Genomic DNA, 66,993 nt, shown 5'->3' with positions numbered 1-66,993 from the left:
GTGCAAGTGAAAGAAAGTCACCCCCTTCATCCTCATACAACTGCCTCCAGCATGAAGCTAATGAATGTTCCCATACCCCTCTTTTCCCACAAAGGAGAAATATAAGAATTTACCTTAAATGACGATAGTCTGCCATTTGAGATTTTGCAGCTTGACACTCAATTTCCACTGAGAGTCTAGGCATTTTTTTTTTTTTTTTTTAGCAGACAGCCAAGATGCTGTGTCCTTGCCTGAGACCACATTATTTGCAAGAAGATCCCTCTCTCCTCCACAGACTTTTCCCAGAGAATGCCTTTCAGAATTGCTGTTGAATTACAAAGAAGTATTTATTGTTTGAGGTGATTAATGATTCCTGGGAAAATTGCTATTTTCAGCATGATTTAATTTTGTTTTACAAGTGTGTGTAGTAGGGGGAGGGTTAATAAGTTTCAGCAGCAGTTGCATTGCCTCCAGAAATCCCTGGCACCCATTCACACCTTATAAAATGCACTTTATGCCAGGTTTATACTGATTTGAGAAGTAAGTGTGTATTTGTTTGCTCCCGAATTTTCTTGGCTCCTCAGAGACTGGTATCTATCACTTTCCTCTCAAATCTGATTTGTAGGTACAGAACTGATCACCCTTGTTTGTATCACACACAGGGAAGCAGGGGTGAAAGGGGTACCAGCTCTGACACTGGCTAAAGGGTTTTGCCACTAATGAGAGAAATGTGTTTAAAAATTCTCTGATATTGCAGAGGCAGGTGAGCACTTACTCCCATCTATGCTAAAATTACTACGTAACCTAAAAGCTGCACTTTTTCAAGGCCAGGTGACAGTTCTAATATTCTGCACGGGCTTTTGCGGTCTTATTGTAGCAGACTCCCTGCAGTAAGCACCAAATCTAAATCAGTGAACAAATACTAGGGTTATAGAGATCGAGAAGTGGGTTTTGATTTTCAGCCTTTTGGATCTAGATCTCTGGAATCGAGCAGAAAAATCACAAATCATTTGAGGAAAGTGACCCTAATTCAGAGTTTGGCTATTTTCCAGCAGTAAACTCTCCCAGGTCTACTTTGCATGGGGTGAACTTTAGGGGTATATTATGCTTTTTCTTTCCTCAGAAGAGACTTTGGAGAGTGTATTTGTAAAATTCAGTTTATTTGAAAGCTCTTTCTTCAAAAAAGAGAAACAAACAAGCAAACAAACAAAAATTCCCAGTCTGTAGTTAGTGAAGAGGACCTTAAGAACAGCCAAGGAACAAAAACTAATCTCAACCCTTTGCACAAACTATTTTTTATCTCCTGGGAAACAGGCAGATTAAGTGTGAAGGTGCAATAAATACCAAAGAGACCACTTCTCTCCAAGTGTGCTCAGAGTTCAGTGTGTAGAACAGCTGCAGAAACTCCTGGGCCCACAGCACTGCATGGTTTCAGCTTTCATTGCAGGGAAGGACACGTTTCTATGCCTTACAGAGACTTGAAGCCTGAAAGCCTGGCCAAGTTTGGGAAGAAGAGGAGCCCTCTCAGAGCTCAAGAGCCTTCCTGCTCTTTGGAACTTTTCCACAGTAGGCCAAGCTTGACAAGAGTTCAGCTCAAGTTGAACATACATACACACACTCTCACACACAAATTATGTGAGCCGCCAGAATCCAAGTGAATACAGCTCGAGCTATCTACAAGGTTTTTACAGGCAAGGTCAAGTATCTCAATCCAGAGGACTTTTGTTTTCTTAACGAAAAGCTTAGAAAACACATGAATCTTAGATTTTTAATGTTTTCTAAATGGAGTTTATTCTTAGCACATGGCTTTCTATGTAGCCACATCACAATTTTTACAGTTCCACATAAGTCTAAATGCACTCCCCTCTCCCCAAAGACCATGCCCCAGAAGGGGACAACAGTATCTCTGTAACAGTGTCTTAAATAAATGCAAGTAAGAAAAACTAACATGTCACACCTACCATCAAGGTCTACACATCTTAAGAATTAAATAATCTTGTGAGGTCCACAATGTCTACTCATTTATTCAGTTCAATACAAGCTTGGATGAGCTGCCTTAATGCGGGAGGAGGAGGTAAGAAAGGTGGGGAAAGGGTCTGTTTTCTTCTGCTTTCAACAAAGATGCAAGTATGTGTCCCCAGTCAGCATGGGCTGTCCAGCTAGCTGACTGTAGCCATCTCAAAAGTATTTGATACCAAGTAGTCCTTCTCAGGTATCCACACCTGGCAGCCTTGTTTCGGGCCAGCAGGTTGTTCCATCAGCCAGCATCCTGGACAACTGTTCTCTCTTGGGTGGCAACCAGCACAGACTCTTAACCGGATGTCTTCTTTTTGGTTATCCTTTTCACCAATTTGGGTTTGTTTTGGTGTCTATTATGGTCCAGATGGGGAGGGGTGGATAAGGAAAGGAGTAGGAGAAGAGAGGAGAAAAGCAGGTAAGGGATAGAAACTGGTCAAGGTCTCTAGAAGATTATATGGAGGAGGGAACGGGTGTGGAGGTGCTCGGGTGGGGGTGGGGATGGAGGTGCGGGCTCTGAGTTTGTGCTTTCCCTGGTGGGCCGCCAGAGGCCGAGGCCGAATTGGAGGATCGCATCTTGGTGTTGGGCAGTTTGTGGTCTTTCTTCCACTTCATCCTCCGGTTCTGAAACCAGATCTTGACCTGGCGCTCGGACAAACAGAGTGTGTGGGCGATCTCGATGCGGCGCCGCCGGGTCAGGTAGCGATTGAAGTGGAACTCCTTCTCCAGCTCCAAGACCTGCTGCCGGGTGTAGGCGGTTCGAGAGCGCTTAGGCTCCCCTCCGTTATAACTGGGGTTGACTGAAAACCCAGAACCCCGAAATAGAAGGCCAAGAAGGAGGGAGCGGAAAAGAGGGAAAGGAGGAGGAGAGAGAAGGTGGGGTGGGGAAGAGCAATTGGACATCATCATTATATAATAACCTGACACCAAGTTCACACAAGATACATAAAACGGCAAAGAAAATGTTTCACAGGCTATTGACAACGGGAAACACCCGAGAGCCATAAAGAATGGTGCTGGGCATTGGGGCTGAAGAAAAGCTTCAAAGACACATGGCCTGAAGCCTCTGCCAGGGCAATTAAATTTATGGGGGCTATAATTACTGCCCTAACAGTTTGGCGTCTCGTAAATCTCCTGATAAAGGGATCCTGGGTACAAAAGGGTTCTCACGTTGGGATTAGGCGGCTGGCTGGCGCGCACATACCCACATCTCACCGCAGCCCGGGCCAGATGGGGGCTCCCCTCCCGAGGCCCCCTTCCCCTGAGCCTCTCCCTCCTGACCCCGACCCTGGAACCCAGGCCCAGCCCCGGCCCACCTCCCGCGCCTCCCCAGCGGCGCCACGTACCGGCGCTGACATGGATCTTCTTCATCCAGGGGTACACCACGGGCTCCTTGCCCTTCAGGCCCAGCGGGCTCTTGTCGGCCAAGAGCAGCGGGCACGCGGGGGCGCTGCCCCCTGCCGGGACGCCTGGGGTGGCGGGGGCCGCCTCGCAGCGCCGCGGGGCCGCTGGGGGCACCGCGCGAGGCTGCAGGGGCGGCGGCGGCTGGGGCTGCAGGACGTGGCTCGCATGCAGGCCGTGCGCTGGGCCCTTGGCGTGCGCCGGGGGCTGCTCGGGCTGGGGCGGCCGCCCGGGGCTGGCGCCGCCGCGGTAGCCATAGGGGTAGGCGGTGTCCGCGGCCCCGTGCGCGGGGTACAGCGCGGCGGCAGGGTAGGCGGGCTCGCGGGCGGTCCGCGGCGCGTAGTAGGAGGCAGGGGGCTCTCGGCCGCCGCCCGCGTGAGGGAGCTGGGGCTGCTGCGGCGGCAGGTGCTGGGTCAGGGGCGCTGGGGGTTGCTGGTAGCCGGGGCCCCCGCCCGGGCCGCCGTCTGCGCCGCCCGAGCCGCTGTGCTGCGCGTACTCCTCGAAGGGAGGGAACTTGGGCTCGATGTAGTTGGAGTTTATCAAAAACGAGCTCATGGTCATTAATTTGTGAAGTGCAAAAATACTAATTTTTCTCGCGTTGTCGTTTTTTCTGGGCTCGCCGAGGCCCCTCCCCCTCCTGCCTCGCTTCCCATCCCCCTTTCCTCTGCGCCCTTCCCCTCCCCCCGCTGTCAAGTGCCCACCCCTCCCCCTCCCGCAGACGCCGCCACCAAAGTTCGAGCCGCTCCTCCCCAGCCCAGCGCGCGCCCCGCCCCGTGCCCCACGTGCAGCGCCCCCACCAATGGGCGCACCGCGCGCGCGGACCCGGATCAGGAAACGCGCGGGTGCGTGATGGATGCCGCTGTCCGGCCCCTGGGCTGGGGGAGGGAGCAGGCGCTTTGGACCCCAGCCCCCCAACTTTGGTTCCCGCTGGGAATTCAGGCCCTGTCAGGCTGTAGGTCCTCTCGGGAGCCCTCTGCCTGCCCTACTGCTGGCCTAGGCCTCGGGCTGTCTGGCGGCCACAAATCAGCGCTGACCTCGGGCGCAACCCAGTCAGGCTTCGCGTCATTCAGGGGTTCTAGGCTAACAGGCGAAAGGAAGGGCGTTGGGACCGAGGGGCATCCTGGTTTTTATGTACGCCACTGAGAGGCCACCAGACACATTTTCTCAACCACAGATCCGCCTTCCCACACCCTGCTCCTTGCGTGTCGGCCTGAGAGCCCTTGCTTTGAGAAGCTTGGCAGAAGCTGCAAAGGGTGGGCGGGCAGCTAAGAGAAATTGACCCAAGGATGTAAAGCGAGGCCATTCCATTATAACTGGATGGACACTTTTCATTTTTTCCTTCTTTCAGAGACAATCTGTTTCGTGTTTTCCTAAGAAAAATTGGAACCTTCGTAATAGCATCTAATTTGCCGGGGGTTGTAGATACGAGAGCTAAATATGCCCGCGTTTACTAGGTGCGATTGTGAGAGAGAAGGTGGCCCAAGGATGGGAATGGATAGAAGCAACACCTCCACAGAACTGAGCTTTGAAAACAATAACTTCCTATTTCAGAACTATCCCCAAACAAAAACAAGCTAAGGGTAGAATGAACACCTTGCCGGGTCTGATCGCTGATGGGTCTTTTCCAGCTAAGAATTTCATGTTTTCTCTTTTAGATCCTGCTTTCTCAGGCAGTATCTGAGGCTAGGGTTATATTTACAGGACAGTCTATAATTTCTGAATTGCTGAAAATTAGCGTATTAACGATATCAGAAGCTCCGGAAAGGAGGGAGAGGAGACTGTTGCCTGCCATTTGGTAATTGAAATTTGATGGGTACACTAATTACGCCATTATTAACAAATAAATTACTTATTAATTCCACCTAATGTTGATCTTTGAAGTAAATACTGATGCCTTATTTGTGCTGTGTGCTTTCTCCCTTTCTTTTCTGAGTAACAGACATATCTAGATCCTCTATTTTTCAGCCTAAATTAAAGCAGTGCAAACTAGCATAGTCGCCATTCTAAAAATATTTTCATATTGGCATGCAAAAGCAAGGATTTTTCAGCTGGTGCACCTTAGTTGGTTTTTCAAAGAGCAGTATAAACAGCCTTCTCACATCTGAGTCTGGAACGCAGACAAGGAGAATTATTTCCTAAGCCTGAAGACACTTCAAAAGGAATGTCAATTCTATCTTCATTCATATTGGTTACTCATATGAGTTACTAAATGCTGGAATATATCCATTTGATGGATAGTCATTTAATGCTTAGCCACATAAAGCCTATTACATGGGACTAATCTTTAAACTAATTTAGGAAAAGAGGTTAAAAAGGGGATCATATTAGTTTCTAACTGGAATCACCCTGAAGTGGTACAAAGAGATTTTCCACATCAGGTGTATATGAGTGTGAAGAGTGCTGTCCATTCACATGAGGCAGCCTGAAAATTTGTTTTTAATGAAATCTGAGCCACAGACAGAAATCAACACTGAGTGTAATCTTTAGCCATCCTCTCTAGACTGGAGGAAAAATTTAGAATGTGATACATCTACCTGAACCAATATCTCTCCCTAGCAAGAAAAAATAATATACACATAGGTTATATACAATGTAATATAAATAATATATAGATATAGAATATGTATTACAAATCTGAACCCTGTAAGTTTCAGGGGGACAAGAAGCATGACAAGGAAATCTTCCCTCCTTCTCATGTCATCAGCCTTGAGTACTAGGGTCTTAACCATATCTGTTTAATATTTACAGACACTAAAACACAAAATTCTGTTGTTTAGCCTCCTCAGAACCTTGTACCAAGTTTCTATTTTTAAGTATTAATGAGACATAAGCACTGTTTTGTATATGGTTAACCCAAACGAGTTAGCTGTGTGATTCTATTACTTTAGGAAGATGGCCTAACACAGAATCCCCCAAGGCCTGTAACTTGTCTTTGTGGTTCGTATCATAAACACAAACGGAGCCAGGACCACCAAGTGTTATCTCACACACCGACATTTTGACATTTTACTGCAAGATTTATGGCTGTAATAAACAATCTCAGTACCTTTTCTGAACCTTCCTCAATCTCCCTTTGCAAACCGTAGCATCATTCCATTGAATCAAATAATCTTTTGAAAAGCATTTAAAAAAATACCTCTTGCCTTAACACAATATCCAAGACACCAAAGTAAAGCCAGGAAGAAACTAACTCAATTAATAAACAAACTGAAGTTTACTAGCAGCATCTCGCCTGAGAAAAGATGGGATGCCCTGAAATGTAGCAGAGAGGGAGCATGCTAATCCTCGCACACCAACTGGCTCCAGTCCCGTCCCAAGCGGGGTGAAAGCGTTATCCTTTCCTTAGGAAACTGGTGAGCACATTTGCTCACTTCCATGTGCAGGGATAACATATATTCCCAACAAAAGCTTTCTTAAAATCCCATTAGGTGAAATAACTTTTCATCACGTCCTCGAATCCCAGATGGAGAAGAGTGAAGGGAGTCAGAGGGAGAGGGAGGGTGCGAGGGAGGCAATGTTTTGCAGCTTGGTTTGAATCTGATTTGAATCATTTTGAATATATTTGTAACAGCATTCCCTCTTGAATGCAACCCTGTCCCAAGTTTCAAAGTGACCGAACAGTGACACCGTGTGCATTTTGTTTCTTATTAATCTTACACATTGACAGTCTTTGTTAAATCACAAGGCGCGCCCTTCACTAGCCGACATTTTCATATTTGTTAGACGCACTGACCTGAAGTTCACCTCGGCCTTGGACTTTGCGCTTCTAAAAGGTCTATACAGTGTCTTTTAGCGAGCAGGGTGCTTTGCCCAGGTCACTCCTTCTCAGGAAAAACCAAGGGGAAAAGCCAAAGGAAATGTAAACGTTATGGAATGTATTGACTGTATTTGTCCTTTGTTCTTTAGAGCGAGAGAGTCCCCCAGACTGTTCTCTATCTGATTCGTGTCTCTGGAGCTGAACAGTGGAATGGCAGAATTTCAAAACGTCTGATGGTGGCCTTTGAAGGCTTCCCCCACCACCTACACTAGACACAAGATTTGAGAGGAACAACACTTTACCAGCCATTTGACCAATTAATTATTTTGAGGTAATTTTCTTGTAGTAGTTTAAAATAATGCACACAACGCAGGGATGAGGACTGATATTCATATTAGGATTACACATGAATTTTAATTGGGATTCTTTGAGAGGCCTGAGGTTCAAAATCTTCCAAATAAAGAGCAAGCACACTAAAAGCAATAACTTCTGCAAGTACCCTATTCTTTTACTTTGAAGACCAGCTAAGAGGTATCTATGGTTTTTGAAGCTGACATGTCTCTAAGGTGTGTCACATGTTTTTAACCAAAAAGCACAATAAAGAGGTTTTTCCCAAAGAGACACATAATTGTCTTGTTGACTCATCGAGGGGTTTCAGTTTTCTTCATTTCACTAGCCCAAATGTGGTGAAATGTTCACTGCTGCAACAGCAATCACCACAGTTGTTTCCTTTCTTCTGTTTCATCTGGCAAACCCCCATTTGGCTTCAAGCTCTTGGCCAGAGTGAAAACTTTACACATTGCACAGAAGCACCCTGATTACTTCCATGAAGGCAGTGTTTGGGAAATATTTACTTTACCACTGAACATACCTGGCACCATTAAATCCAATCAACCAAAATATATTGGGATGATCTTAAACATTCCTGCAAGAGTCTACATTCTGAGTAGTTGAATTATCTCCAAAGTTAAGAAAGAAAAACCTAGGGAAAACATTTCACCTTTCTCTTCTCTGTTTTCCTATACTGATCCCTTGAAGGTCAATTCATAGAAAAGGGAAATATGTCCTCTGGAAAATAGATTCCTACAGCACCAACAGTTAAAGCCATTCTAGATGCATGAAAAATAAAATATTGTTTAGCTCTTCAGTTGCAACTCGCACATGAGGCATGGCTCTAGTCAGCTTCCTTAATACACTATTCCCTTTCTTTTCTGCTCTCCCACCCTTCTCCTTAGGTTGCTTTCTCTTCTCCTTGGCTTTTTTTTTTAATTCCACATGTATTATTAAAAAGTACATACTGACGAATAGAAAATATTCTATTCTGCCCTGGTGGTCTTACAGAGTGGCCTGGTATTTGTGGATTTCACCTTTCTGCATTCCCTACAGTCTAGTTATTCACTTATAGCTTGTAGCATTTCTCTTACATTCAATTGTGGTTTAATAATAAACATTTAAAAATTTCCAAACAGGAACATTTTCATGGCACCAATAAGCATTTTGTCACTGGTGGTGGTGGTGGAAGGGGTGAAGGGAGAATTCTGTGTCTTTCAGGAGGGTTTCCACTTCCTTCCTTCCCCTTCTCAGATCTCAGAACGCTTTGCATTCAGAGGACTGTAGTTTCAGAAAAAGCATATTCTATGTCTGAAAACTGCAAATATTACATTTTGCAAGAAGTGCCTGTGTTTGCATTTATTCTCACACACTTTAGGGGTCATCATGTGTACTAAAAAGACAAAAAACCAGCCAATCAAAATCCCTCTTTTCAAATAAAGGAGGTTTCCTGCACCATTCTGTTGCCTTTGAAGGCATAATGAAATATTGGAAACTTGCGACATTAGTTTTTAAAGCTCCACAGATGAGGTTTTAGCATTTCTATTTTGTGACAAACCCACAGACTCCTGGTTCTCCAACACCTAAGGTGTTGGTGTTTCAGTAATCTATGCCTATTTACCTGCTGCTATTCCCTCAGAATGGGAGCGATAATTCAAGATAAAATACAGCATGTATTACTCTTGAAAAGAGGAATTTTCTATCCTTTCCTCTGTAATTGAGGTCATTCAACCACTAGGGTTCACCTGGAGTCCATACCGTGATACACGCGTCACTCTGAGCCATTTTATCTTTTGTGCTGATAGTCAAGATCACAGCTCTAACATTGACATCAAACTCTGTCTGGGCAGATGACTAAGAGCACTGCACAATGTAAACTTTTGACCCTCAACTTTTTGACCTGCAGTTATAACGCACTAACCACAAAGATACACAAAGCCGAGCCTCTTCTTTCAGGGGGAAGGGACCCCCCTAGCGTCTCAGGATGCCCTGCTTCTGCCACTGCCATTTGAAATTAGAGGGTGAAATGGATATTTTTGTGTGTTTGCGGTTGTACTTTTTGTTAAATCAGCCTATGACCTCTTTGTTAGCACCTAGGAACTAGATTAACTTGAAATCACTCGTGATTCTATTTTACAAGGAAAATTTGGAGCAGAATGGGAGAACCTTGCAAAAAGTGAAAGAAAAGAGAAGATGGGGGAAAGCAGGCAATGGGAGGTGGAGACACTTTTTCCCTTTATTTAAAACTAAAGACGCAGCCCTAATTGTTGGGAGAGCTGGCCCAAGTGGGTGAGTTGACTGTGAACTTGTACTAAAGCGTGCTCTGCTGGCGATTCCTAGGGTGTGCAGATTTATCTTCTCTGCATTTACTTAACCCGGCAGTGAACTGCGCGGGCGTCATTTGTTAGGCGATGACAGGCTTCACCTCCAGCAAGGGCTGCTTCACAAAATCGCAATAATTATCTAATAACCTTCATAACAAATATTATTATTGAAAAGACTGGTTTGTGGGAGAAGAACAAATTTATTTGTGAACAACAACAAACAAAACAAACCTGGGCAGACCTTCAAGTTCTGGGGCTTAGAATGGCTGGGGCTGTGGATCCCCTCCTCTATTTGGGTGGGAGCTTAGGCTGACCCCCTCAGCCCTGCCTGGGAGCCCCATTTATAGTTTTGCCATTGACTAGAAGGAAACTCCTCCTTAGAAACCAAAGGGATGGAGCCCACAATGCTCTGCACTCTCCATGGTGGGCAAGCCATGGACAGACCCCCAGCCAAGGCAAGGGAGAGGCTGAGAAGGGCATCTTTTAAGCTAAAAGGATTGTTTTCCTCCTTATTTGCCCATCTTTTAAGATGTGATTTTCTTTCCACTCACTAATTATTTCGATATAATACTCTCAGAATCTCAACAAATGAACAGGACTCTGTTTTTTGGTAGGAAATTCTGTCTTGCTCTCCCAGAGCTGCCAACAATGAAGCAGGGGAAAGAGCAGGAGAAAGGGAATCTTGGCATAATGTTGTGAAATTAGACCATGGAAACCCTAACAAACCACTAAGTAAGTGTGACCAGAAGCTTCCTGTTGTATTTATAGTTCAGAAATATTGTCTCTTCAGCTTGTGGGAACAAACGAGCCCCCGCACACTGCCGCTGAGGAGGAGCACAGACACGCACTTCTGCCACCGGCTGAGGCTGCATGTCTTCATAAAGCCCTCAGTGACAGACATATTTTTTCTTAGTAAGTTCCTCTGCAAGAACAACCCAAAGGAATCCACAAAAGAAATAACTTGTCTACAGAATGAGCAGAAAACCAGCCATCCTCTTTATTATGCTTCCTATGAAAATAGGAAGAAAGAAAAAAAAACCTTCCAGTAACACATAGGTCTGACTGCATGATGTATTTTTAAAGTCATTTTAATTCCATGTGGCCATATGGGTTTGCCTGCTCTCTTAAATTCTACTTAAGTTTTGTGAAGATTAAAACAGACAGAAATAAGCAAGCTGACAATATTTACAGCCTGTAATTTTTCTCATTCCTTGGAAAGATTCTCTATGTTCTGTGGTGCTGGATATGACTTCAACAGGCTTTCCACTCATTCCCACACCCCAAGGTGGAATATGGCCATGAAGTAGTGTGGATATTTTCTGTGTAAGTTACTCAAACTAAACTGGCAGAATCCAGAATCCCTGTCACTCTTTTTTTTTTTTTCTAATTTCAATCACCAAGAAATCACTCAAACAAGATCACCAAATGAGTAACTAAAATGGAACCATAACTCAATATTTTCCAATAAGGAGCCCAAAATTCAGAGCAGCAAAACAAGGAATCCAGTATTCTCACAGACACATAACATTATAAAAGAGAACCCATACCCATATAGAGTTTATATCCTTGTTCCCACTAAGATGTGGACACATCTTCTTGAATGCTGAAATACCAATGTTTACTTTAATAGGTTACACACAAGGACTTCAGGATTCTTCACCTTGCCACTATTCATGAGAAGTAGCACTTGTGGGAGGGTTTCAATTTTTCAAAAAAACTTTCTAGGTTTTGCTTTCTGGACCTCTGACTTTAGGGACATCTGTTGGACTTATGTTGAGTGTAGGTGGCCTCTGCACAATAAAGTTTATTGAAATTCTAAATCTATACTTTCAATTTTTTCACTTTAAGCACTTAATAGGTATCTTTACCAATTACTACTTGCTGAAAACTGCCCAGCTCCTAAGGAGAAAAGCAGATCCTATTTTTTGTTTCATTTCTGAATGCAGTAGGAGAATTTGGCTTAATTCCTAAAATAGGATTGGAGGAAATCTACTAGGTCCCTTGTGGGTACCCATCCAGAAAAAGATCCCAGGACAGGCCACAGTCCCCAGTCACTGGGCTTGGGTTTTGCCATTGAAGAATATGGGGGGTTGGGGCCAGAAAGGGTGACTGGTGCCAATATGGAATTGTACCCAGGATAAACTTATTTCACCTTACTTCACCCACTGGTGCAATTTTGGAGACTGTTCTGGAAATCATAGATTATGTACATTTCCTGGGATCAAACAGAAAGAGCAGCTAACAAAAGAAAGGCGGAAATCTCCTACTGACAAAGGACCAGTTTCTTCCCTAAACTACCGTTTATGATGTGTCAGGAAAAACAACCTAATGGCTCTGGGGACTTTTAAGTTGGGCATTGAAGACACCTCAATTTCCCCCAAAACTTTAGAGCACAGTTTGGAACAGAGAATTCGCCTCTATGTTGAGGGGGAGTGAATTTCTCCAATCTTAATGTTGTCCAGGGGGCCGCCTAAGTTGCCTTCTGAGGGTCCTGTGCGTAAATGTTTTTAATTCTACAAAGAAGGAGAGGAAAAGGAAAGAAGAGAGGGAGAAGAAAGGCAAAGCGGAAGAAAAGAAAGCGCTTTAACCCCTTTCAATTAGCCTGGGGATTCAAAGACTAAACTTAAATCCGGCCATAAAGTTTATTGCTTCAGACTCACAAGCGGGTGAGAACAGTCCCGCCGAAATAAAAAGAACATGCAGGCAAACAGGGTTCAGGGCCTGGTCCCGGGTACGGGGGAGGGGGTGCTGAACACCCCCCCACACCAGGGTGGGGATCCTTGGTCCTCAGGGTCCAGTGGGCGCTAGCAGCCCAGCATCCACCTTGCAACCCGGGGGCCCAGCCTGGAGGTGCAGCCCCCGCCTCGCCGGCCTCTGCCACCCTCCCGCTCTCGCGAGCTAGCCTGAAACCCGGCCCCGAAGGCCGCCGCCTCAATTCAGCCGTGCCAAATGACCCCGGCCCGCGAAGACATATTGCCACAGCCCCGTAAGGAATCCCGCCAGAGTCCGCCTCGGCCATGCCCCGGCCTTTCTTTCAAACCCCTGAGCGCAGTGCGGCCCTCGGCGCCCGCGGCCGGCGCCCCACTGTCTCCCAGCCCCCACCCCAGGGCTCCGCGACCCCCAGGAGCCGGCCCCGGCCGGCCCAGCAATTGCGCGGGGGACTGGGGGTGCGGCCCTGCCAGGTCCCCACACACAGGCCCATTCGCACACAAAAATCATCTTTTTGCACGCCGGCGGGAGCAGCGGAAGTCATTAACATCCGCGGTTGTGCTGCAATTAAAGTTAGGCCTGGGGATGCGGCGCGGCCACAGGCGCTGCTCACCCTGCTGCCTCCGCAGAGCTGGTTCCTGGCGCTGCTCTTTTGGGCAGAGAAAAAGTTTGCTCTGCCTTTTCGAATTTAGAGGCAGCCTGAGTTATTGAACCAGAGAGAGAGAGAGAGAGAAAGAAAGAAAGTTTCCAAAGTACAAATAAACTTGAAAACGCTCAGGAGGCGAGCTTACCTTAACTCGGAGGGAGCCATTTTTCAGAGTTTTGAGAACTTGTGGTTTGGACACTTCTGGACCTAAAATTGACAGTTTGAATGGCCAGGCGGCACACGTAGCCTGCAAAAGAGTCAAATGGAGTCCAGCGTTAGTGAGATTATATGTTATGTGGTATATAATGTTGGATGTCAACTCCCCAAAACCATAAAACTTACTTTAATGGCCCCACGTGACATTTTATAGCCAGTGAGCCGATCTGTCTGTGCTATGGATGATTTTACGACCTAATTCATAGACAAAACCCTATTCATTTGGCACCCAAATGTCATATAGCCGGAACTGGGGCTTATAAAGTTTACTGTTTTATAACTTTTAAAAGGAAAGACTGCATCAGTGTAAGCGGTCGGTAAATGTGCAAATCTCTAGTTGCGCTTTAGCTGCTCTGAGGAGTTTCCCAATCGAGCTAGGATGGGGTAAGTACTTTCCATTTGTAGCAAATTAATTGTAGCAAAAGAAGCCAACTGGGTCCCGGGTGAAGAGTGGGGAAGGGGTGCTGGGATGGGTTAAGGGCAGAGGGTTTGGGGTCCACAGCCAGACAGAGCAGCGCCTTCAGCAAGTGGAGGCCTAGGACAGCCTTAAGAAAGAGGCAGGATCTGTGTGGCCTGAGGGCGGCTAACAAAGCCCTGGGCTTTTTCTCCTTTTTTCTTGCTCTCTCTTTTTTGTACCCAGCAAGTTAACTTGGTTTCCTCAGAGATGGGCAGGGTGGCCTGAGGCTTTGGAACAGCCTACAGCTTTCTCCACCTTCTGCCCTGAACTTTGTGATGGGTCAGAGGTAGGGAAGCGATGGGCCAGTGTTGGCATGAGGTCTCCCTGCACAGGTCATCTGCTTAGGTAGCCTCAGACCCATTGGCTTCCAGGACTGGACAGACAGAAAAGCAGACAGAGCCGCTCACTATTTGGCACAAACCAGACCAAGAGAACTTACAATAGAAAGTTTATTTTTTGTTCCAGTCAGTATTTTTTCCTTAAAAACAAATACAAAAAAAAAAAAAACTGATCACAGTTTGCTTAAAACAGCCAGACTTGGACAATATTTGTAACTTTGTTCACAAAAACATACATCACTGAAGCTGCACTTATAAGAGCCACTTCCAGAGTTCGTGCAAAGGGTCCTACAAAGGCACGCAGGGACACACCGCTTGGAGTCACAGTTTTCATCACAGAGTCACTAGTCACTACACGTCGAACAAGTTGTGTCTCATCAAGTTACCTCTACAACTGCATTAATTACACAAGGAATATAGGTAGTTTGAATAAAAATATCTTTAACAGCTTGGAGCTATTGAGACAGGAACACTTCCACGCACATGCACAGTTAAACAACTTGAGTGCAACACACAACATTGGCACTAAACGAGATTGAAGGGGGACTTTTTGTGTGTTTTTTTCTCTTTTCTTTTTTTGTTATAGTTACTTCAAGTAACACAGCTTGCTTCATATAAATAAGTTAAAACATCTATTTTTTTTTTTCAAGACAAAGCCATTCAGGACAAAGAGATGAACAGAAAGCAGATCTACTTATACAGGCGCTATAATGGCAATAAACAGGCTCATGATTAAAAGATGAATTAGGGCAACGAGAACAGGGCTTCTTCACAGAAGGAACACAAGGGAGTTTCAGAAAGTCACCTTAGTACTGACACTACGCGGGATCCGCTAATACTGCTCAGTACTTTAAATGCTCAGATACTTAGGGACGGAAGGCCCCTCCTGCCGCGGCCATGCTCATGCTTTTCAGCTTATTGTCTTTTTTCCACTTCATTCTCCGGTTTTGGAACCAGATTTTAATTTGTCTCTCGGAGAGGCAAAGAGCATGTGCTATTTCAATCCTTCTTCGGCGGGTCAGGTAACGGTTGAAGTGGAACTCCTTCTCCAGCTCCAGGGTCTGATAGCGCGTGTAGGCCGTCCGGGCCCTTTTGCCTTCCGGGCCGCCTATGTTGTCTGCAATAGAAAAGTCAGCGGTTTAGCCACCAACTCCTGTCTTCCAAAGTCCGCCAGGGGGACAAGCTTGGGTCCTGAGCAGCGAACCCAGGCGAAAAGCTCAACAAGTTCTGCCTACCAGCCCGCACACCCCTCCCGAATTTCCTTCCCTCTTCCTTTCTAGAAAGAAAACAATACGATTTGGACCCTGGGAACAATCTGCCTATCTGAGGCTGGGGCAGTGTCCCGGAGGACTCCGGCTTTGCCTAGCCCCTCTCCTGCCCTCTCCGCCCTGCCCCGGGCGCCCCGATCGGGAGGCACAGCCCTCCCAGGCTGCCCACCGCACAGAAACCCAGGAAGCAAGGCCCTTTCCTGAGCGCCCAAGTGGCCTTCGGGTCACCCTCCCTCAAAGTTCCAGCCCCGAGAGCCGCCTCCCGTTTCCAGCCTGCAGGGTTGGGACGCCTGTTTTCTTTTTCTTCCCTTTCCTTCTCTCTCCCTCCTGCCCCCAAAATTCAGAATCCTACAGGCTCTCGCCTCGATTCTTCCTCCCAAGCCCCTTTTCGGGGGCTCTAATTAGTAACGCTGTTTCCCCAGCGTAGCCCTCCTCATAAATTATCCGCCCTGACAAGCCCGATTCACGGCTGCTACTGCCATCCTCTACCTCTCTGCGCCTTGCTTTGCTGGCCTGACCCGGGAGCGCGTTCCAAGGCGTAGGGTTCCAGTGGGTGTTTTGCTTCCTCCCCATTCCAACGTCTAAACTGGCCCAGCGAACGCCCATTTCCCCCACTATCTGTGAGCGCAGGGTGCTTGCAAAGAAGAGGAGGAAGGAGGAAGGCAGGGGAGGGAGAACGACAAGGAGAGCTCCGCAGGGCTGGGAGAAATGAGACCAAGAGAGACTGGGAGAGGGCGGCAGAGGAGAGAGGGGGCACCGAGAGCCGCGTCCCCGAGGTCGCGTGGATTTAGAAAAAGGCTGGCTTTACCATGACTTATGTGCAGCTTGCGCATCCAAGGGTAGATCTGGGGTTGGGCGGGCGGCGCCGGGCTCGGCTCGCTCTGCGCACTCGCCTGCTCGCTGCTGGCAGGGGCGTCCTCCTCGGCTCCGGACGCCGTGCCAACCCCCTCTCTGCTGCTGATGTGGGTGCTGCCGGCGTTGGCCGAGGCGCCGCTGGAGTTGCTCAGGGAGTTTTTCCCGCCGTGGTGGCTGTCGCTGCCGGGCGAGGGGGCCACGGCGGAGCAGGGCAGCGGGTCGGGCGGAGGCGAGTGCGTGGACGTGGCCGGCTGGCTGTACCTGGGCTCGGCGGGCGCCGCGCTGGCGCTGGCCGCGTAGCTGCGGGCGCGCTCTCCAGAGCCAAAGTGGCCGGAGCCCGAGCGGCCGACGCTGAGATCCATGCCATTGTAGCCGTAGCCGTACCTGCCGGAGTGCATGCTCGCCGAGTCCCTGAATTGCTCGCTCACGGAACTATGATCTCCATAATTATGCAACTGGTAGTCCGGGCCATTTGGATAGCGACCGCAAAATGAGTTTACAAAATAAGAGCTCATTTGTTTTTTGATATGTGTGCTTGATTTGTGGCTCGCGGTCGTTTGTGCGTCTATAGCACCCTTGCACAATTTATGATGAATTATGGAAATGACTGGGACATGTACTTGGTTCCCTCCTACGTAGGCACCCAAATATGGGGTACGACTTCGAATCACGTGCTTTTGTTGTCCAGTCGTAAATCCTGCCTGATGACCTCTAGAGGTAAACTCGTGCACTAATGGGGGAGTTGGGTGGAGGCGAGAGGGGTGGCGCGCGCGCCCCGGGCGCGTGCCCGCCGCCAGTTGCCGCCGTTCAGTCGGACTCGAGCGCCACCCGCTGGAGGCAGGGCTCATCGCCCAGCTTCCGACCGGGGGCTGCAAGGGCCGGGGTCGAATTGAGGTTACAGCCCATTATGGCAAAATTATTGCATTTCCCTCGCAGTTCCATTAGGATGTACCAATTGTTAGGCCGTCAGCTGCCGATCGCGCGCCGGGCGAAGATGCAGAGGATTGGGGGGAGGTGGTGACTTGCATTTTATTTACAACAACTTTATTTCCCCCGTTTTGCAGCCCCTCTTATTTTTGTGTCGAGGTTGGGGTCGGTACTGCCCGTCCTGCCAGCAGCTCTGAATTTTGAAAATACAGATATCACCTTCGGGGAAGGGGGAAAGCCATTTAGCCAAATGGAGAAATAAATCCTGCCCGCAGCAGCAGCAGCTACAATTACGGCTCTGTTTTTGCGAGCGCATGAGGGACAGTGTCCCTGCCGCTCTTAAATGACAGGCGTCTATTAAAGATAGCTTTTGTGTAGTGTTTCTCCAAGGCGAGGTCAAATTCCATACACTTTTATAACCGTAGTCGATTTTTCTTTCGTGTGAATATGGTTTTCGTGTCATTAGTTTGCTATTTGATTTGCTTACGTATCCAGCCTGGAAAATCTTCATCACAGGGTCCGGTTCCTCGAGCCAGCCGGGCCCCAAGTTGGAGGGTTCTCCTTGAACCCAGCGAGTGGGCCCAGGCTCCCTGCAGCCACAGAGGCTGCTTGGGGTCTGGGGATCCGTGGGGCGGGTTACTGGGGTCTTGCTTAGACCTCCAGGAGTAAAATGAGGGCGATAATGGAAGCATTTCGTGGCAGTGCCTAGTATCTCTGTAGTTATTTTCCACGGCTCCGAAAGACTCAAGTAAATCACAAATATAGCTGAGAGGCAAGTGGAGTCTCCCCGCTGGAGGCCCGGCGTTGCAGGCGCCCCTGGCACGTCTGGAAGCCAGGACTCTGGCGGCTCTCATGGCCCTGGGCCCCTCGTTGGGTCCTGAACGCTGCTGTGGCGGCGACGCGGGCGCTATCGGAGGCAGGGAGCGGGAATCCGGAGCCGGGAGCCTGAGGGAGCCCAGGGGCTCCCCAGGCTGTAATGTTCCACCCACGCCCAGGTTAACTCGCCTCGGCTGAGGCTGCTTCTCTTCCACTGACGGTTGCACACGCGGGACCGAGAGACTGGGCTCTGTTGGGGCCCCCTTTGTTCCTCGAGCTTCCTGTTCCGGGAGGCGGCTTGGGAAGCCGCAACAAGGCCGGGCTCCAGCTCTTAGACCCCCTCTTTCCACTGGCCAGAGATGATTTGATGATGCCCTTCGGGACTTACTGGCGAGGGACCTAGGCAGAGACGCCCAGACATGAAACGGGGCTCGGCCCAGGGCTCTTTCCTCCCCAGCAGCCCCGCGTCCCGAGGTCGGGGAGCTCAGAGGCACTAGCACAGGAGCCCCGGACGCATTCAGGGCGCACCCCAGAACTCTAGAGCCAGTTTGGGCATCCTTGTGGAGAGGTACTGGGTGTGTGCAGTGCGCCCCGCTCCACCGCTGGTATTGGCTGTGTGTGAGGTTTTGCTTTGTTTTTTAAGAAATAAATGCACAGACGCTTGCAAAGCTTTGGGCTCCCCTGAAGCTGAGGAAGCCCCCAGATGGGAGCAGGCAGGGAGAAAAGTTGGGGAGCAGGCGAGGGCAAGGGGGCAAAGCCGAAAGAGGTTGCAGCGCTGGCCTGGTCCCTGCCCAGGGGTCTACTCGCCCGCCTTTGCCTCTGAGTCCTCCCCGCTGGGCTGCGTGGAATTGATGAGCTTGTTTTCCTTTTTCCACTTCATGCGGCGGTTCTGGAACCAGATCTTGATCTGGCGCTCGGTGAGGCAGAGCGCGTTGGCGATCTCGATGCGGCGGCGCCGTGTCAGGTAGCGGTTGAAGTGGAACTCCTTCTCCAGCTCCAGTGTCTGGTAGCGCGTGTAGGTCTGGCGGCCTCGGCGCCCATGGCTCCCGTACACAGCACCTGCGAGCAGAAACGGCCGGGCGCCGGTAAGCCAGAGCCTGGAGGGTTGACCCAGTCAGCCCAGTGCCTCCCACAAGAGGCACCCGGACTGGAAACCACCCCGCCTCCACTCCAGCCTCTCCCACTATGTCTGGGGCCCAAAGCGTACTGAATGGGAGATTATTTCATACCAAGCGAGATGTTTTCCACCTATAACGACTTGGGGTGGACATTACTGTTTTTGAAAAATCTGCCTCATAGGAAAACCATTACAAGCAAAATAACAGAATGAGCATTCTTAATTTGGGACGCCCAGGTTGTGTTTTTGTGGGGAATGCAGAGTGTGTGTGTGTGTGTGTGTGTGTGTGTGTCTGGGGTGGGTGGTGTGGAACCGTGTAAGTAGTGTACACACTCTGAATTCATAGTGGTCTGTCTGAGGATGCTACTGTGACCAGCCATGTCAGAACTCAACACATTTCTTTGAAGAGTTAAAAATGATCAGCCCTCTTGAATCTTTACACATTCTCCCAAATTATATGACCCTTCTGAGAAATGCAGAACTCCCCCAAGGATAAAGTGGATTTTAATGGAAAACATTATAATTTTAACAATCCGCATTAGGCTGTGTCCTAGGGAATTCCTACGAGTCTTTGGGTTTCCTTGTGGAGTCCTTGGAAACCAGAGGCTAATAGATGGAGCTATAGGTAGTCTAGGATTTCTGGCAATGTAGGATTGTGTTGGGCTGTCTGATCTGGTGCCAAAGATCCCCAAGGGTGGTGGGGGTCCCTCCAAGACAGGTGTATGAAGCTCAGGCATGGGCTCAGAAGAAGGCAGAAGTTGGCTAAGAGTGAGCAGTTGAGTAGAAGGGGGAGGAGATGAGGGAGGAGAGAGAAAAAATCCTGAGTCTGGGGCTGTGGCCCTCCAAGGCTTTGGGGAGACATTGGAAGAGGCCAAATGGCCACCTCTCTGTACGGGTTTCTGAAGGGCAGAAAGGAGAGGGGGTTGGGAAGCAAAGGGTATTTATCAGTGACGCAATGCAAAAGGCCCTCTGGCTTGGGAAGCTGAGCAGGGTACCCAGGGTGCATGGACAGGCTGTCCCTCCCCACCAGTCTCTCTCTCTCTTCAGGCTGTCTCTGTCACAGGTCTCACATACGTGCCAGTGCCCCCATCCTCCCCTAAGGTGTCACCTTACATGGACACTGGGGCCTTGCCCTTCCTCTGCCATTGCCTGATTGCCCCATTGGGAACTGATTTTTTCTTCTCTTTTAAGAAGCCAAAGAAACTTTGCTGGTTCTTTCCTCCTTTCTTTCTCTCTATTCCTCTTTCTACTCTGTTTCCTCCTCCTTTCTTTTCCTGCCTCCTTTCCCCTCTCCCTCCACTGTCTTGGGATATGCCTTACCCGCGCAGGAGTTCATCCGCTGCATCCAAGGGTAAACCGGGCTCGTGTACTTCCGGTCGGCGCCTTCGTCATGGAGTGCTTTGCCCTGCCCGCTGCTGCTGTCGGGTTTGTACTGCTGATCGGGAGAAAAGTGCAGGTAGTCCCCGGGGCCCCTCTGCTTGCCACTGCCCGAGGGCGAGGCGCCACTGAGGTCCTTATCAGAATAAAAACACGAGGCCCCGTACTCGTAGGACGCCCGGTTGCAGGCCAGGACCGAGTTGGACTGTTGGTAGAAACAAGGTGAGGTGTACGTCTTGTCCGGGAGACTCGACGCCCCATACGAGGCCGGGAAGGGCCTCAGCGCGTCATAGCCAGCCTGGTAGAGGGGCAGCTGGCCCAAGAAGGAGTCCTGGCCGCTGGGAAGGCTCCCGGGGAAAGTGGGATTCACAAAATAGGAACTCATTTGCTCGCCCCTCTGCAGGACTGTGATTTGTTGTGTATTAGTACATCTGGCTATAACTATTAGTAGTCATCGAACTGGTTTGTTTCTGGATGGCCGAACGCCAAAAGCGACAGCAGCAAATCGCACCAGCTGACGCGGCGGCGGCCAATGGGAGCGAACGCCGGAGCCCGCTCCCCGGGGACCGCGGCGACCGAGGCAGCAAAGTTACAAACAGCCCCCAGCCCGCCCGCCCGCCGCCCGCCCGGCAGATTAATGGGCGCGCACAGCCAGCCGGCCCGGCTCTCTTCCCGAACGCCAGCGGCGGGCACGGCCCGTTCAGGGGCGAGCAGATCAGGCCAGAGTAGGGACACTAACGCTCGGGCCGCGGCAAAGGCCCCGCCAGGTCCCCTCCTTCCTCCTCCCCTTTTTGCTTTATTGAATTTTGCGGGTTCCCTGCCCCTCCTCCTCCAAACAGGAAACCTGAAGGTCCTGCGCCAGGAGGGGCAGTGACAAAGGTGGCTTTGCTCCCTGCCGGCCTGCACTCCAGGCATGGCCCCGAGTTACCCCTCCCCTAGCGCTCCCCTATTCGTGGGTGCGAGTTCTTGAGCTGGAGCAAGGGCCATGAGAAACCAGGCCTTTACTCTATGCTCTTCACTCGTGCGCCTTAGGAATCGGTGAACTCCCTTATTCTCTCCTTCTCCGCTAGCGCCAGGGGCCTGGGCCTTGCAGCCCAGAGCTGAAGGATCACCTCCAGCTGACCAGGACTCAGCCAAACGTAGGTTCTTCCCACCCATTCCCTCCTCCCACATACACATCCTGTTTGAGTCCCAAGGGGCTCAATGGCCCGCGCCTGCCTGGTCTCAAAGCACCCCTTCCAGCTGAGCGTCCCCATCTCACCTTTGAACCCAGGGAATTGAGAGGCCAGAAACCACTGGTTTCAACAAGAAAGGACCGACAGAGCAGCGGCCGTGAGACTGGGCTCCTAATCCGGCCGAGAGACCTGCTCCCCTGCCCAGCGCCTGGGGACTCAGCATCCACTGCGAGAACCGCTCAGAGCTGAGGCAGATAAAAATCCAGATGTGGAATCTCTCTGTCCACATTCCAGAGGCACAGAAGACGCAGGGGCCCTGGCCAAGCTGGGCACAGAGGGCAGCTCTGCGGGGCCCAAGGCCGCGGGATAATTGATGGGCTCGGTTTCCGGGGCGCCCGACAACCGGCACTGTCCTGGGGCCGCCCTCTTTACTGCCCTTCCTGGGACCGCAAGGGAGGGCTGCCGCTCCTCAGTCGCTCCGGAACCGGGAATAGTTGTCTCACCGGCTCCAGAAATCCTGAATTGCTTTCACTGCTGTCCCAGGCCTGGCGGTCCCCAGACAGGACATTAAAATCCTGTCCTGGGCTGCTTACTCTTGCCTGAGAGGTGTGCCTTCGAGATAGTTTACTTTTACAACACATGGATCAATCTCGTTTTGTAAAATGTGATAGCAGCCCAATGGCATTTTTACAACTGTGTTTGTTGGGCTTGTAAAAGCCCTTGAATTAGCTTTAAAATCCTCAATTCTGTGGAGGTTGAAGAAAGACTATTTACGTGATTTGGATGGATTTCTGGAGACTGTTTACAAGATCTGTAAAACCCTAGCCAATGCAGGCTCACCCGGTTCAGGACTTAGTGGAGAGGTGGCAATTGGCAGTGCTCCAGTAGGAATCTAGTAATGACTTAGCCTATTCCTTGCTTTTCAATTTTTTTCCTGAACTCTCCTCCCACAAAGGGAAAAAATTGGGAAAGGACTGGCCTAAGGTCGACCTCCAAAGAGCCCAAGAGGCACTCCTAAAAGGAGTGCTACTAGCCCGGCAATGGGGCTACCCCTGGAAGCCGGATGCCTGTTCCCCAGTCAATCCGTCCTGGAAAGGGTTTACTTTGCATATAAAGCAGGGCCTCGAACGAGATGATAGAATTGGGCATTTCCCACACATTACTTCAGGGAAAGAATTTAATAGGTGAAAATGAAAACTCGAGTGAAAAAATTAAAAGGGACTTTTAAAAATAGCTGTTTGAAGAAAAACATGTTTGTGTTATTTTTTTCTTAAACAAAATTATCAGACAACAGTGATTTTAAGCAAGTTATTATTTAAGATGAAAATAACCGTTTGGAGATGTCAATCAATCTTTACATTTATGATTTCCTTTTCATTCCCCCATGTCCCACATAGTGGTGGGTCAGTGTCAATTTACTATTATTATTATTTGTCATGCCTTGACCAGGATTCTCGATCTAATTATTGTTCCAGCTAACAAGAGAATTTGATTTCTCAGCTAAGAGCCAGAAAACATTTTATTTCTAGCTTCTATAGGCGCTAAGATGGAAAAATATATATTACATTGGAATCTTTACATGTTAGCCAAGGCTAGTGCATATCATGTTGGCAGCTGACCAATTCATTTCTCCAACCAGATACACACACACACACACACACACACACTCTCTCTCTCTCTCTCTGTCTCAGAGAGAGAGAGAGAGAGGGCTATTCCGGCAAGAATAGGCACCCCAGACCCTCCAAAGAGCCTCTCCTGCGATGGTGAGAATGGCCACCCCAGGGCTCTCTCTCTTCCCTGCCAAAGCCACGCAGAAAGCGACTTACCTTTCAGTTTCTCTCCAAGGGGGGCAGGATGGCGAGCTGGGCCCCACTGTGTGCCCTTGCCCTGGGATGCCCATTGAACAGCTCCACCTCCGCCAGCCTGGAGGGTGGTCTGGGAGTATGTAGGTGTGGGACCTTGAAGGCCACCTCGGTCCAGCCAGCTCGCTAGCCCGGGCCAGAGCCCAAAGCACACAGGTGCGGCCTCTGCCCTTCACAGGCCCTCGCCTGGAGCCAAAGCCGTCCTTCTTTGCCATAGCCAATCCTCCTCAGAGCAGCCAGGCCTACAGGCCTCAGGACTACAGGTAGTCTCTCCGATTTCAGAATCCCAAAGCTAGAGTGTTCCCTGAACCAGCGTGCGCCCCGGAACGCCCTGGGACGCGCAGTTTGGACAGAAGCAGCCATGACGTGCCAGGCGGCCTGTGCAACCAGTCTCCATGGTGCTGGAGTGGGGGTGGGGGAGGACCCGAGTCTATACCGGCGTCCAGCTCCGGGCAGGGGTAGCCGAGGCGGGGAGATTTCCCGGCCAAATAGGCTCTGGGTGATCGCCCCCGAGGTCCCCTTTCGTCCCCCTCTACCCTGCTTGCTGGGAAATCTCTGAGGGGCCAGTACAGCAGTCGCGCCAGGCTGCAAGAGGCGGGCTGCAGCTGGCGCCGGTCCCGGCGACGGCCACGGCGTGGCAGCAGCGAGCGCCAGCACAGTCGCAATAAATAATCGGCCCGCGGCAGCCGCAGTCAGGAAGCCAGCGGCCCTAGGATGCAAATGCGCCGCTTTATCCGCCCCGAGCGCACACAGAGCACGGGCGAACGTCCCAAACATCCACAGCCCCTTCCTATTTATCGAATCCATACCAAGATATTGTCGTAAGATGGGGAAACAACAACCCAAACAAAAAACAAACAAAAAGAACCTCGGACTCTTTTTTTGTCGCTGTCCGAGGAGTTCCCGGGGCAAATCTGGTCTGATGTGCACTTAGGCCGAGCTACATACAGTTCGAGCCATCGCGCTACGCAAAGCCACCGCCAGCATCACGCTCTGCGCTTCCTCCCGGGCAGCTCCACAGTCCTCTCCCCGCTCGCGGAAGGTGGGGAGTGCGGTCGCCAGTCCATTGCGCCAAGGTGGATTGGGGGGTCCCCCTATCGCCCAGACTCGGTTTGCGTCCTTCCTTCAACCTTAGCTGCGGGCCCCTGCCACCGGCGCTAACATCATTATGTCCTCTGCACCGAAACTTCCCACCAAGTAACACCCAATTAATCCCATCCTCTCCTCCAACACAGAATTCCACCCACGCACCTATTCCCCCTCCCAGCGCTTCAGACACCTCTCTCACCGAAAAACCGGGCGAAGGGAAGCCGACAACGAGCGGAGAACTCTGGCTGAATTAGTAAGTTTTTCTGTTTCCCCCCTTCTACCTTTCTCTCCGAAACCAATTCCCACGGAGTAGAAAGTGCTGTGCTGATGCTAATAAAATGCCTGTGGATTAATGCACTTTGCCCTCACCTCTTCCCACCTTCCCAGGTCAAGAACGGTCTCCTGTTGTTGGGGAATGCAACAAAACCAAATAGGGCCATGAATGAAAACATAAAAATCCAAACCCAAAGGGCTGGCGGGGAACACAGTGTGCCGGGCCACTTCCTTTTGGGCTTCACGGGGTCGCTAGGGAAGGGGAGAGAGACGACCCAAGGGATGCTGCCCTGTGCCTGGGCGCTGTGCCACTGAGGGCCGAGGGAAGGCGGGCGCTTACTTCGAAGGCGAGCCAGGGAGGGGGAGAGAAAGGGAGTGGTGTGTGTGTATGTGTGAGTGTGTGTGTGCGCGCGCGCGAGTGTTTGCCTGTGTGTGTGACGTGTGTGGGCTGTGGTGTGTGATGGGGGCAAGTGTGAATGGGTGAGTATGGGTAAGGGGGAGTATGCCCCTCTTAAAGCCTCCCTGGGTGCCCTCTCCCACCGCTGCCGCCGCCGGCTGTCACCTCACCACCTTTGCTCCTATCTCCTCCCCACATGTCTCACCTTCAGACGGTGGCTCCCAGAAGCTCCTGCCCCGCTGACAGCTGTCGCTTGGGCAGCCCGAGAGACGAATTGTCCTCTTTCTTGGTGCCAGAGGACGCAGGAAATTAGCCAGGTGGCGAGTTGCAAAGCTGTCGCCGCGGCCCCGGGAACGGGGCGCGCCCAATCTCCAGCGGGAGCCGCCAGGCCTGGCCTGGCCGGGGCTTCCCTTCGCTCGCCATCTCCGGACAAAGCGCAGCCGAGCCGGGCTGGAAGGCAGAGCTCCGAAGCAGGCAGGACGGAGCGGAGCAAAAGAATGCGGCTCTATTCTCGCAAGGGAAATTATAAAAAAGTTCATGTTCACGGTTCTCATCCACATGACCGACAGCGGCCAATGGAAGGGCCGAACAACTCATAAAGTTGTATTGCAAAGTTGTAAATTTTCATAAACAACAACGGATTTATGACCCTTTCCCCATCACTGAGAGGAGGCCGCTCTTACACCGGCGCCATCTTACCACTGAGGCCGCCCCGACTTCGGGCCTCAGGTTTTACAGACCCTTTTGGGCCCGGTTTTACTAAAAGAGCCATAAGAAGCGGGCCCAACCCAGGCAGGAGACTGGAGACGAGGTCTTGCAAGCGGAACTCAGGATGCTCTGAGCTGCCCGCACAACCCCTCGCCCTTCGCCCCTCGCCCCTTCCCCGCATCCAGATGCCCCAGCCCCTGCCCAAGCTGCGCAGCCCAGCGGGGGTCTGCCGTCCTAGCCCCTCCCCCGCGCCACCTACTGCAGTGCCGGACCCTGGGGAGCCCTCGCTTCGCCTGCAGGCGGGGTGGGGATCTTAAATCCCATTTCCTAGCCTGGGGCTGGGTTCAGGGCGCAGGCGAAATCCGGAATCAGCCTCTGGGTAATGCCCCTTCCCAAGCCCACTGCTCAACCTTAGAGGAAAGGGTGGATTTGAAATTTCCTCTTGGAATTGATGGAGGTTTTTAGGGAGATTCATAGAATATAACATATCTACCAAAGATTCCGTTTTCAAGGGATCTAGAAGATGTTAGTGCACACGCAAAAACCAGACAAACGTCTCTTCATGGATAAAGGCACATATACAATTATGCACACAGGGAAGGGCATACACTCTATTGTTGGCACAGAATGACATGCAATTATGGACACACAGAAACACATGCACCCAATTACGGACACCAAAATATACACAGTTGTGGAATTGGTGAGTACACACACACAGAAATTCATACACAGAAAAATAAGCACATACTCATACAAATATACACATAAAAATACATTAAAAAGATACATGACACCAATACATGGGCACCCAACACTTGGACCATCACAAGGACAGCCACCCCACTTTTGCTTCCCCACTGCCCCTTGCCCTCCAGCCATGCTCACCTCCCCTTTCCCAGTCCTCTCTGGATAAGGCAGTCCACATTTTTCTTTGTCACCAAGCATCTTTATTTTCGGTTACATAAAACACAGCTGGGCTGGGAAGTGTGCCTTCCCTGAACCCCAGGATGGAGCTGAGGAGGGTACAGGACAACACAGGAGATGAAGGGCATTGCGGAGGGCATTGGACCTCCCCAACCACTACGGTTAGCTCAAGACAACAAACCATGCTACAAAGTCACCCCACTGCCTTACAAATGAACTCCAAGACACTGCCTTGGAGTTTGTCAAGACACTGCCTTACAAATGAACTCCAAGACTATAGAAATGATTAAAAAAAAATCTTGTTCAAATATACAGTATCTGCTATTATAGGAAACGTCAGGACGTACATATTTAACACAGCTGAACAGTAAGATACAGGAGCCAGAGGAAAGGACAGCGAAGCTGGGAGCATCTCCACAGTCCTGCTAAGCAGAAGCTAACCCACAGATCTGCAGCTAGCTCAGGAACATTCCCCTCCAGAAGTGGGGGTTGATGGGCCTGAGCTTTGGGTGCCAAGCCAGAGAAGGAGGGATTGATTCTAGGGTGCAGCACTTAGAATGCTTTTTGGAATAAATATATTATTTTTCAATTTAAATAGATGCCAATACCCTGATCCTGGATTCAGCACATTCTCAGGGCAGCCTCAGGGACCCCAAAAGCTGTGGGCTGTAAGCAGCAGAGGCCTTGCCTGGGAGCAGTCGGCACTAGGTAGCAGGCAAGCCAGCCAGCACAAAATAGGTAGTTTTAGGGGAGTAGGTAGTAGTGAGATTCACTTTCTTGCGCGTCTGGGAGGGTGGTGCTGGGTGTCTGCCAGTGTTCGGATACATAGGGACTTCCTGGGAATGGAGGCCCTCTGGGGCTGGATACATAGGTAGTTTGGGGGTGCCTCGATCAGAGGCCTGTGCTAGGTAGTATTTTGGCCGCGCCAGAGCAAGGCCGGCTGGCCTGGGGTTGCGGGTGTCTTTTGGGGTCCTCGGAGGCAGAGGGAATCCAAGGCAACCCAGTCTCTGCGGCCGCTCAATCCACAAAAGGTGGGAGCTGGAGTAGGTGATGGGGGTGGGTAGAGTGCAGGTTGGGGACTGGGTTGGGTTTTTTTTGTTTTGTTTTTTTTACATTTTCTTTTATTTTTCCCATTTTTGTAAGTAAAACCAGTGAGTCTCTTAAAGATGCTTTTCCGACTGTCCGGTGCAGCGAGGGCCCCGGATCGGCCCCTCATTCCTCCTCGTCTTCCTCTTCTTCATCATCGTCCTCCTCCTCGGCCTTGTCCGCGGCAGCGGTGGCGGCGGCAGAGGGCACGGCGCCCTCAGGAGCTGCGGCAGCAGCCGGACCTTCGTCCTTATGCTCTTTCTTCCACTTCATGCGGCGGTTCTGGAACCAGATCTTAATCTGGCGCTCGGTGAGGCAGAGCGCGTGGGCGATTTCAATGCGGCGGCGCCGCGTCAGGTAGCGGTTGAAGTGGAACTCCTTCTCCAGCTCCAGCGTCTGGTAGCGCGTGTAGGTCTGGCGGCCCCGCTTCCTGTCAGGTCCTGAGAACAGACATGCAGACACATGAACACAAGGACAGACAAGTAGACAGGGCACTCGTTAGGCTGCTGTCCCAGAGCCCGCACCTTCCTCCTGGCCTAGTCCCCGGCGAGCATCCCCCTCTGCCCCAGGCCCCGAACTGAGCTAGGGGAAGAGGGGGAGTGTTAGAGAAAGACCCCAACTGCAGTGCCAGACGCGCAGGCAGCTCTGTAATGAGCAAAGGCACAGAATCCCAACTTTACAACCGACCTTTCCAGCCGGCTAAGCTTCCACAATGTCTTGCTTCCCCTGACAAAGGAAAACTGTAAATACAGAGTGTGAGCAAGTGGGAAACGCCGCACTTTTGCCATTCAAAGATGAGCCCGGCCATTCCCCTGCCTTGCTAGGCAAATGGGCGACCCTTCCCAGCAGCCTGAGCCCTCATCCCCAGGACCTTCCTGGGGCACCCCGACCCTCTGTCCTCATTCCCTCGCCCCCATCTTGAAATGGCTCCTGGCACAGGGTCGGGTGAGAGGCCCGGGAGGGCTTGGCTCTCCCAGCTTTTGAGAAAGAAAAGCCAGGCAGCAAGGAAAAGGAGGAGAGAGAGAAGAAGAAAGGGAGGGAGGGTGACAGAGGAGGGAGAAAGAGAGAATAGCGAACAAACTTAATGTTAAAATTCCAAGGCAAAAGGAGTTAAATAAATTTACGAGGATCGAACCCATTAATTGGGCTATAAAAAGTTTTACGGGCCTCATTTACATACAATGCTATGGGCTCCACGCAATGGCGTCTCCGCTCTAATTAAAACCAGAAAGGCTGAGCCGGGAGTCACGGGGCTACCGGCAACAGCCTGTCTCCGCTCTTCCGGCCCCGCGCCCCGCGCTTCCCGCTCCCTGTCCCGCTCCGCCAGCCCGGCCCGCCTAGCGACTGCGCCTACCTGAAGACCGCATCCAGGGGTAGATGCGGAAATTGGCCTCAGCCGGGCCGTGCAGCGCGCCCTCGTCCGCCTTGTCGCAGGCGCCTTTGGCGAGGTCACTGCAGAGCCCGGGGATGTTTTGGTCGTAGGAGGCGCAGGGCAGGTTGCCGTAGGCGTCGGCGCCCAGGCCGTAGCCGGACGCAAAGGGGCTCTGATAAAGGGGGCTGTTGACATTGTATAAGCCCGGAACGGTCGAGGCGAAGGCGCCGGCGCTCGCCCCGTAGCCGCTTCTCTGTGAGTTGGGCGCAAAGGAGCAAGAAGTCGGCTCGGCATTTTGGAACAGAGAAGCCCCCGCCGTATATTTGCTAAAAAGCGCGTTCACATAATACGAAGAACTCATAATTTTGACCTGTGATTTGTTGTCCGGCAGCTTTCAGTGTCGGTTTTACGAGGTAGCGTGATATATGATAACATTACACCCCCAGATTTACACCAAACCCCATTTTCTTTTGGACGGAGCTCGCCGCAGCACGTGACCGCCCACATGACCGCCTCCGCCAATCTCAGCTGCCCTCACAGGTGGTCTCGCTCCGCGGGGCCCGCGGCAGCCTAGAATGGAAGAGGAAGAGGCTCAAAGATGCGGCCAACGAATCCGCCCGCGCCTGGCGGGCCTGGCGCGTCCCGCGGAAAAAGACCTGGAGGCTCCGCGGCAGCGCCCAGCTAGCGGCCAACCTCCGCACTGGGGTCTGCGGACGCTGGGCGGCCCGGCCCCGCGCAGCCCCCCACCCCCCCGCCGACTCCTGCTAGTGAGCCCTGGACCCAGCCTGGGATCCTCCCCATCACTCTCCTGTCCGCTTGCCCAGCCCCTGGAAGGGTCTCTGTCCCCCACAACAGCCTGCCCCGCGGTGACCTTGTGGGCAGGACTCAGATATGAGCAGATCGACTCTGCCCAAGTCTTCTCTCACCCAGGTCCAGTGGGCGACAGGCAGGACTTAGACTCGGATCCAGACGGGGAAGGCGCAGCATCTCTTGCAACTGCAGCGAGAATGCCACCGCAAACTGGAACCATGTGGTTCGAATAAAGTCAACGTCTCCCAGCTTCCTTTCCTTAATCGGAGGCACACTGTTTATCCGCCCTAAAGGAAGCAGTGAAATATTTATCTATTAATGAAACTCATTTGCCAACAGATTTATTAACGTGGGGTTCCCCTCCCTCCTCCCAGACGCTGTAGTTAGTGCTGCAGGCTCTGTGCCTTCGCTCCTGGGCACCTGGCTGGCTCCAGCAGTCCGATAAAGTGCTAAAGATTCCTTTGTCCTTGCCACAACTTCTGGTTCCCTCTGGCGCATGGGGAGCCAGGGCTGTTTCCCCCAGCTTGGAGAAATCTTAGGACTGCACCCTTCCAGGCACTCCCAACACTGGAAGGTTTCTGGGGTAGGCCGGGGTGCCTGGGAACAATACATGCTTTAGAGCCGATTTGGAGAGGGGGCTCTGGCGTCTAGGGACTGCAACCACTGTGGACTTCCATTTCTTTTGAAGACACTGAAAACAAATAGGGGGACCACCCCCTAAAGGCCACCCAGCTGTGGAGACTTCACCTATCCAAGTACCAGCTCACATGGAGCTGAGCGCACAGTGGTCTCACTCCCTCCCATCCAGGCCTCCAATTCCTACCTTCCAGGCCTCCGACCCCTGCACCATGTTGGACCAGCTGAAGCTCCTGCCGCCCACCGCTCGGCGGAGGATGGTGGGGAGAACCGTTCCCCTAAACGCCTCATAAACTGCCCGGCTGCGCTGGAAACCCGGCCACCTTTTACTGCTCAGCTCGATTACACCATAAACCCGACCTCACAATGGAATTGCCCCGGAAATTCTCCTGTAAATTATAGAGTTTAGTTCCTTGTGTACAAAGCACTTCCCATCACCTTCAGAGGGTCCAGGCCGCCCCCGTTTACCGCACTCTCTCAGGGGGTCCCAGGAGTACAAAAGGTGGAGGGAGGGTTCAGATCGGGACGCCACGGAGCCCCAATTCCTGCGCAGTGAACCACCGGGGCTTGGGTGGGAAGGCGGGGGCTGGTGGGGCAGGTGGGCCCTGGGCTGTCTCTTCCTGGGCCACGGAAGCCTGGGGGTAGGAGTGTGGAGTGAGGGACAATATCCGGGGATGCCTTTATGGCGGAGCAGATGATACCTTGTCTCCGATGGAGAATAGAGGGAGTAAGACAAAAAGAGAAGACCTAAATAATCCCAGTCGCATCGCCTTCTGGAAGGAAATAAAAACCCAAGAAAGTTAAAGGAAGATGAAGCAAAGAAGAAGGCTAGGAGATCAAAGAGGCAGAATTAGACCGCTTTAGACCAATAAATTGTTCCTGGGGTGACACACAGCAAGACGCAAAGAGAAAAGACCAAGGCCCCCGCCACCGCCACCGCCGTCTGTCTAGACTCAAGCGACTGGAGGGGCCGACACAGAGCTGGTGTTTAAAGTAGAACCTGCCCAATCTAACAGCCCGAGCGGGGAGCGATTTCGGGGAGCGCGGGAAGGAGCGCACTTCGCCAAGGGAGGGCCGGGTGCCCTCGCCACAGGCTCATCCCTGCTCCGGTTTTGCCCGGCGCGCGTCCAGGAGGTTCTGGCAGGACGCACTGCCTCTCTGCCCCAGCCAAAGAGGATGCGGATACTGCCCGCAAGGCTTCGGCCTTTATGGACCCAAGTCAGCCAGCTGGGCCGAGTCCTGCGGACACCAAAACCTCCCTTTCGTTTCCAGGTTTCTTTCTCCCCTCTTGCCCTCTGTGGTCTGATTTAAAACGAAAAGGTCGGATAAAATCAGGCTTTCAATAAGGCTTCTTTAACTGTGTGTTCTCTATTCATTGGTTCTCTACTTATTTGACTGAAAAGACACAGATGCACTAGGTTATGTGAGATAATTTTCACAGAAATTCTCATTGACCCTCAGCCTGAAGCAGGCACATGTAGGTGGGTTTCTAATCAGCCGAGCTATCTTTAGATATACATTTTCCACTGCCGTCCCTGAGCTTCCTTCCTACCTACTGGCAGAGCGTGTTCACCCTGCTTCTTGTTACCAAATACCAATATTTAAATTCAATTATTAAGGTAAAGCCAGCTCTAGGCAGGGAATAGCGCCTTCCAGAGATTTGGGTGGCTGGCGAATTCTTTCCTAAAGGTTTCCACCCTTGCCTCTCTCACCAGCTGCATCTGTTCCCCACCCAGTGAGAGTGAGTGATCCCTGGCTTGGGCCCAAAGACAAACTCGTCCCTGTCGCGTACAAATGAGATTGGGTTGGTGCGGGGTCTTGCCTGGATGAAGGCCCGCTGCGGGGAAGCCACTCCCAGGCTTCCCAGAGGAAAAGCAGACTCCAAGCCACCAGCCTGCCAAGGGCAAGGGAGGAGCCTTTGGACAGTCCACCCAGGCCTGGGAGATCCTGGGCGGCCTGCACCTACCTGAGGCCTCCGTGATCAGTGGAGAGACGCAGTCGCCACCGATCTGTGACTTCATTTATTTGTAGTTACACAAATCGAGCTTTCTCTCTGCATCCACGGATCTGCGACTTCACCATTTATTTGTAGTTACACAAATTGAGCTATCTGCGGCTTGAATACAAAGCCACGGTTGACTCCCGGGGAAGCTATAAAACCCTTCTTACAATCAGATGTTGTGAAATTATATACGGAAATGTAATGAAGGCGTGTGTCTGTAATATCTGTATCTATATATATATGTATATATGAGAGACAGAGAGGGAGAGAAAGGAGAGATATTGTGTGTGTGTGAAAGGAGAGAGAGAACAAACACCCGGGAGAGACATCAACCAAAATCCAGTCCCCAGTTTTACAGCGTGAACAGCACTGGGATGCGGGTCGTAAACATTTTGTGGGCTTGGCGGAGACTATTACGACCCAAATAAATGCACTGTGTAGCGTGCTCACAGGGCTCCGGGGCCCTTGGAAAGGTTCTCTGTTTGCTTTTGCGTTTTCCCTCTGGAACCATTCGACATCCGTGGCTGATGCTCGGACCCGAGAGGAGGCCGCAGCGTGTTCCCCGCCTAGGGTCTGGGAGAGGCTGGGACTGGATTGGGGTCCCCTCCCTTCTGGCCTCCTGATGGGTGAACGCCAGAGCAGCCTCGGTTCCTGTACAGCGGAGGGCAAACCTTGGCCAGAGACAGCCCGGGAGGCTTCCACACTGTGTGCGACACCTTTGGTGCTACGGTGTGATTGTTATATTAAACATCATATGAAAAAAATAACCAAAGCAGTCCCTGGTTTATCCCCCAGGATTCTCTTCCCAGCCAACTCGGCCCGGCCCCTAGACCTACAGTGGTCAGACACCGAGATTGCTTTTATGCCCAATTTTTACCGCCTAATTTTATTGTCTCGATTCAAGCCAGCCGAGTCCCGGGGTCCTGGCTCTGTCTTGGGTTCTGGCTCGCCGGGCCCTGACCCAGGTCGCAGGTTTCGGGGGCCTCCTGGGCGGCCGCGGGACCTGGGGCCACGGTGTGCGCCCTCGGCACGCACTGTGCACACCCTCTAGGCGGTCATCAGGTCCGGGGGCTGCAGGCGTTCCTCCTGTGTCCGCAAGTCAACCGGGGCTCTCTGGCGCCTGTGTCAGGCCTGTACCAGCAGAGGACGGTGACCCTGAAGCCGCGCCCGCGCCTGGAGCTGCAGCCCCGCGGCCGCCCGGACAGCTGCAGCCCGGCAGCGCTGGGCCCTCGGGATGGGGTCAGGGAGGCGCGAGCGGTGAGGGTCGGGCAAGCCCCCGCCGATTCCTTGTTTCCCAGCGAGGCTTCTAGCCAGGCGTGAGCAGCCCAGAAAATATAGGGCGGCTGTTCATTAAAATCTGGGGCTCCCATTCCAGAAAGGCTCGTGTCAAGTCGACATCTTAGGAACTTCCCCAGGGTCGAGGAGGCGGGAGATGGCGGCGCGGAAGCCTCTTGCATGGAGCCACACTGCCATCTGCTGGCCATCGTTTGGTACTGCAGCCTCAGCTACCTAGGCCGGCCTGAGCTTTGGGAGCCGCCGGCTAGCCCATCGCACCCCACTCCCAAAGGAGGGGCGTGGGCCTAGGGCCCGGGGAGTCTGCGTGGAGCCCGGAATCTACTGCAGAGGAGGCAATGCCAATAAAAGAGCTGTTTCCGCAGCCGCTTTATCGGCGGCAGACAGAACAAATGAACAAATGAAAGGGCTTTGGTGGAATATCCTAATTGGAGTTGGACAGTTGTAAACTCATTAAGGGACGAATTCCAGACAGTTCGCAGACCCGGCCTTTATGGCATACTCTTACTGCCTATTCTTTGAAGTTCCTTCTGTCTGCAACAACAGAGGGCGTCCCAACCTGGCGACGGGGTGGGGGTGGGGGTTAGGGGACGCCTCATCCACCCGCGCCCTGGTTCCCCTTTTAAGCTTAGAACACATCCAACTTTGCAGAAGTCATGGAGTGGGGGAAGGGGGAGGGCGAGAGAAGCAAGGGGGTGGAAGCGAGGCCGAACCCTCCGGCCACATCTGGAAAGTGCTCAGGCCTCCGAAGTTGTGGCCGTTCCCACCCGCTCCCCCTCCCCCCCCCCCCGTAGCCCTTTACACCCCATAAACGGTAACAGCCCTCATTTTCTTTTATGGCGCTTAGGGGCTCCTCAGTTGCCTCAGCCCTGCCTCTGTTAGGACTTGTGCTCGGGAGGGGCTTGCAGTGCAGGACCCAGATTCTCTTGGGCCAGGCTGGCAGGACGCCGGGTGGGGGGGCGGCGGCGGGCGGTGCGAGGATGCAGGGCTTTGTTCCTTTGCAAGCCCCCAAAATGTTTGCCTGCATGGCCACGTTGGGCCGGTGGGGCTCCTATTTCCCTCTTCAGAGCCTGCTTAGAAGGCAGCCCCCAGCTCTCTATCCTGTCACACTCTCCCCCTTTTCCCCACCAAGCTAACGAAGGCCCAGGTTTGGAAATTTTCTCGGGGGCACCAAGGTGAAAGAGTGGTCTTTCCACCGCTACTGGCCAGCCCAGCCCAGCTCCTCAGGGGCTTCTCCGCCGTCCCGCACATACACACAAAGCCGGGAGCCTGGCTCCTCCGCTGGGTTTCCCAGCTTTTCTCGCCGCCAGGCAGCTGGCCTGTTTGGGAGAGCTTAGCTCGGCGGACTGGTTGTGGCAGGTCCCGCTCCTGAAAGCCAGCCAGAGGCAAAATTGGGGCTCTTTTTCACCACCCCAGCCCGCCCCTACCCAAAGACTCTACACAGGCTCCCCTGACCCAGAGAAGAAGGTGCAAAGAGCAGACCCGCAAAAAATAGAAAAGAATCAATATATTTTATTTGGCAAAAAGTTAAATATCATCTCAACACAACAATTTGGTCAGTAGGCCTTGAGGTAACTATTGCAAAATATACAGTGTAAATTCAGTCCGATGGAAACCCCAGATTCATCAAGGATACAAATCTACAGTAGCCCAATGGCGATTTCATAGCGTATAATTTATTATCAATAAAACTAACTCCGTTACAATCAGCATTCATTTCCTCCCATTAAAATTAAGCATAAACCCTAGGTAGTAACCTTCTGCAATATGTATAGCTCCGAATTTCCTCACTGTCTGGTGCAAAAACAATATTCAAGCTTGTCTGATTATGAATATTTTCTTTAATCATATAGATTATATATACAATAGACAAGACAGGACTATATAGATAATGGAGAGACTAAAATGCCCGCATTTTTAATGTGGAGAAAACGATGAATCTATGCATCCCCGAGAACACTTAAAAAAATTTTTTTATTTCACTCGGAAATCGTTACAGCTACTTTACAGTCATAGGTTAACAGCCTAGTTATACAGAAGACATATTCCACTACAGAGCTATACTCTATGCAACTGTTTTTTTCCCCTCATAAACAACCTGAGTTCAAATTGAATTCTATCTTCCACAATCACAACGGGTGCATCACCCAGTACACAGAAGTTTGAATCACAAAACATAATTACCACAATAAAACACAGTGTTCAAGTATCTTGGCAGAGCAATCTGCCACACAAACAGCAAATTAAATTAACTACACAGACTAAAAACTATACAGCCTACCATCAACAGTTGTGCATTATAAAAAGGTAGCTTCTTTCCTTTTGTTTTAAGTCAGGAACAGGTAGATTTTTAAAAATATATATACAAGCTAACACACACAGCTATCAGCACTAATGCCCCCCCGCCAACTTTTTTTTTTTTCTTATAGAAAATGGAAAGCTTACAATACCTCCTCCATCAAAGCGGCAGGCCTACTAGCCAGCCTGAACAGGGTTTGCCTTGGGGGAGATGTGGCCTGAAGTTTAGAGCCGCTTTGTGAGGGGATGGTGGAGGCTAGGGTGGGGGTGAGAGAAGGCGGAAGGGGGACGGGCAGTTCTTTCTCTCTAGCTCGCCCTTTTTTCTAAATAAACTCAAATGGCATCACTCGTCTTTTGCTCGGTCTTTGTTGATTTTCTTCATTTTCATCCTGCGGTTCTGGAACCAGATCTTGACCTGCCTCTCGGTGAGGTTGAGCAGTCGAGCCACCTCGTACCTGCGGTCCCTGGTGAGGTACATGTTGAACAGAAACTCTTTCTCCAGTTCCAGGGTCTGGTGTTTTGTATAGGGGCAGCGCTTTTTCCGAGTGGAGCGCGCATGAAGCCAGTTGGCCGCTGGGTTATCTGCGGGGAAGAGAAACACTGGGTTTAGGAGGTGAAGACGCACATCCTGCTGGGGCAAAGGAGCCTCCTGGGTGGAGTCTCTGGCCGAAGTGCAGAACTCTACTGAATTGGTTAGGAAAGGCAGTCAGGCCTCGGACACAATGGAACCCCGGCAGACAGACGCACAGACGGTCACTTACAATTGCACGCAGTAAAACTTCGGTTCCCCTTCCCCTTCGAGACCCTCCTTTCTCCTACTCTGTCCTCTTGTCCCCCTTCTCCTTCCTCCCACTCTCCGAACGCTGTATCGAATGAAATTTGGAAACAGATCTCCTTGCCACTCAGAGGGAAAGCATGCTGCCTTGTGTCCTGTAGCAAGATTAGGATTTCTCTGTCCCGTTCACTGACTCGTCTTTCCTTCCCAATCTTTCCCTCTACGCCCCCCACTCCTTATTTAACCTTCCTGGAAGGCCTTCGGAGCTGGGCAAGCCTTCAGGGCGCCCTAAGGCCATTGATCACGTCTGTGGCTTATTTGAATAATCTGGCATGGGGACCCTTGTGGCCCGGGTCGCCCGCAGCCTCATCTTGGCAGGATTTACGCCGCCACTGGCCGAAGGCAAGAAGTGGAAGGAATCGGCGGTCTCCCCCAGCGTCCCGGCTCCGGCTGCCCTGGCTGCCACCGCTCACGGACAATGTAGTTGCACAAAAGGCTCTCTGGGCTGCACTGCTTTCGAAGAACGGCCCAAAGTATCTCGGTCCTGGGTCCGGGCAGCCAAGGAGAGGGGCGGCCAGTCTTGGCTCGTCCCGAAGTGCCCGCCCCGCCCCCTCTTGCTGCAGCAGCCGCCTCCTCTCCCGTAGCCCTGCGGGCCCTCTTCACTGCTCTCCGGACTTGGGGCCCTATCTGAGGCGTCCCAAACACCAACTTCTGGCTCCTGGCCCCAAATCGAGAGGCTTCCAGCGAGGACGAAGGCAGGCTCGAGAGAAACCTGGCGGGCCAGCAGATCCGGGAGGCCGGCGTGGAGGCGGCGGCGGATTTGAAGGGAGGAGACACTTACTGGGATCGATGGGGGGCTTGTCTCCGCCGCTCTCATTCTCAGCATTGTTTTCAGAGAAGGCGCCTTCGCTGGGTTGTTTTTCTCTATCAACTGGAGGAGAACCACAAGCATAGTCAGTCAGAGACAAAGTGTGAGTGTCAAGCGTGGGACAGTCACCCCTTCTGGCCGACAGCGGTTCAGGTTTAATGCCATAAGGCCGGCTGGAGGGCAAGCCCGCGAAGGAGAGCGCACCGGGCGTGGGCTCCAGCCAGGAGCGCATGTACCTGCGGTCCGGCGCCGCCGCCGCCACGGGCGCCTGGGGGTGCACGTAGGGGTGGTGGTGATGGTGGTGGTACACCGCAGCGGGTACAGAGTTGGCGCCCGCCGCGTGCACCGGGTTCCACGAGGCGCCGAACACCGCCGCCTTGGACTGGAAGCTGCACGGGCTGAAGTCGGGGTGCTCGGCCAGCGTCGCCGCCTGCCGGGGGTGCTGGCCCAGGGTCCCCGGCGCATAGCGGCCAGCGCTCAGCTCATCGGCGGCGTCGGCGCCCAGCAGGAACGAGTCCACGTAGTAGTTGCCCAGGGCCCCAGTGGTGGCCATCGCCGTGCCCAGCGCCTGGCCCGCCCGGCCCGACCCGACCCACGGAAATTATGAAACTGCAGATTTCATGTAACAACTTGGTGGCACCAGGGGGGGAAGTACAGTCACCTAATAAGTTGCGGGCGCCCGCGCCCCCATTGGCCGTGCGCGTCACGTGCCCGCCCAGCAGAACAATAACGCGTAAATCACTCCGCACGCTATTAATGGCCCTGTGTTTTGCAGTCATAATTTTTATAGCAAAAGCCATATGTTTTTATGTAAAGGGATCGTGCCGCTCTACGATCGGGTTTGTTTTAATTGTGGCCAACGAAGATTAAAAGATCAAATCTAGCTTTGCCTCTGTACTCCTCCGTCTCCCCCCCACCATACACACACTTCTTAAGCGGACTATTTTATATCACAATTAATCACGCCATCAGGAAGGCGCGGGTCCTGCATGCGAGTGCGGCCAGCGGAGCCCCTCACATAAAATTAGACAATAATTGAAGCCATAAAAAAGCAGCCAAATCGCATTCTCGCTCTACTGTATTTAAATCTATATTTATGATATTTCATAAGGAGTTATTGTTTCAGAAGCCACACAGGCTGGCGGGAAGTCGGGAAAGACCAACAGATTCGTTTGCCTCGCCGTGGCTCCCAGCTGTAAAAATTTACGAGGACTTGGAAAGGTTAGACTGTTGTGTTTGGTCGGCGAGCTCCCTGTAAATAATTCCTGCGGTCCCCGGGAGAGGCGAGTTTACCCCCGGCCGCCCTCGAAAAGTCAAATTCAACGCAGGATCCGTCCCAAACGGAACCGCCGCCGGCCCTACCAGGGCACTCCAGGCAGGGACCGGCAGCTCAGGAAGGACCGCGGGTGTAGGTCCCTACGGCTACCCGCCTGAAGCGAGGGGCGCCTGGGCAGCCCTTATATTCGCCTTTGCTGCGAGGACCCCACGGAGGAGCTGGCCAGGAGGGAGCGGCCAGCCGCCCCCAGGGCGAAGGGTTTGAGGGCCTGGATGGTTGTGCGGCGCGCTCGACCCCCGGCCCTCGACCCTACGCACACGCGCGCCCAGCCCGCCCTTCTCATCAGCTGGCAATCAGGATTCCCAGGCGCAGGCGGCTGGCGACCCAGCCCTGTGCTCCAGCCTCAGAGGCTCTAACCATGAGCGCTGCAAGCCTGGTTGCGCTCCCTCAATCCCAGCTGGGGAAAAAACTCCAAGTGGCATCAATGGAAGGCGAGTTCGGTTTGGGAAAAGGCAGCCTCGCCTAAGAGACCCCGCAGCTCCGGCGGCTGGGAGGCCCGCACCGATGTGGCTTGTCCCGGGGCCGTGTGAGCCTTTCAGGGCTCCATCCCCACTTTCCAGCTACTACCCCGGGCGTCGCCTTGGTTACCTACGGGACCCGGCGACTCGGCGGAGAGGTACAAGGCCCAAAGAGAGGCAGCCACAGCTCAAGGCCAGGGCTGGAAATTAGAACGGGGAGGGGCACAAAGGCATCGACTCCAGTCTCATTCCTGGGCCTGGCCACGTTGGGGAAGTTTATCTCTCACCCGTTGCGGGTAAATTAAAAGGTCGCAGCCACTCCGTTAATTGGAAGGAAACTCCCCCTGCCCCCAATTCCTAACAGAATGCAGCGACTCCTAGAAAAGGGGTAATCAAATTCACGTGTGGATACTGTGCCTGCAACAGTGTGTTTTTCATTAGCCCACTTCCCTGGCGGCGAGGCTGGCGGCCTCGGGCGCTTCCATCTCTCTCTCTCTTTTTTGCCTTCATCCGCACCAGCAGTTCCAGTAATCCCCCCCTCAAACACCCTGACACACTTCCGGCTGGGACTCCCAAATACCAGCGAGGCTGTCAAGCCGCGCGGATACCGACTGGGTGCCTCTTCCTGCACCCGCGCCTGGAAGAGGGAAGTGGCTGACACAATGAACTCCGACATGGCCCCGTCCTGTCCGCCTCATCTCCCTCCCCCTAATATTTTCTTTGCCCCATAAATTCCTCTAGGTCATGCCCACCCCCACCACAGTCCACCGTGTCCTAAATACCTCGCAGTCCGCCAGGCCTCTGAGATTTTCATTTAAAAAATTAACCCTGGAGGAAACCCTGGCTCCTAATTTTAAGTGTCTGCAAATGGGCTGGGCATGTCTGGATACTTTTTCCACGTTTTATGCCAGAGAAGACACTGATCATTTTAGTATTTTTTAAGTAAAAAAGCTGTTCCTTTAAACAGCCTTAGCCCCAAAATAAGAGAATTACTGAACAATTAGCAGGCGTTGAGTGTTAAGCAGATGTTACTGGTGCCCAGAAAGGGGAGAAAAATCAGAAAACCAAATATTGTCTTCCTTCAGCCCAAAGGTTTGGAGCCAGAATATTCTGACTTTTTTGTCTGCTTTTATTTTCGAAGTGAAAGAGATTGCATATGCTTAAATAATAAATGACTATAATTTAAAACCGCCCCTTCTCGACTGAGATTTCTAAAACTGTGATCTCTGAAATAAATCCAATACCCTGGTCCAGAAAATGGCAGGGAGGAGTTGAAGGGAATGGGGTGTGCGGTCCTTTCAGACAGCAGGTCGGAGGCTGTGCAACGAAAGAGTTTCTGGGCCTCCAGTCCAGGCAGGGAAAGGAAACAGCTTTGTGGGCACAAATCTGTAACTGTGTGTGTTGGGAGTAGGGAGAGATAGTTTTTCTGTTTTCTGTAGTGAAAATGGTCAGACTGGCTCCCATCTGTAGACTACAATTTGGAAAGATGACTCAAGTTTATATCAATGGCTCTGGAATTTGGGATTCTTTTTGCTCATTTAAAACATACAGGCTCTTGGAAGGGTCCCCTTCTCCAGCACCCAGCTGCACAAAGGTGCCGTATGGAACATATTTTGTACCTAATGGAAGCCACTAGCAAGCAAGCAGTCAAGCTTTGCCCTAGCCAGCCTCCTTCAGTGCGGTCAAACCCCAAGCTGTGACCGGCAGGCCGGGAAGAGCCGGCTAAGAGCTTCCCAGCGAATGGCCAGGCTCCAGCGAAGCTGGTTGGGCCTCAGCTCCAGTCCCCAGTGAGGCTGGCGAAGGCCTCCCTGCCCTCGATATGGGCACACAAAGCTGCAGCGAATGCCCCCTAATCAGATCTCCTAGTCAGCCGTTAGCGACAGGCGGAGAAGAAACGCAAGGCCGCCGCCATCCGGTCGTGATCATAACCGAGGCCTTGTCTGCACAGTAACACATCAGGCCCAAACCCACAGCCCTCGGCAGCCGCCCTACGCGGGCCTTTCCTCGGCAGACTTCCCAACCTCTACATGAGCCGCAGAGGAAAGTGAGACCCCCTAGGCTCTCCTGAAGCCAGCCCTGGGCCCATCCCCAAGGATGCTTTGGGAAGGAGATAAGGAGGTGAGATAGAATCTGGCAGAGACGGAAGATGAAAAAAAGACAAACGGAAGAAAAGAAAGCAGGAAGGAGCAAAGGAAAGAAGAAAAAAGAAAGAAGAGATAAAAGAGGAAGGGAAGACAGGGAAAAGAAGGAAGAAAAGAGACAGAGGCGACTCCTAGCAGCGGCCGAGCTTACAGAGAGAAGGGTAAGTGACAAGGCCAGGATCCCAGCCTGCCCTATCCTTCCTAGTCCAGCCTGAGTCTCCACTGGAAGAAGGTTCTTTCCTGAGCTTACACCCGGGACTGGGGTGTGTGTGTGTGTGTGTGTGTGTGTGTGTGTGTGTGTGTGTGTGTGTGTTCCAGCCTTACAAGAGAATGGCAGGAGGTCCCTGGGCAGGCGCAGGCCTCCAGTGGGAGGCTCAGGATGGAAGCGCGCGCCCCTGACCTTGAATGGCCCAAGGCCCAGAATTCCTACCACGCCCCCGGCGTCCGCGTAGGAGCAGCCAACCGAACCCTACCTGCTGTGGCCAGGTGGAGGTGTGTGGTGGAAGGGGAAAGCCGGCCGGCTGGCAAAGCGCTACGGAGAAAGACACGAGGCTCCTGCGCAGGGAAAGCCGAGGTTGCCACCAAAGGCCTGGCACGACCAGGGCCGTGATGCCCCGCCCGGCCCGACCCCCGCGCGCAGAGGTACCTGGAGACGATTTCAACTGAAGTAATGAAGGCAGTGTCGTGCTGTCGAGAGAAAGGTGGATCCCAACAACAGGAAACTACCTAAATCACCGACCAGTTCTGGTGCTGCCCGCGCAGGGCTGCCTCGCCAGCCGCCGCCGCCGCCGCCGCCGCCGCCGCCGCCGCCAAGGAGAAAACCCTGCGATCGCGCCTGGCCCAGCCCAGCCCCTAGGCAACCTGCGCCCGCCGCTGCAACGGAGTGCCCCAGGCGGCCGCAAATGCGTCAAGGAAGGGCAAGCCACTGGCCCCAGTAAGGTATGCCTGGGAGGGAGAGGGAGGAAAAGAGAGGGAGGAAAGGCAGGGAGAGAGGAATAAAGGCGGGGAGCAGGCGAGACTAGAGCAGCTCCGAGAAGCAGTGTGCGCGCTGCTTTCCCAAATCTTGCAGCCCAGCGAGCCGGCGCCAAGCGGCGGTAGCAGTGGAAGGCTCCAAAGCGCCAGGGACGGTACAGAGCCTGGCTGCCAGTCTGGCCCCGGCCTCCCGCCTCTCGCTCTCCCCCCTCTCCCTCCTAGCTGCCCGCCCGCCGGGGCGCGCGCTCCTGCACCCCCTCCCCCTAGCGCCCCCCCACCCCACAACTCTGGCAAGCAGGAAACGCGTGGCCCTAAGGAGGGCCGCCAGGTGGGGGAGGCCGTACTGGGGGAGGGGGCGGCCTCCATGCAGTCCAGCCCGGGTCCACTAACGGCTGCCTCCAGCGGCTAGAGATGCGCTGTGGGCCAGGCCTGCTCCCCGATTCAGATTGAGGGTCATCTGAGACCCAGACACCCGCAAAAATAACCGGCCTCTGCAAGCCTCCCTGGGGCTCCCGAAAGAAATCCTGTTTGGCTTCCTCTGTCTATGCAGCTCCCCTCTCAACTGAAATCACTGGTCCAAGACAGCCACAATCCAGATATACTAGCAAGCCATAAAACTGAACAAAAGCCGACAAACCTTACGGCACCAGGGCTATAGGGCCCAGACAAATTACGACCGTCTAGGTAATATTTAAATAGATGCCTAAAGTAATTGCAGGGGGCTCGGGTTAGTCCTCCTGTTGTAAAAGTGGTGAACGGGATAAAGTGGAAGGTGAAGATAAGAAGTCAAAAAAGAGGTAAAATTTAAAAGCTTCATTCCACAGCTTTTATTCTATAAGAACATAAACATCGTCTTTTTCCACGCACAGCAGCAATACAATATTAATTTATTCTGATTTAAGATTAGAAGTAAATAGAGCTAGAACTAACATTTATAATAACGATAGAATGCATTTGCTTAAAACAAGATTGGCAATTCTTCATAATAGACATTTATACAGATTTGTATTTATAGTTTTTTTCTTTTTCTGCATCTACAGGTTTGACCCTTTTATGCATGTAACTTCACAGTATAAAGGAAATCCAAACAATGTCTCCCTTCTCTAGTTTATTCCGCTTACCCCAGTCCTCCTAGGCTTCTGTGAATTTCAGAAAGCAAAAACAAACAAAAAAAAACTTTTTGTTCAAGGCGATTTAAAAAAACAAATTCACAAGATAGGGAGAATTGTGGTGTGCTTGTCCCATGTTACCAGTGGTAACAATTTTAATGACAAAAAAATCCACTAATTCCAAATGTATAAACAAAACTACATTATTTATCTACAGCCAGAAGGATATGGAAATTTAGAGGTAAATGAAACATTTTAGGCAATGTAAGACCTTACAGAAACTGGAAGAGAAGTCCCCTTCTCTTGGTAATTTTTTTTTTCTTTTTAAAGCTGGGATATCTTACAGAGGAAGGAAAAATTAATCTTTTTTACTTTCTTTCTCACTTTTTAAATCAGCCAAAGTCAAGCCCGTTTGCCAACCTGCATGTCCATGCCTGTAAGCCCTTCTCTTGGCCAAGGAAGAAAGGAAGAAAGAAAAAAGAAACCCGGGGGCCTGTATCCCCTGATTAAACACAGCACAGCACTCCAGGCAGACATGCCCGGTGGCGGCTCCTTTGCACCATTGACCTCAGGCCAGACACCTCAGCGCCAACAATGGGACCTCGGCCTTCCGGCTAGGTTTGCCCCAGGCTGGGCAGGAAACCAGCTCGGCCGAAGACAGGGGCCATTTCGAGCAGTGGGACCCCAAGACGGCAAACCCAGCCCAGTCACGACTTGACACTTAGGACAATATCTATCTCTATAGAATTTTAGCACGATATGGCTTTTTCCCCCAGAAAACAACAAATAAACCAGCACCAAGCAAACACAAAGAAACAAAAAGTCAGAACAAACCAGCCCTGCACAGATGTAACGGCCCAGGAGATGGCGAGTGTGGGAGGGAGGAACAGGGCTCCAGCACAGGTGCGAGTTCCTGGGCAGAGGCTGAAGACAGAGGGAGGAGACCAGCGCTCGGGAAGTGAAAAAACCGCGTTGCCTGGAGATTCATCAGGAAAAATTAAAGTTGGCTGTGAGCTCCCGGATCCGGTTTTCTCGATTCATTTTCTTCAGTTTCATCCTGCGGTTCTGAAACCAGATTTTCACTTGTCTGTCCGTGAGGTGGACGCTGCGGCTAATCTCTAGGCGCCGCTCTCGAGTAAGGTACATGTTGAACAGAAACTCCTTCTCCAGCTCCAGTGTCTGGTGCTTCGTGTAGGGGCAGCGCTTCTTCCGACCACTCTTTGCCGTGAGCCAGTTGGCTGCGTTTTCACCTTTGGAATTGCCTGGCATGTAAGAGAATAAAGAGGGGATGATTAAGTCGAGGCCACACGGGCTGCCCGCAGGGGTGAATTGCCTCCGTTTCTCCCATAAGACAGATGTCCCAAGTCACAGAGAAGAGAGTCGTGCCCCCGTTTTTGGCTTGCTGAGAGCAAGCAGTTCCTCCAAAAGTCATGATAAAAATTGAGTGGGCCTTCAATCTACATGACCCTTCCAATTTACATTTCCCCCACTTTTCCAAACACCTGTTTTAGCACTAAGCCGTAGATGCTTGCAGAAGGAAAGACCTGGGAGGGCAGGCTGTACATCTTGAACTTAACGCTTTTCTTCGCTTCTTGCCACATGGCAGACAAGCATTTCCTGTAGCCCCCAGGCTAGGATCGCGGGGTGCTTACTTGGAAGGTGGGCCAGGCAGCTTGGCTGTCTCACCCCAGGGCCCTGATTGCCCAAGACTCGATAAGGAGAGAAAGAACGGCATCATTGGTCCAATGGGGAAGGCAGGAAAAACCGATTCAGGGGTCAAGGGCCCTCCCTCAAGTTTCTCCAGGAGTCAGGGGTAGATAGCTGGGCGATTCCGAGGTCCAGGGAAAGCGAAATGGCCCTTCTCTGGCTCTCAGCTCAGGGCCCCCAGCTTCCAGGCCGGATTTCGGATTTGCCTTTTCTTCTTCCCGCAACGAAGATTCCCGCCCCTCAGCAACTTTGAAAAAAGCATGGGGGATCGTAAACTCGAACTTCGCCGGTTAATGGGCTTATTTATTGGCGCTGGCGGCTGCTTATTTTGGATGCCTTACAAACATCCGCGCTATCTGCGGGCGAGCTACTTTCCCTCCCTCCCCCTCCCCCCGCGTGGGCCGCGCCGCTCAGGCTGGGCAGGGACCAGGGCTCTGGGTGCTCCCGGCCACAGGGAAGAGCGCACAGGAGGGGGCCTGCTCGCTGGTGTCCTCTCCCCTAGTCAGGGGGAGCTGAGGCCAGCGCCGAGGACGTCTTGCTGTGGGGCGCTAAGCCGGACATGAATTTTACTGCGTCCCCACGCCCAAATATTAAAAAGCAAGTTCACAAGGTCAGCCTGCCTGCAGCTTGGGCCAAGGCCGGCCGGCTGCTGCGCGGGCTCCTAGTTTTCCGATCCTTCTCCTCCTTGCGTCTGCCTGTCTGCCCGCCTGACTGCAGCCCTCTGCAGCCCTGCTTACCTAGGGAGTCCTTCTCCGGCGAGGCTTTGCTGCTCTCGGAAGGGGCCGGGGAGAGCTCCTCCGCGGCCGAGGACGACGCGTGCGCCTCCTCGTCGCCCTGCGAGCCCCCGCCGCTGCCGCAAGCCAGCGTGGGGGGCGGCGGCGAATCGAGGGCTCGCTCCTTCCGGGCCGCATCAGCCGAGCCGGAGGCTAGCGCTGGCGGCGGATCGAAGCCGCGCCCCGGGGGCTGCGCGGGGAACGGGCCAGCCCCGAGTTGCTGCGCGCCACCGCCGCCGCTGCCGCCGCTGCCATAGCCCTTGGCCGTGCCGTAGGCCTGAGAAAGGCGGAAGTAGCCAGGCACTGGCACCCCGCTGGAGGCGCCCAGGGCGCAGCCGTCGGGCGGCGGGCCCCGCGGGAAGGGAGCCAGTTCGGCAGCGATGGCCGAGCCTTTGGGGCATTTGTCCGCTGAGTCGTAGAGGCAGTAGGAGCTCTCTTCTTTGATGTTCTGCGCGAAAGAGCACGAGGTGGCCTGCGGCGGGGGCTGAGGTGGTTGCGGCGGGGGCGGTGGCTGCTGCTGGGGCGGCTGCGGCGGCCCCTCAGGCGGCTCCATCCGGCAAGACCGGGGCGCGTCTAGCCACAGGTCTATGGGCGCGGGCCCGTAGCCGTGCACCCCGGGACCTAGACCCCCGCCACCGCCACCGCCGCCCGGCGACGCTGCCTCATTGCGCTTGCCGCCCAGCGCGGGGAAGAGCCCGCAGCTCTGCAACCCGTAGGACAGGTCGGCGGCGGGCGGCAGGTAGACCCCGCCGTGGGCGTAGTAACTGCCACCGCCGCCGCCCCCCGCGCCACCACCACCGCCGCCTGCCTCGCCTCTGCCCGAGCTGATGAGCGAGTCGACCAAAAAAGAGTTCGCGGCGGGGCTCTCCGAGCATGACATTGTTGTGGGATAATTTGGCGAAGGGAGCAGATAGCCCTTTCTGGCTGACATTTCTTGTGCAAAACATGCTGAATACGATTAGCAATCCCCCCGCACCGCGGCGGGCGCCCGCAGCCAATCCCGAGCCAGAGTTTCCGCGCGACCACTCCCAGTTTGGTTTCGTAGGCGCGGGGCCGCTCTCCGAGGGCGCCCTCGTAGCCCGCGATTGATATAAATATGTAATCTGTATTGATGGGCCAGGAGACGCACGCCCGGCACCTTGGCCCGAAGACTGGGAGCTGTGGGGGCTGCCCCAGCGTGGCTGGTGGGGGGCCTGGCCATTGGGCTCGCCCCGCCCCTACCCGGACGTGAGCCCCATACCGGGGTCCGTTAGAAGCGCCCTTGGGCCCCGCGCAGTTAACAAGTGGGGTGTTTATGGTGCGCGCCCAGTCTGCCTTGGGTGCTCACCATCGCTGTCTCAGAAGCTGCCACTAGTCCCCAGTGTACCCTGACCACTGAAGGGGCCATGTCAGGGACTCACGCGCTTCCCATTCAGCTCTGGATCTTGAGGTGGCCCCTTGTCTGAATTCTGCCTCCCCACAAGTGGCGAACCTGGCCCTATGGCCGTCAGGATTCTCAGAGTGTCAGGAGCCCAGAGTGAACTGTAGGCTGACTTGCCTCTACTTCAGGATCCCACAGATTTTTCCTCAAAATGCAATGGTTGTTCCCTAGCCCCTAACCCCCAACGCTTTTCTCCCCTAGTCCGTTGATCCAGTTAGGATCTTCTCCTCTGGTGTTGTGCTCACCTGGCTTGCCTTCTCTGCAACTCCTGTCAGCGGACTTTGGTGGGCTAGCAGGACTGGGGGTGGGAAGCGGCTGCCAGCCTTGATGGAGAGACGGCCCACTCCCACTCCCAAGGCCAGAGCCAGATCGAAGCATTCCCTCATCACCTAGGGAAGACTCTAAATAAACCCACAGTCATTTCAGGGAAGTAAAATGCTGGCCCTGGGGTCCTTGGCTGGCCCAAAGTGAGAGACTTGGAGGGGTGTGCCCGGTGTACACCTCTGCTGCTTTATGTTCCTGCTCTCCTGTTAGCTTTGGCACTCATATGCTCCTGGAGGCTACAACAAGAACCAATGTCACTACACTCCTGCCTCTCTGTCCCCTCCCCTCTTCCCCTCCCTCCCATACCCTCAGCCAGGGCAGTCCTTGCTCCTGCAGTGTGTGCATTTTAACGAGGCCCCGGTGAGGAAATCCTTTCCCTGCAAGGCCGGGCTGGGCTCGTGGTGCTGTTATAAGAGCATGTGGAGGCCAGGCCCTTTGCTCAGCAGGCTCAGGGGCTCTGTTTTAGCCAACTGGAAATGGCCGGCCTGGGGTGCTAGCCCCCAAGTGTGAGCCTCATGCTAGTCTCAGGAAATGCAACCTTTTCTGGCCAGATCCAGTGGAGCCCGGGAGGTCGCTGCCTTGCCCCTGGCCTGTGGGCTACAGGTCTCCAGGATACTCCAGGCCTACCCGCCCCTCCGGCTCCAGTCGGAGCTGGCATTGCTGAACGCCGGCATCCGAGGAAATAGACCGCTCAGGCCTCTGCCTTCAGCTGGGAAAGACTCTTGCACCCGGGTCATACGCGGCACTTTGCCTCCTTCCTCCCAGTGTGAATCCAGCCCAAGGTGGAAGAGGAGCCTGAGAGGACCCTGAAAGCGCACGAGAGAGCTGGCTAAGTAGAGCTCCAGCTCTGGCTTCTGAAATTCAAGCAGCTGCGGTCGCTGCGGGCCGTGGCTGCTCTGAGCTCCGGGCCCAGAAGGCCGCGCCACCGCTAGCGCGGCGCTCCAGCCACTTCAACCTCGGCGCCCCACGGTGACCCGGCCTTGAGGACTGAGCATCAGGGTGCCGAGGAGGAGGATGGAGAGAAAAAGAGAGAGATAGACGGAGAGACGGACAGAGGGAGAGAAAAGAGAGAGAGAAACAGGAGGGGAGAGAGAATAAGAAAGCCAGTTCTCTCCAGCCTGACAGGGTCTTGAAGCTGTAGCAGCGGCTTAGAGGAATCAAGACAGGGTCTGTGCCGAGAGATCATTAACTCTCCTTCGCTCTTCGCATGCTCCTGCGCCCAAGGCCAAGGCAAATTCTGTACCTGCTAGGCCCATGAGACGGACGAACCTGAGTGCAGAAAAGCGTCAGAGCACCGCAGCCAATGGCCTTATCTTTAGCTTCCCGGATCTGCCTGGTCCTTACCCTGCTCACCAGACGGGTGGAACTGGCTGGGACTGTTGCCCTTAGCAATGCCACCTGGAAATGCCACAGAGCTGGGAACTGCCTAGGAAGGAAGCTTTGCTCTTCAGCACTGCCCATGCCTCTCAGAAAAGCTGTGTCATTTGGGAAGTGGGTCCCAAGAGCTTCGAGGTTTCCTTGTGGATAATGAGCCTTAGCAGGTCAATGGGCCAGGACTTGGGCCTAGAGTCATGCCTCTCCAGGCTAAATGCAGAAAGCAACTTCCCAGGCCGACATCTGGGAAGGTCCAGTATATGTTTGAGATGGTGGAGGCTATACAAATAAAGTAAAAGACAATGATCTTAACCTATCTTTCCTAACCTTTCAGGGAGTCAGGACCCTTCTGGAAAATCTAAGTAAGTTTTGACTCATTCTGTGAAAAATGCATATCTGTATATTCCCGCAATTTGATCCATCATTTTGAAGGAGTTCACACACCCCTCAGTCTTTTCCTTGGGTCCTCCAGAGTTCCCCAGTCTCCTGGGACTTGGGGGCCCTGCCAATTTGACTGGTAACACAAACTGGGTGCCCTGTGGCAGACAGCTCAGGTCAGGGCCCTGTGGGGCAGCCAAATGGGCTTCTAGGCTGGATAGAATCCAGGGACCTGCACGTGCCAACCAAGGTTACAAAAGTCAGTTTGTATTGCATCTGCTACAAAAGGCTGCCCCAGCCGAAGAGTAGAGGACCTGGAAGGCCTGCTACAGGCCTCTCAGGCCGTGGCATTGGCACTTGGGTCTTCAGTGACCTTTCTGTGGTGAGCCAGATGTGTTTCTTTAGCATGACTTTTTCCCCCTTGTAATAAACCAAATGGGAAGTTGGGCTTGAGCTCCTTCTTGCTTTTAAAAAGAGTGTAAGCTCGTGTATGGCAGCCCCTCTCTGGCCCAGGACTGCCTTATAGCTCCCACCAGGGCTTGCTGAGCGGCAAACGCAGCGAGACACTGCCTGTGAGCTGGCGGCTGCAGGCAGGCCGGCTGCTGCTGGTTCAAATCGGAGGATACCAACACAGCAGAAGCTCAAGTTAAACGCCTCGTTGGCCCTCTCAGTTGGTCTCCTAGCCCCCAGCATCCCTGACCGACCCCCAAGGCTCCCATGCTCTCTAGACTTTAACACTAAAGTGTTAGATTTCTCACTAAAATATTCCATTTATTGAGCGCTTCGGCTTTCCTGAGATTCCCCACTGCAAGAGACGAAGAAAGCAATTCAACTGTAGTGTGGGTCGGCTTCCAAGCACTTTTCCTCCCTGGTGCTCATTTGCTTTCTTTCTTTTTTGCCATTCTTCCCAGCTACTAAATTTCTCCCTCTCCCTCAGGGTATTTTTGACCTAAATCTTCAGTGCCTGCTTGCCTCAACCAGGCCTTATGCAGCGGTTACACAGTCACCTCCAGAGCCCCTGTTTTATTTAGGAGGAAATATTGCCCATTTCTACCTGGGTAATAACCCGCCAGCCCTATGGGGCCAAAGTAAACACCAGGCCCATGGATTAAGGCCTTCGGCAAGGATTAGGCTGCAGTTCACTAGGTACTCCTTCTGAGTAGGCCCTTGTAAGCAATGAGAAATAAACTATTATGAAAAACAAGTTCCTAACGAAAAGATACCAGGTCCTGAGATCGAAACTGCTAGTAAACAATTTGTATCTGGAGGGCACTCTCAATGCTTTCAAGGCTCTGAATTATCCAGTGGTGGAGTTGGGCTGCAGTCCCACCGAGGAAGAATAAAGGCTGCTTTTACATATCTGGCTTTAGCAAAAAAAGAAAAAAAAATCAGAGCTTCTCAGATCCACGCATTTATGGATAGTTAGAAAATTTTTCCACAAGCAATGATGTTCTTTTCCCATTCGTCTTCAAGAATGCCAACATTTTCAGGGATATTTTATGTGTCTGTTTTGAATCTATCAGGTGCAATCTATTACTAAACAACGTACTTTTAAAGTTTTCTAAATCCAACCATTGAGATGGCCCTTCCCCTGTTAGGGAAGTGTTGGGGCCTTTTCACACGCCCTTTGAATTGCAATATTCTTAGTTTTGTTCATAATAAACCGCCTGTGGCCTTAGAACTGGAGACGGCTCTGGCATTGTAGGGAGGGCTCCCACTGCAGAGAGCAGCTCACTGGGTGAGCGCTCATTTCTTGCCTTGTTGCTTTGCTCCGGCATAGTTTGGGAGCCAACCTTCAACAAAGACTAGTAACTATGATAGGCAAAATTTACACAACAAACAGGCAGTGCCTACTTTCTCTGGGATACCCCCCACTCACCACGCACTGCATATTTGGGAAAAGAAAAAGATGTGGGAAACTAATGGAAAAATAGTAGAAAAAATTAAATATAGGAGAAAGAGGGAATTTGAATCGGCCCTCCAAAATGTAAGGAAATTTTTTCATTTAAAATGTGTTTGATGACAACCCCGATGGAGTGATTGCTCCGTCAAAATTTATCCTCTGTTCCAGCTTTTTAAAAAAAGTATTAGTATTTACCAATACATTTTTGCATATTTGCAAAATATCTTTTACAAAAGATCTAATTTTCACATGTAAGAAATTGCTGCAAAATCGCAGCTGGGTTTATAACAGCGCACTCCAAGTATGCAACACAGAGACTTGTCTGGCACTCTCAAAAATCACACGCGACTTCTCCGAATTGGCCTTTTTCGGAACAAAGGTTTTCTCCAAGCTGCCGGGCAGACCTAGAGATGCACCTAGTAGGAAACCAGTGACCTCCAGGACGTCTGCCCCTGGGAATAAGCTCGCCTTAGCGGCCGCAGACTTCTACCACCCCATTGTTTAGAATGGAAACTTTGTTTTCCTCCACCCCCGATCACCTCATTTTTTTTTTTTTTGTCCTCCCGCAACCCCCTATTCCAGCACAGCTGGAACACTTTCCCCTAGATGCCTCTCATCCCTAGCCCTTACTATTCTGTATATTTCTACGAAATCGAAAGATTCGCCTTGGGTGAAATGCTGGCGCAAGGAGCTACAATCTTCAACTTTTCTACTTAGGCCTCCCCCTGCTTTCCAACCTTCGGGAGCAATGGGGTGGGGGCTCCCTACCTCGTCACCCCACAAACCCAGCCACATTCCCGAGAGCCCTGCTTAGACATCGGCCACCTCCCCACTCCCGCCCCACCAGACTGAAATTGCTAAACTTGTGGCCTCTTACCTTGACACATTTCCGAAATCACTGCCAAGGGGCAGCTGGCTTCTCCGCGTGGCGACGCTCGCGAGGCCTAGCGAATGTGCGTTGCTTTAAATTACAATACCAATCACTTCTTGAGGGTGAGCCCCCTTTTTCTGATCTGAAGGGGAGCGGGACAAGTGAAATAATGTACCGTGCCGCTCTTAGTATCAGAAGCGAACAAAGGCCAAGAATCACGCTGGGGTTCCCGGCTCCCCTGCGGCTTTGACATTGATCGGAAGTGCGCCATCTCGTGGCGGCTGCGCGCCTAGGTCGGGCCGGAGCTCCAGCCCCAAGCCGAGAGAGAGAAACCGGCTCCGGGCAGAGAGAGAAGGAGAGAGGAGAGGATGTGCCCAGCCCGCCGCTATTGAGATCTCATTTTTACATCTAAGAAATCGCTGCAAAACCCCAGCCGGGTTTATAGCGGCGCATTCCAAATATGCAAATTGGCCGGCCCCGGACGGGTTTACGACCACATTGTCACAGCCATCGGAGGATGGGCTTTTATAGGGCTCAGAAATCAAACTCGCGCCCGCCCGCCGCCCGCCCGCTAGCAGTCCTCCTGGCTAGACTCTCTCTAGCAACTTGAGAGACTTTGGTTAATCTTTAACCATCCCAAAGGAAGTCTTTCCCTAAACCCAGGCTTCCCAGCCCGCCCCCTCCCTGCCCCCCAGGAGGGCCCTTGTTCGTCTCTGAGTGTCTGCCTATCAACCTAGACATTCATCTCTGGATCTGTCCCACTCCCCTTTCAGCTCGATTTCCCCAGTCGCGCCAGTTAGACAAACACACAACAAATAAACAGAGTGGGATCTGGGGCCTCTCTCCAAATGCGACCCTATCTGCTGCTCTGGCCCTGCCTGGGTGGCTGAAGAGAGGGTGGGGTGGGCAACAAAGGACTCTGTCCTTTCAGCCATTCTCCTCAAGGTTATGGGTGATGTCCAATTTTAAGGCAGAAGTTCAAAGGCAGCAAACAAAGAGGAAATCGGCATCCTTTTTTTTCCCAAAGGGAAAAAGCAGCCTCAGCTGGAAGCTGGGGAGAAAGCACCCTTAGAGGCTCCTGGGAGTCTGCTCTGCCTTGGAACTCAGACCGGGCTCCCTCTTGCTGAAGCCTCCACGGGCCCCTAGACGGTCCCACTGCAGGCCTACCGGTCCTGAGGTGAGCGAGGGCAGCCTGGGGTCTGACCTGTTGGCCACCTCAGGCCCCAAGGCCCTCTCCAGGGCTGAGGTCAGTCTGAGGGGATAAAGTCCCATATTCCAGGCCCTGAGATACCACCCAGGTCCCCACTTCCCACAAGGACGTAGCCAACCACCTTGGCTTCCTAAGCCTGGCTTCTATTGTAGCCAATTCCTGACTCAGTCACCTTCTTACCCCCTCAGGGGCCTGATAACTTGCTCCTCAACTAGGTAGGGCATTTTTTTGGGGGGTGGGGGAGGGGGTGCAGACATTTGGTAGTAAAAGGCGATCAGGGAGAGGAATGTCACACCAGGATACTCAAATTTCCACTGTCTTTATTTACCTTGTGCCCAGTTGCCTGTATACATGCTGCGACACACACGGTGGGTAAGAACCAGAATTGAGGACAGGCCAACACTCCCAGTACAAATGGAGCCAACAGACATTTCTTAATACAGGGAGGCAAAGGAGGTTCAACGGGAGGGTGCCTGGCTTTCCCAGATGAGATCCCCAGGCCGGCCAGGCCGACTGCCTCTGAGCATTTCCCTAACTCTTTCCAAATGTTGCAAGAGATTAAAAAGACCATTCTCAATACCTTTTCCACCCCCTCCAACACCCCAAAGGAAATCAACTAATGGCAAAAAAAGAAAGAAAGAAAGAGAGAAAGAAAGAAAGAAAGAAAGAAAGAAAGAAAGAAAGAAAGAAAGAAAGAAAAAGAAAATTGGTTATGGTTCCTTTATTTACAAGTTTTTTGAACACCATCCCTGTATGAAGCATACATTCAAATATTCTTAGCAGTGAGCGAGTTTAAACATGGAACACTGTAAACAGATAGAGCCTTTAAATATTTTCATCATCTCTTTTCCCCTCTACGTTGCATCTTTTAAAATTCGCTTTGGTTCCTTCAGGGAAATATATATATATAATATAATATTTATCTTTTAAAATAATTCCACCTCACTCTCAAGCCCTTGGAAGGTCACCAGAAGCTTCCAAGCTCAGTTCAGGAGCCAATGAGGGCTGAGTGTGGTGCTGGAACCCCATGTTTTGGGGGACTCAAGGCCCTAATAGCCAAAGCTGGGGACTTGCTGGCCAGGCCTGCTGCTCCGCAGCCAGACACTGAGCAAATCCAAGTTTCATTACGTGTAGTGGAGAGTTTGCCAAACTGCCACACTCCACAGCCATTTCCTGCGGAGATCTCAGGGGCCAGTGGCCTGGCCGCAGCCTCTTGGCTTTTCCACGTCTTCCACCTCAGGGAACAGTCCACTCTGCGTCGAGGCTTTGGGCCTGAGTGGCAGGCTGGAACCAAGACCCTCATTTGGTAGAAAGAAAAGCCAGGTGGGCTGTAGGAGGCGGCGGCTAGGAACTCAGGGCTGGATCAGTGTGGTGGGTGTGGAAAGACACTGATGCCACCTGGAATCATAGATTTCCCACAAGGATTTGCAGCCCTCTTCCACCTCATAGCCACCTCCAGGTCCAGCCGCTGTTCACATTGGCTTTGGAAAGCAGCCTCATTCTGGGCACCTGGTAATCCTACCCCTTCCTCCTGCCCCTGTCCCCAAGCTGAACTGGGCTTGGAGAGCACACAACTTTTTTACTCAGGGGTCCTGGGGGTGGGTAAGCTCCCAGTAGAGGGAGGGTATGGAGGGGTTAGCCTCCAGGGGTTTGGCAGGGGGCCCAATCCCCAGTGGAGACCACACCCAGCCCGCAGCTCTGCAGGCTCCAAGAGTGAACCACCAGAGGTCCCAAACCTGTCATTCTAGCTGATGCACAGCTCTCAGAATCCAATGATTATTAGGAATCTTAACAACTGAGATCTTAATCAAGAGAGTCCCAGGCCACCTCCTGTGGGGCTATCTCCACGCATCCCTCTCTTGCCCACCTCTTTTCAAAAGTCACCATGTGGCTTGACCTTGTCAAGGGCAAAATCTGCATATTATCTCATGTGTGTGAAGCCCCCCACCCAATTGCAGCCGCTGGAGCCTTAGAGGAGTGGATTTGCTGAGTAGTACTGTAAACGGTCTCTGTTAATTTTTTTTTCCTTCATTCTCCTGTTCTGAAACCAGATTTTGACTTGACGATCAGTGAGGTTGAGCATGCGGGACAGTTGCAGGCGCTTCTCTTTGTTAATGTAGACGCTGAAGAAGAACTCCCGTTCCAGCTCTCGGATCTGGTACTTGGTATAGGGGCAGCGCTTTTTGCGGGTGCGTTGGCCACCTGTGGAGGGAGAAAAGGCAGGGGGTGAGCCAGGTTTGGGGGCTGCAATCCACCCCAGAGCCCATAGCTGAGGAGAAGGGCTGCCACGGAGACTGGTGGTCCAGCCCAAGCCCGGTCAAAGTCTGCCCAGGCCCCTGCCTTTAACGCTCCGACTGCATGCTTGGAACGGCCGCAGTTGGAGGCTCAGCCACAGATAAAAGCCAGCTCCCTAGATAGGCCCCCGGGGAAGCTGCTCCCGCTGCCCCCAGAACAGAAAGGAGAGCTTCTCACAGCAACAGGCGAGTTTGCGCTGCCTAAGCCTCTTTGAAAGCAGCCGAGTGGGGGTTGCCGGCTGCCTCTCTCCGGCCAGACTAAACAAACAGCCGCCTGCGGACATTTCACCTTCCAGCACCTGGGCTGCCCCTTCCCAAGGCAGTAAAGGCGGCTCCAGTCCCAGTCTTTCCCGGCTGCGGCCAAGACTGGGCAGTCGTTAACATCCGGGGCGGCTGCCGGGTCTTTGTCAGCCTGAGTCCTGGCCACCAGCTTCTGCCTCCCCGGCCAGCCTGCTGGCTCCCCTGAGGTGGGGAGGTGGCGGCGGAAGCCCCCTACCCTAGGCCTTCGCTGAGCACCACGGCCACACAGCCATCCTGCACTCGGCAGCGCAGCGGGGCTATCTTAGGTGGGGTGAAGGGAAAGGGGGCTTCCCGAAGCTGCGGGCAGGCTCTACTTGCTCCCCCTTAAAAAAAAAAAAAAAAAAAAAAAAGACCCACAAGACAAGAAAAAAAATCGCTTTTGACAGATTGAATAACAATTGTGAATAACATGCAGTTGGGCAGAAGGAGGCACGTAATTGCCACCACGCCAGAGGAAAATGGCTTCCTTTGGACAAAAAGGCCAACTTTGGGTTAATTTGTTCTTTTAATATATTGCTAGAGCTAAGCGGGCTACTTTATCTGTTAAACGCGCTCCTAGCGCCGTCGTTAAACAGCGACGCCTTTGAATCCCGGCCGGGACTGGAGTCCCGGCGCAACACATGGCTTTTATAAAAATCTCCGGATTACCTCGCTATCAAAGGCTCCTGAAGCCCTTGCAGGGGGAATTTACAGGCGCCCACCTCCGGCTCCCCAGCCTGGAGCTGGCCCCGAGCGGGGTCGAGCTGCCGGGCTTGGGAGCTGAGAAGGGAAAAAAGGGAAAAGGGGAGTTGTTTTTTTTTGCAGGCATGCCTTGGCCGGTGGGTATTTCACGGCCAATTTCAGCACTCGCCACGTGATCCCGCCTTTTATAACAAAGTTTTGTTGGGGGAAACCTAAAGGCCCTTCATAAACCTTATATGCTTATAAAACAGCATATAAAAATTTAACAGCGGTGCTGCGCTAGATTTCCAACTCCCCTTTCATAAAGCGCAGGGCGCTGCCTTTATACGTACTGGAGCCGCCGGCCTTGTCCTCAGTGTGGCCGGAAGACGACTCGGGGCTGCTGCTGCTCTCGGGGCGCCGCCGCCGCTCTTTCTCTTCTGCCGCCGCCGCCGTCTCCCGGCAGCCGCCGCCGCCGCTGTCCGAACTTGAAGTTGCCGGCGCGCCCGTGGCAGCCGCCGCCGCCGCCGCCGCCGCGGAGGTCGCCGTGGCCGCCGGGGGCCCCTTCTCGGCGCTCTTGTCCGCGGGGTAGTCGGAGGAGGCGAGGTTTTCCGGGGTGCCGTAGGCTGTCTCGAAAAACTGGTCGAAAGCCTGTGGCAGGACGCCGTTCCTGCCCACGGTGCTATAGAAATTGGACGAGACGGCGGGGGTGGGGTGGTGGTAGACGTTGGCCGAGCTCTTGGCCAGCACGTCGCCAGGCACGCCGGCCGCGCTGGGCGCCTGCAGGCAGTCTCTGTGCACGAGCTCCTCCGCGGAGTAGCAGTGGGCCAGATTGCCGCGGGGGTGCCATTTAGTGGCGGGCTCAATGGCGTACTCTCTGAAGGTCACTTCGCGCACGGGTTGGACCTGGGGCAGGTTGGAGGAGTAGGAGTATGTCATTGGGCGCGAAGACGGGGTCTGGGGCAGAAAAGAAGGGAGGCTGGAGAAATCTGGACCCGAGACGTAGTAAGTACAACTTGGCAAATACATGTTAGAGGAGCAGGGACCACGCTCATCAAAATCCATCATTGGGCTACCTTGGGCTCTCCGCAGTAGCCGAGCTTAACATGATTCTCCACTGCAGCTGCCTCTTTGAAGCGGATCCGTGAAGTAGAAATTTGGAGACGTAAGCTGACGTGGAAATCTATCCCCATCCTTAGCAGGGAGGTGCTGGTCATGTGACCCAATGTTGAAATTGACAAGCTGCGAGCTAGTCCGGGCTTTCCACCCCTCCCTTTCCTTTTTTTTCCCCCTCCTCTCCCCTCCCTCCCGGCTTCCTTTCTTTGTAGCCACCTCAGGGGAAGCAACAGATCGTCACTCGGTGTTCTCACCGAAAGCACGTAATCGCCGGTGTAACTCATGTTGGCTGGGGGGCCTCCCGGCGCGCGGAGAGGCTGGGGTGCGCCCCCATGCAGCATGCTTGTGCTCAATTGCAGGGTCCTCGTTCTCGAGTGTGCAGAGGGCGGTGAGAGCTCAACTCTCGTCCCCACCTCCCACCCGCAGCTCCCCGGGTGGGTGAGGGATGCCCTGGACTGGGGATAGCCAGGTGGGAGTCCGTCGCTGTGTGGCCTGTGGTCTCGGAGTCTGTTCTCCTGGAGGTTCGCATTTGCACCTCCTTCTTCGCAGTCCCCCTCCCGTAGACTTGCTCTGGGAAGCGCCTCTGCCTCCGACCCTAGCCGAAACCCCTTCGGGGCCAGAGTTTGAAGCCGTGGATGTGCCTGCCTCGTGGCTTGTCCGATTTGCACGGTGACTTGATTACACTCTCTCATTCATGGTCACTTCCGAAGCGCTTTAGTGCCTTCCGTCCCTAAACCGCCAACAGCCAGAACGGCTTCTCCCCGCGGTTTGTCACTGATCCGCAGGGCCCGGAAGGGCCTTCGTCTTACCCGGGATCCACCTCTCCCCTCATCTTCCCTGCCTGCCTACTCATCCCACCTTCTGTCTTTGGAGAAACCCCCTCCTTCTCGCTGCCTGCCGGGCTTCGGAGTGACTCGGCAGAGACAGAGGCACAGGGGCTGCCCTGCTGCTCACCGGTCCACCCATCTGCCTGGTCTTCTGGAGCTGAGGACTCGGGAAACCATGCAACTGAGGCAAGCCTTGGGCTGCTTTAGAGGAGCTGACATCCGAGGAGCCTTCTCCTGGGTATGCTGCATCTTCTTGGGGGCCCACCAGGCTCCTTACAGAGCTCCAGGGGTGTGGGGAGAATGGGGGTGGAAAGGACGGGCTGAGGGCCAAGGAGAGGTGGCTGAGAAAGGGGTAACCTGCCTACTCTTCTACTCTCCTTCCTTGCAATGTACGAGAGTGAAAGCAAGGGATGTGCAGGGCAAAAACTCAGAGAGCTCTGTGCCTTTCCTACTGCTCATTCCACAGAAGGAATACAATACCAGAGAAAGGAGAGGTGCTTCCCGAACTCCCTGCACCTGGGGAAACAGGGATGCCTTTAAAAAGCTAGGTTTGTGCTAAGGATAGAGAGAGGCCACAGCAATACTCTGAGTCTAGCTTTCTTGAGAAGAGGAAAAAAAATAAATTAAGAAGGCAAAATATGCTCCCCATCCTGCAGGATTGAAGGAGCAATGTTTGGAGGAAGCGAAAGAAGGGAGAGGACACAGAGCAGCCAGGCAGGACCAGGAGCTGAGAGGGGCGCAGACCTGAGGCCTCCCAACAACTCTCTTCTTGGAAGGATCTGGGGTATTGCTGAAGGAAAATAAAAAATATGTAAAAAGATAACCTTTTGCTTTTCCCTCTCCAGGAAATAGCCAAAGGTATTTACATATCTTGGGGAGATTCAGGGTATAAACTCTAAGATCTTTGGTATTTAAGTGTCAACATCGATTTATTTATTTATTGCTGAGCTGACTGTAACTGACTCAATAACAAATCTAATCATGTATTGCACTGGAAAAGAAATATTCTCATTATGTATTTTCTCCAAATAATGGCCTACCATTGCATTTGAATACCTGCTGTAAATATCAATAATATGGAGTAATTACTCTGTAGTCGAGTAAACTAATTTATTAGCATTAGTGTTTATGTGGCTCTCCACCTCCCCCCACCACCACCTTTACAAGGATTGCTTATCACAAATCAAGCTACTTGGACACATTGGTTTAATGAACTCTTTATTCAAGATTTGCTACAAGAACTTTCATGTCCCTTGAATCCCTGAGAACTGAACTTGAAATTATTTGTGCATCTTCAGTTTGACATATTTGTCCACTGTGGCTTGTCCAGAGGGCAGCAGTGCTGTGAGTGAAAAGGTCCAGTGGGAAGGAAGGTTATTGGAGAAGAGTAGCTTCAGACCTCCTAAAGCTGGGAAGCACATTTACAGAATTGCCCTGCAGCGAAAAAACTATTTCCAGCAGTGACCAACAAGGCAAAATGTTTGTTTCTCCACAGCATCTCTTTTTTAGAGACAGAATATAAGACAGAAGGAGAGGTTTCAAACAGCGGTATTTGAGCTGTTCCCTGGCTTGATTTTGGCTATCCCAAGCTCTCTCTCTGCAGCCCACCCAGTCCTCGCCACCCCTACCTTCGAACAAAAGGAATGCATGAAGGGTTTCAGTGACTTTGCCATAACAAAGGCGCCACCATTGCGGGGCTCGCCCCGCCCCTGGGTGAAGGCAAACAAATTCTTGCACTTGTATTAGGGCTTTTAAGACCATAATTGAACCCAGGGGCGTCTAGGAAAACCGAAAACAGTTCTAGACAGACCTGCGGTTTTATAGCAGTTTTGGCAGTCAACTTCAGCTTGTGCCTGAGCAGACGGGGCTGTGGTGGCCCGCCAGCGGGGGATGCCAGGCCACCTCCCCCAGCGGCACGCAGCCCCTCTCTTAATTAGATCGGTTTTCCCCTGGTGTCAGGGAGAGCGGTCCCGGCAGAAAGGTGGGTATGCTGGTGTGCGCTGCTCGCATAACCACCGCCTCCCATGTCCTCCTCGAGGGCCAAACCCGGAGGGTGCTGGCGGGGCTGGATCCCATGGGTGTCCGCAGGAGAGAAAGGAGAATTCCGGAGAAAAGGCTGGGGCTGAGAAAGGCGCTCCGGGAGCGGCTGGCAGGGCAATTCGGCAGGCTGCACCGAAGCCGAGTGCCCGGAGGGACTTGCCGCCCGGAAGCGGGTGTGTGGGGGCGCTGCCGTGAAGATGGATGAGGGAAAAGCCTTTTGATATCAGCAGAAGGGAAAAAGCCTGGAGTGGCCGAACACTTTTAGTTTCCCCGCAGGAATAGGAGACGGGTACTCAGCTCCCCAAGGCTGCGCAATGTCCCAGTTTTGCCCGCTCCTGCCCTCGTGTGCGGAATATGCTGGCGATGTGAATGTGAAGGTTTCTCCAGGCAGGCGGCTGGGGTGAGGGGTGGGCGCAGCTCTGAGGATCAGACCAAATCTAGGGGAAGAAGGGGAGGCAGACCTTCGGGTCCTTGGTTTTGACTTTGCTCTGAGCCTATGATTGACTCTTCCGCTTTGCAGGAGGTCCAACAGCTGGGCTTAGCCCACCGGGCTCTGGGAAAGACCCGACTGAGGCTAAAGCCGCCCCGGAAGGCCAAGTCCGAGTTCCATTTCTTGGAGAGGCCGGCGCGGGTAAGGCTGTGACATTGGCCCTGGCGACTGGCTTCCCAGGAGCTGTTCTTTCTCAGGAACTCCACAGCGCGGGCCATCTCCAGAAAACTGTCTTCAGAGGGTATTTCCTTTTATCGTCAACCCAGAGCCCCACCGCGGCTAATGCAAGAGGCCAAAAAATGTTTGGAGGAAGAAAAACAAAGGCAGGAAGTGGCGGCGGCCTGACGGTGCGTGTGTGTCTGCAGAGAAGGGAGGGAGCCGGTTCAGTCTCTTCTTGTTTTTCCAAACTTCAAGGTCCAGGCAGCCCTCTGCAGGGCCGGGCCCCATCGCTCGCCGCGCGGCATTGGAGGTGGCCACCCGGAGAGGAGAAGGCCAACGCCCGCGCCAGGCTTGTCAGGCGGAAACGGCTAACAAGGAGATTTGGTTAGCAAAACAGACCGAGCCTTTCCCAGGCTTCGTCTGACTTGGCCCGAAAGGTTGGGGAGGGGGGGCTTGCGCAGCGCCTCAGGGACCCTCCTCTCTGGGGACTACCATCCCTGAGCCTTATGCTTCGTTCCACCGCTTTTGCAGGCGGAATGTCGGAATAAAGTGGGTCTCGGGGCCTCTGCTGCCTCCGCTTCTTCTTGCAGCCTGAGGGGTCGGGGAGGCAGCGGGAGGGCGCCGGCGGGCAGTGCCCAGGCGGGGTCGCCTCGAGGCCGTCGGTGCGCACCGGGCAATGCGAGGCCTTGTTACCGAGGTTGTTGTGCTGGGGGCGTTTCCAGCACAGTCATTCAGGGGACTTGAGCTGCAAGGATCGTCACTTGACAGGCAGCTTAACACCCTCTCACTCCAAGGGAGGATACAGCTGGGTGGCCGGGAGCACCTCCACATTCCAGGCTTCCCAGCTCCAACTGGCAAAGCTGCTGCGCCACCCTCTTCTCTCCTTGGGGCTGGCTTCAGAGGCAGCAGCTGCTCCTTGTCCCAGAAATCTGAGAATTCGAAGTCCCCAGTACTTGCACATGCAGCCCTTTGAAAGCCCAGCATTTGTCCACAGTCTCAACGTCAATGCCAAGCTGCCCCAGTCACCACTGTCCTTCTCAAGGGGGTCCTGTCCCCCTACAGTTCCTGATCCTGCTTCTGTCCCCCCTACAGTTCCTGTCTCCTGCCCTGCCTCCTTCCAGCCATTCTCACCTGCTGGGACCTCCTATCTCTTCCCTACCTCTTTTGATGCCTCTGCTAGACTGAGCAACGGCTGAGGTGCCACTGGAGGGCATCCAATACTCAGACGCAGAGAAGAGGGGCTGTTAGGTCCCTGACTCTCCCCCAACTTTAGGCCTCCACCAGAGCTTGAACTGAGTCTCCCACCTCCTTCTTAGGAATACTCCACCCCAAGGCCCCACCAAGTCCAGCTTATCTCCCTTCCTCTCCCCTCCCTTCTCTACCTTCCTTTCTTCCCCAACACTTCCTCCTTCTCTTCTGCGGACCCAGCTGCTGCTTTTCTAGGCTGGGCAACCCAGATGGGATAGGCCTGGGAGGGGTCAGGACCCACTTGACAGACTGAATCTCACTCCCACAAGGCTACAGTTAAGTTTCTCTCTTGGTGGATTGCTTGGGGCACCATCAATATTTTGCCTCCTCCTGCTTGCCTAATCCCTTACTTTCCTCTGTCCACAAATGTCACACTGTTTCTAGAAAGCTACACAGAAGAGTATTTCAACCCTGGTGACCATATTGCACACAGGTGCAAGAACTGGCCCGGAGGCCCTGGGTAGAAATGGCAACAGAGCTCTTCTCCATCTCAGGAATATCTCCTTCCAAATCTAAGGGTTCCTGTGGGCACATCTGTCTTCCGTGGTGAGCTGGGGAGATGGGTTGTCTGGGAAGGCCCAGGAGATCTCCCAGTATTTGTTCTCAGGGCATGGCTTATTGCCAGATCATTGACAATCCATCACATTTTCCAGGCGCTGCCCAGAGGCAGCACTGAAGCTTCAATAAAAAAATCAAGAGATCACCTCTATCACTACCAGGTGGAGGCAGGGGTTAATTTGTCCTTTTGTTGAGACACCCCCACCCTCCCCCAAGGTCCCCTACACTTCCTAAAAGCTCAGAAACAGGTAATGCCCTGAAGTTGACCTCATAATTCTGCTTGGTCTGACCGGCAGTTTCAGTCATCCTTCAAAGCCCCTAAATATCTGAAAAGGCCCATACCCTTCCCCTGGCCACTGCAGAGTGGGGCACAGGGCTCAGCTGAGGGTCTCAAGTACCTAAGCAATCTGGTTATCATTTACTTTAGTGGATCCCAAACTGAAGGGAGAAGAGAAGATTACTTCCTTTAATAACTATTTTTATTTTTATTGTTGCCAATTATTAGACTTCTTTTTCCTATAGCGTGGGAACAAATGGGGTGGGGGAGACTTTGAAGGGCGAAGCCCTAGTTCTCAGTGTCTGCCTTCCATTCCCCATGCAGCTTTGGCCCAAACGGGTTTCCCAGCAGAGTGTGTCTGAGATAAAGAAGACAAAAGGGGGTGGCCCAACCCGAAGGTTGGCTCTGGTCCTTGGGTCTCGGTCCCCACAGCTGTAGCTCACAGGAAGCCCCCACGACACAAAGCTCCAACTGCTTCCTAGGGCAGCTCCATTTCCACTCACTGCTCCCGGTGGCTCACATTCCAGGCTTGAGAAGAGCCATCACCCCATCCAGCCCTCCTCCCCTACACACCCTTCCGGGCAGTTCTGCGATGGGACCCATTCACAGACAATTGTTTCTGCTATATATGCCCCCACAGCCCAGCCCATCCACGCAGCCCTAGGGGTACAATCCAGATTTTTGGCTTCCGCGAAAAGAAATCCTTTGCATGTCCTCTTTGGTTCACCTGGAGAGATAGGCTCAGCGGCAGATCAGGCTTAAGCTGTTTACCGCAGGGCCTGATGCTCTGATCTGCTGGAGGCAGGCTATGGGCGGGGGCTAAGGGGCTCTCTCCCTCGCAGAGCGCAGTGAAGGATTCTTTGGGGCTGGGAGTCAGGAGTTTTTACCTTGGAAGAGTGCGCCTCACATCTCAGTGTGGATTTTAGGCAGGAGAAGAGCATCAAGGGTCTCACCAAAGGCTTGCCACGCACTGAGGGAGGGGCCTGGACTCAGGGACCCCAGGAGAGGCTCTCCAGCAGGGTCTTGGCTCCCCCATCCTCTTCCCCTCCAAGTCGGCCCTATGTTCCTACCAGGACCCAGAACTCTGATCCAGCCACGTCCTTTCCCCTGGGCTTGCAGGCGCTCCCTCTCGCCCCCGATAGGCCTCAGCGGGCTCCGAAGTCTGCTGGACTGGGGCAAACCCCGCTCTTCTGGGACGGGGACACGGCCTGGGCCACCCGTGGCTGCCGGGACTCCTTTCCAACAGGGCTGGGGATGGGAGAGTTGGAAATCAAGAAAGAACCTCTGCCTCCAGTGCACGAGCCCAGAGCCCAGGCTACCAGAACCCGCTTGCAGCAAGCTAACTATGCGTCCTGTGCCTTCTTGAGGCGGCAGCAGCGATCGGCCCTGACCATGGAGGAGGCCGTGGCGCGGAGGACTTGACCTGTAGGGCGCGAGAGGAGGGCGCTGGCTGAGCCGCGGGGAGGGGGACGCTGCTCTCTCCAGCCTCCTCCACCCAATAGCAGTCCGCTCGACCCACGCCTGCTGCGCGCTCACCCCCTTTCCCCCTCCATTTTGTGCAGTGTTCGCAGACCCGCGGCCGGAAACAAAGCCCCCAGCCCTGCTCTCACCACCCTTCTTGCAAGCTGCTGTCGCCAACCCCCCAGGCCAGAGGCTCAGAGCTAACGCCAAACTCCTTAAGGCCCCCTTCAGGGCCCTCTTCTCTCGCCTGACCCCAGCCGCCCTCAGCCAGCTCCTGGGTACCACTCTGGATGCCAACCGGGACCTGCTGGTGCCACGGTCCCGTGCGCGGGGTCCCGGCCTCGGGCTGCGGGCGGCTCCGGGGCCTACAGCCCAGCGGCGCGGAGCGTGGCAGAGGCGCGGGGGGCAGCGCGCAGCCCGAAGCTGCCTCCCGCCCGGGCGGACGGCGCGGCCGCTGGGGTGCACAGCGTAGCCCCGCATGCCCGGCTCGCTCTCCGCTCCCTCGGATCGCTCCCACCCCTCGGCTCCGGGCTCAGAAAGCGGAAGTATTTGGTAGAGAAAAACACGGTTTCTTTTCAGTTCGTCTCAAAATCCCTTTTAGAGAAAATGCTCCTGTCAAGTTTTATTTCCCGTTGCAAACCACCTTCCACGCTGCCAAGAATTAAGACCGCGAGAGATTAAATACCCGATTATTCTCCTGCGGAGGGCGGGGCGGGGCGGGGAAGTGGGCACCCACACCAAACATTCCTTGAAGTCGGCTTGTCCTGATCCAGCCGCGCCCGGGGAGCCCCACGAAGGCCCGAGAGGCCTGCGGTGACGTCAGCCTGCAGTTGCGGGGCCACTCACCCGCACAGACACGGCCCTCGCGGTTCCGCGCCGGGACCTCCGCCCGCCGTGCTGCCGCAGCCCTGACCGGCCCGCGTGCCGTCAGAGGGAGGCCGGCTTTCCACCGGCCTGAGCCTCCATTTTGAGTAGGGGGTTCTTGTAGAAGCGTGGAGGGTTTGGGGCAGCGCCTCTGTCCCCGAGGGGCGCGACATCAGGTAGCTCTCGGAGTTCACACCCCAGTACCTGGGGGAGGTCCTATGTCGCCGCACAACCGCCCGCAGAGGTTTGGAAATCTCTGAGACCCGTTGTAATTATTTCTGCCCGGTGGATCCGGCTCTTCAGCGTCACGAGAGCCGGGCAGAAATGAAATCAACTGTGGCAAGGCCTTGGCTGCTTTCACGGAGGAATTTTTCTGCGCCAGTGTCTTTTTTCTTCCCTTTAAAATAAAATTTAAAATAGCAAGCACTTCTCAGGCATTCATCAGACATAGGTAGATGCACGAGGATTGAGTGGGCATTTTCATAAAGAATGAGGCCGGCTGTTATGGACCCAGCGGCCTAGCAGATGAAAACTTAATTAGCGTGCCTGTCCTAAAACCTAGGCATAAATCTCCCTCTGCCTTTTGGATAACGCTACATCTTTGCTTATGAGAAATGGG

At 53.1% G+C, this 66,993-nt stretch overlaps 7 protein-coding genes and 2 long non-coding RNA genes across 10 annotated transcripts; 2 read left to right on the top strand and 7 right to left on the bottom strand.

Moving 5' to 3' along the window:
- Positions 1–1,758: 1,758 nt before the first annotated feature.
- Positions 1,759–3,981, bottom strand: HOXA4 (homeobox A4). The gene is made up of 2 exons (XM_055293595.1): positions 3,342–3,981; positions 1,759–2,795 (listed from the first exon to the last, which is right to left on the bottom strand). Exons 1-2 carry the CDS (start codon positions 3,955–3,957, stop codon positions 2,449–2,451), a joined length of 963 nt encoding a protein of 320 aa, XP_055149570.1. The 5' UTR covers positions 3,958–3,981; the 3' UTR covers positions 1,759–2,448.
- A 10,285-nt stretch (positions 3,982–14,266) lies between these two features.
- On the bottom strand, positions 14,267–23,819 carry HOXA5 (homeobox A5). Of its 2 annotated transcripts, none has more exons than XM_055293594.2 (2): positions 16,250–17,166; positions 14,267–15,290 (listed from the first exon to the last, which is right to left on the bottom strand). In XM_055293594.2, the coding sequence occupies exons 1-2, from the start codon at positions 17,142–17,144 to the stop codon at positions 15,040–15,042; spliced, it is 1,146 nt and encodes a 381-aa protein (XP_055149569.2). In that variant the 5' UTR covers positions 17,145–17,166; the 3' UTR covers positions 14,267–15,039. The 2 variants fall into 2 exon arrangements, 1 of the variants encoding a protein (XP_055149569.2); XR_010113727.1 differs by lacking the exon at positions 16,250–17,166 and adding an exon at positions 23,535–23,819 and having other exon boundaries at positions 15,221–15,290.
- Positions 18,480–21,005, bottom strand: HOXA6 (homeobox A6). Its single transcript, XM_055293593.2, has 2 exons — positions 20,477–21,005; positions 18,480–19,098 (listed from the first exon to the last, which is right to left on the bottom strand). The coding sequence occupies exons 1-2, from the start codon at positions 20,916–20,918 to the stop codon at positions 18,839–18,841; spliced, it is 702 nt and encodes a 233-aa protein (XP_055149568.1). The 5' UTR covers positions 20,919–21,005; the 3' UTR covers positions 18,480–18,838.
- A 4,229-nt stretch (positions 23,820–28,048) lies between the features above and the next one.
- HOXA7 (homeobox A7) lies at positions 28,049–29,913 on the bottom strand. Its single transcript, XM_055294465.1, has 2 exons — positions 29,405–29,913; positions 28,049–28,490 (listed from the first exon to the last, which is right to left on the bottom strand). The coding sequence occupies exons 1-2, from the start codon at positions 29,781–29,783 to the stop codon at positions 28,177–28,179; spliced, it is 693 nt and encodes a 230-aa protein (XP_055150440.1). The 5' UTR covers positions 29,784–29,913; the 3' UTR covers positions 28,049–28,176.
- A 5,742-nt stretch (positions 29,914–35,655) lies between these two features.
- HOXA9 (homeobox A9) lies at positions 35,656–38,742 on the bottom strand. Its single transcript, XM_055294464.1, has 2 exons — positions 38,078–38,742; positions 35,656–37,043 (listed from the first exon to the last, which is right to left on the bottom strand). The coding sequence occupies exons 1-2, from the start codon at positions 38,655–38,657 to the stop codon at positions 36,805–36,807; spliced, it is 819 nt and encodes a 272-aa protein (XP_055150439.1). The 5' UTR covers positions 38,658–38,742; the 3' UTR covers positions 35,656–36,804.
- A 3,359-nt stretch (positions 38,743–42,101) lies between these two features.
- Positions 42,102–45,124, top strand: LOC129490590 (uncharacterized). The gene is made up of 3 exons (XR_008660294.1): positions 42,102–42,200; positions 42,526–42,978; positions 44,517–45,124. It is a non-coding gene; the product is annotated as an uncharacterized lncRNA (long non-coding RNA).
- Positions 43,824–47,545, bottom strand: HOXA10 (homeobox A10). Its single transcript, XM_055294463.1, has 2 exons — positions 46,565–47,545; positions 43,824–45,382 (listed from the first exon to the last, which is right to left on the bottom strand). Exons 1-2 carry the CDS (start codon positions 47,529–47,531, stop codon positions 45,108–45,110), a joined length of 1,242 nt encoding a protein of 413 aa, XP_055150438.1. The 5' UTR covers positions 47,532–47,545; the 3' UTR covers positions 43,824–45,107.
- An 8,504-nt stretch (positions 47,546–56,049) lies between these two features.
- Positions 56,050–58,402, bottom strand: HOXA11 (homeobox A11). The gene is made up of 2 exons (XM_055294462.1): positions 57,688–58,402; positions 56,050–56,282 (listed from the first exon to the last, which is right to left on the bottom strand). The coding sequence occupies exons 1-2, from the start codon at positions 58,400–58,402 to the stop codon at positions 56,050–56,052; spliced, it is 948 nt and encodes a 315-aa protein (XP_055150437.1).
- Positions 58,403–58,661: 259 nt separating this feature from the next.
- On the top strand, positions 58,662–62,530 carry LOC129490477 (uncharacterized). Its single transcript, XR_008660266.1, has 2 exons — positions 58,662–59,515; positions 61,838–62,530. It is a non-coding gene; the product is annotated as an uncharacterized lncRNA (long non-coding RNA).
- The last annotated feature ends 4,463 nt before the right edge of the window (positions 62,531–66,993 follow it).

The sequence above is a fragment of the Symphalangus syndactylus genome, chromosome 9, assembly GCF_028878055.3.
Source record: "Symphalangus syndactylus isolate Jambi chromosome 9, NHGRI_mSymSyn1-v2.1_pri, whole genome shotgun sequence".
Taxonomy (NCBI): Eukaryota; Metazoa; Chordata; class Mammalia; order Primates; family Hylobatidae; genus Symphalangus; species Symphalangus syndactylus.
The sequence above is the reverse complement of the archived record's forward strand: the minus strand, read 5'-3'. Positions and strand labels throughout refer to the sequence as shown.

Excerpts from the sequence above, each read along its gene's own strand:
- HOXA4 (XM_055293595.1), bottom strand. The coding sequence starts at position 3,957 with ATGACCATGAGCTCGTTTTTGATAAACTCCAACTACATCGAGCCCAAG. Across the intron at positions 2,796-3,341 it reads GAAGATCCATGTCAGCGCCG|TCAACCCCAGTTATAACGGA; the intron begins GTACGTGGCGCC and ends CTGGGTTTTCAG.
- HOXA5 (XM_055293594.2), bottom strand. The coding sequence starts at position 17,144 with ATGAGCCCTGCCTCCAGCGGGTGGCGCTCGAGTCCGACTGAACGGCGG. Across the intron at positions 15,291-16,249 it reads CAAGCTGCACATAAGTCATG|ACAACATAGGCGGCCCGGAA; the intron begins GTAAAGCCAGCC and ends TTTCTATTGCAG.
- HOXA6 (XM_055293593.2), bottom strand. The coding sequence starts at position 20,918 with ATGAGTTCCTATTTTGTGAATCCCACTTTCCCCGGGAGCCTTCCCAGC. Across the intron at positions 19,099-20,476 it reads GCGGATGAACTCCTGCGCGG|GTGCTGTGTACGGGAGCCAT; the intron begins GTAAGGCATATC and ends TTCTGCTCGCAG.
- HOXA7 (XM_055294465.1), bottom strand. The coding sequence starts at position 29,783 with ATGAGTTCTTCGTATTATGTGAACGCGCTTTTTAGCAAATATACGGCG. Across the intron at positions 28,491-29,404 it reads CCCCTGGATGCGGTCTTCAG|GACCTGACAGGAAGCGGGGC; the intron begins GTAGGCGCAGTC and ends GTCTGTTCTCAG.
- HOXA9 (XM_055294464.1), bottom strand. The coding sequence starts at position 38,657 with ATGGCCACCACTGGGGCCCTGGGCAACTACTACGTGGACTCGTTCCTG. Across the intron at positions 37,044-38,077 it reads CAAGCCCCCCATCGATCCCA|ATAACCCAGCGGCCAACTGG; the intron begins GTAAGTGTCTCC and ends TCTTCCCCGCAG.
- HOXA10 (XM_055294463.1), bottom strand. The coding sequence starts at position 47,531 with ATGTCAGCCAGAAAGGGCTATCTGCTCCCTTCGCCAAATTATCCCACA. Across the intron at positions 45,383-46,564 it reads GCCGGAGAAGGACTCCCTAG|GCAATTCCAAAGGTGAAAAC; the intron begins GTAAGCAGGGCT and ends CTTACATGCCAG.
- HOXA11 (XM_055294462.1), bottom strand. The coding sequence starts at position 58,402 with ATGATGGATTTTGATGAGCGTGGTCCCTGCTCCTCTAACATGTATTTG. Across the intron at positions 56,283-57,687 it reads GGACAAGGCCGGCGGCTCCA|GTGGCCAACGCACCCGCAAA; the intron begins GTACGTATAAAG and ends CTCCCTCCACAG.